Raw genomic sequence first — 60948 nt, 5'->3', positions numbered from 1 at the left:
CCCCTCCCCTGCTGCCCTGCAGCTCTGCGATGAGGGCCAGGCGGCAGGTCGGGCCGGGGGAGGGGGCAGGGGCTCAGCACAGCTGAGGGGGAGGCAGGGCTGTAGTCCAGCTGAGGGCTGCTGTCTTCTGTCCTGGCCAGACGCTCACCAGGCCGCATGGGGTCCAGCCCTGGGCTCTGCAAGATGGGGCCATGCCCGGCAGGACTCAGGGGTGGAAAGACCTGGAACGATTCACATAAGGGGAGGTTTGGGCCATGGCTTCCAGGGGTCCCCAGACAGGTGAAGGGTGTCACCGCAGGGATCGTGCTGAACTGTCCTTTGCCTCAACTAAGGATGCTCTGAGGGGAAATGTAATTTTAAAATCCTGTCAAGTTGGTAGGTTTGGCAAAGGAAGATTTTCCAGCTAGGAGGGTCACTAAGCCCCAGGAGGGCTGCAGAAGGAGGTAGGGCCTCCTTGGGCAGCCCAAGGGGCCCCGTGGGGTGTGAGTGTGGAGGCCTCTTCCTGCCTGGGGTGGGTCTGGGGTCTGAGTCAACAAAGAAATGGATTGAGGAGGAAGAAGAGCTTGTAGAGACCAGCAGGCAGCTGAGAAACAGGTGAATGCAAGGTGTGCGATGTGTGCAAGGTGTGCAAGGTGTGCACAGGGTGCACGGTGGCAGCATGACATTCAACGCTGACACTTTCTGATTCGAAGGAGGAGCGAGAACTCTGAGTTTTGTGATGCTGCTGTAAGTAGCCACTCTCTGAGCCTCGGCCAGCCTTTGAAACTGGTGCCACTGGAGCAGACCTGCTGATGCACCTGATCTTCCTTCCAGAGGCTCGTCGGCGCCTGATTAAACACCAGCTCCGGCCTCAGCTGTGAAGTCCTACTCCGGACGCCTTCCGCTGACGCCAGACCAGGTCTGCTCAAGCAAAGCTGCAGGATCAGGGCTGGGGAGGGTTTATTTATCTAGAAAACTGAATCAGGGTTGGACCTGCAACTAAAAAATTGTGATGTTATCTAGACCAGAGCTGGGAAAACATCCTCACGGTGTGCCGGGCCTTCTAAATCTCCTCATTCAGCGTTTATGTGGGATGGTGGTGTTTAAAGTTCTTGGACTTTGCAAAAACCTACTGTATTTCATGGCTTTCACTCACCAACCTTCCAGAAATCGGCATCAGTGCAAGCCTGCACTCCCGGTGTTGGGAGGGTACCTTCTGCTCTGCCCTCTCCTGCAGCCCAAGCATCTTGCCGGGAGAAACATGGGCTTCTGGGAGTTGGGGGTGGGACCTTGTGATAAGCTTGCAGACCTTCAGTCATTTGGTGAGAGCTTCTCCCTTGCTGATACACTATTAAAAGTTCAGAAGTACTCAAAATATAGAATGGGGTGAGCTATGCTGGACGTCTAGATTTTAAATTGAAGTTGTGGTCTCTATATTTCTCTATAAGCATTGCTTTGGCTGCATTCCACAAATTAGGTTGTATTTTTATTATCATTCAGTTTGAAAACTCCTTTTTATTTTTGTTTTTTGTTTGTTTTCATTTTTATTTTATTTTTTTATTGAAGTTTAGTTGATTTACAGTGTTGTGTTCGTTTCTGGTGTACAGCAAAGTGATTGTTTTATATATATATAAGTTATATATATGTATTCTTTTTCAGATTCTTTCCATTATTACAAGATAATGAATACAGTTCCCTGTGCTATACAGTAGGACCTTGTTACTTATCTATTTTATATATGGTAGTGTGTATCTGTGAATCCCAACTCCCTTTCCCCTTTGGTAACCATAAGTTTGTTTTCTATGTCTGTGAGTCTGTTGAAACCTTTTCTAATTTCCCTTTTAGTTTCTTCTTTAATCTGTGAGTTGTTCAAAAGTGTGTTGTTTAATTTTCAAATATTTGGGGTTTTCCTAGTTATATTATTGTTATTGATTGCTGGTTTAATTTCATTGTCGTCAGAGAGCATACTTTATATGATTTCAATATTTTAAAGCTCATAGAGACTTTTTTATAGCCCAGTGTATAGTTTATGCTGGTAGCAGTACCATATGTACTTGAAAAGAATGGTGTTCTGTCCTTGTCAGGTACCTAAAAAAGTAGGTGATAGTGTTCAGATCTTCTTGTTTTTCTTGATTTTTACCTAGTTATTCTATTAGCAGTCTTGTCAATTGCTAAGAGAGGGGTGTTAGAATCTCACACTAGAATTGTGGAGATGCTGCCTTCTCCCTTTAATTATATCAATATTTGCTTCATGTATTTTGAATCTCTGTAATTAGACACACGTACATTTATGGTTGTTATGACTTTTGGATGAATTGATCATTTTATCACAATGATACAACCACTTTCAACTCTGGAAGTACTTCCTGTCTTTATTTATTTACTGGCTGTGTTGGGTCTTTGTTGCTGCGCGTGGGCTTTCTCTAGTTGCATCAAGAGGGGGCTACTCTTTGTTGTGGTGAGCAGTTCTCTCATTGAGGTGGCTTCTCTTGTTGCAGAGCACAGGCTCTAGAGCACAGGCTCAGTCGTTGTGGCACACAGGCTTAGTTGCTCTGTGGCATGTGGGGTCTGCCTGGACCAGAGCTTGAACCCATGTCCCTTGCATTGGCAGGTGGATTCTTAACCACTGCACCACCAGGGAAGTCCCAGTACTCCCTGTCTTGAAGCCTGTTTTCTCTGTAGTAACAGCAACTCCAGCCATCTCATGCTTGCCCTTTGCATTCTGTGTCCTTCTCCAGCCACTGACTTTCAGCTTACGTGTGTTTCTGTAATTAAACTGCATTTCTTCTGGACAGTGAATATACATAAAATCTCTATTCTGACAGTCTCTGTCTCTCAACTGGAGTGTTTAATCCATCAATATTTAATGTAATTATTGATACATTTGTGTTTGGATCCACCACTGAATTTGTTTTCTCTTTGTCTACTCTGTTTTTGTTCCTTTTTCCTCCTCCCACCCCACAACCTTCTTAATCTCACTGCCAAGTCTCATGGGCCAGATTTACATCTGCAGCCTGGGTCTCTGCCCTGAACTTCAGACTTTGAAATTCAATTGCCTCCTCAACATCTGTCTTTGGGTATCTAATAGGCATCGAACACTTACACCAAACCGGGCTCCTGTCGGTCCTCTCCTGCTCTTTTCTCAGTGGTCTCCCTCCAAGACGATGGCAACTCTTCCCAGTGGTTCTTCCTCATCCTTGTTCTCCTGCTAACTGTTCACCCCATCCTTCCCGGCCTTTCAGCCAAATTGTGGAGTCATACTTGACTCTTCTCCATCCTTCACTTCCCTCATTCCATCCACACATCTCCTGTCAGTCTCATCTTCAATATACACGAATCCACTGCTTCCCACCACCTCTACCTCGACATCCCAGATGGAGCACCATCACCTGGGCCACAGCGATGACCCCCGGGGGTCATCCCACAGTCTACTCTCAATGCAGCAGCCAGAGGGATTCTTTTAAAAGCTAAGTCACATCACTCCTCTGTTGATAACCTGCAATGTCTCTCATTTCCTCAGAGCAGAAGCCAGAGGGTTTACAGTGACCTATCAGACCATTTTCCGTGATTATTCCATCCTCTTCTACTCCTCCTCTTGCTCACTTCACTCTAGCCATATCAGCCTCTTTACTGTTCCTCAAACTGTTTCTTGACTCTTTTTTGTTATTGTCCCCACCAGGGGCAAAAGGGAAGTGCCTATTTAGATATTTTTTTCCTAATGACACTTCCTAATGACCCTTTTTCCTAACGACCCCACGAAATCTTAATGGCATGAGTATACTACGTTTGATTACCTACTGTCTCTACGTTTGTGCTTTACATGTTAAAAGAGTAAGTTTTTTTCATCCTCTAAGAGTGAATTTTCTGCCCCTTAGGACGATGTCTCCCTGTTGAGAATGTGTGCTTTCACTATTTGCACGAGATTCTACCTCAGGGCCTTTGCACCTACTGTACCTTCTGTGCAGCACACTCTTCCACCATCGAGCTGTCTAGCTCACTCCCTCACCTCCCCGGGGTCTTACTAAGACAGTCCCTTTTCAGAGAGGCATCTCTGGTCACTCTGTGGGAAAGAGTGACTCCATGACTCAAGCTCCCTACTTCCTTCCTGGCTCTGTCCATTCATCCTGAGCCCTTGTTCCCATCTGGAATCGCCACATATCACTCAGCTATTTTTTCCTGTCTGTCCACCTTCGCGAGAGTGCAGCTTCCAGGAGACATTTGTGTTCATCAGGGTCTCCTGGCTCCGGCCCAGTTCCTGGCACACGGTACGTGCCCTGTTAACACTTGTTGTGGGCATGCTGGCCGTGCTAACCTGCGTGGACCTGCCTTTGTTGGGTGGCTACGTTTGCCAGCTCACCCTCTTTTCTCCTTTTCATTTACCATGTCAGAACCAACTTATCCCTTGTCCCTTTCGTGGTTTTACATCCTCAAGAACATTATAAACTTTTGGGACTTCCCTGGTGGTCCAGTGGATAAGAATCTGTCTTGCAATGCAGAGGAAGTGGGTTCAATCCTTGGTCGGGGAACTAAGATCCCACATGCCCCAGGGCAACTAGGCCCACGTGCCACAACTACTGGGCCCATGTGCCACAACTACTGAGCCCATGTACCACAACTACTGAGCCTGTGTGCCACAACTAGAGAGCCCTGCACTGCACTGACGAGCCAGAGAGCCACAATGAAAGATCCTGAGTGCGACAACTATAAAACTCAACACAGCCAATAAATAAATAAATAAATAAATAAATATTTTTTAAAAAAGAGGATATTATAAAGTTCTTATACCCCACACTCCTGGCAGGAGTTATAGAATTAGAATTAACTATTGAAGGCTGAACTTTTCTTCTTGGTCTAATCTGCCTCAAAACTATTCAGTGATCCTACCTTTTAGCTCCAAGAGATGCTTGGTTATTCCTGAAACTGTGAACGTTTATACAGCATCGGAAGACTGAGTGGAGACTGGGAGGTGGATGTGGGCTCCTGAGTTGAATGTGTGGACATAAAGAAAGGGGAGAAAACCATTTCGTCTTTAGGCTGATTCACGCTGTTGAAGTGTGCTTTAGGTGGATTCAATTGGCCGGGTACTACTGGAAGTCAGGAATATATTTTCTCACTGGTTTTCATTGCATTAGATCACGTTGTTTTAACCCAAGGGCCTCAGGAAGTGCAGAGTAAATTGGAACACTCAATCAAATAAAAAAGTCTGCTTAAACGGAGTTAAGGTTGGTTGTGCCACGAGTGCTAAAGTTCAAGTTGACATTCCAGCCTGCGCTCGTAATGTTATTACTGAGGACCCAGTAGCAGGGGGAGGGGGAGAGGGTATCAGACTTCAACACACTGGTCATGACTTTTGTTACTTTAGAAGAAAATGAACCTTGTGATAACCTAACTCTTTTGTGTTTATTCATTTTCTCATGTGTTCAAAGGTCAGTCCGGGCAGGACGGCAAATGTCTGTATACTTTGCCATTTGCTTCGTGGGCCTTGGCTGGTGGAACAGAAGTGCTTTAGAGGAGATTGCAGTCCACGCCACCCTGGCCATCCCATCTCTCCAGGGCTGGTGGGCTTGGGGTGGGAAGAACCTTGCTGTAGCAGGAGCCAGGGGTAGGTACCCTGCAGCCCAGCGGCCTTGCATCCTGGAGGCTGTCGCATCTGGCATTATCTGCGTGCTGTTGACCCGGGAATGTGAACAGTGAGTCCGGAACATCCCAATTTAAAGAGTAAGTGACGATACACGGCTGCCTATGGAACAAGCCAGTTCCAGAAACACAACCATATTTGGGGAGCTAGACTTTTCAAGGACAGCTGGGGTGGCTTTTGGGCGTGATTCAGGGCGGGAGAAGTTTGTATCTGCGTCTTCCTGGTTCTTCTTTCTTCATCCTTATTCTCCTGGTCACGGTCCCTCCTCAAATATCAGCTCCTTAGAATACTAGTAATTAATCTTTACAGCTTACAAAACGGTCTCCCATGTGATGTTTTAGTTAATCCTCAGGGCGTTCCCTGGCAGCAGGAATTATCATCATGACCTCCACTTGGTCAACGAGAGAAAGGAGGGAGACATTGAAGCAGGAAACACGTTTTTGCCTCACTTCTCAGATAGTATAACCTGGGCGGCACACAGCTCCTGCCCAGAACCCTCGGGTCCCCAGAGCTGCCCTCACCAGATAATCAAATAACAAGGAAGCCAAGCACAGTGAGCACATCCTCCATAATGGGCGTTGTGCCACGTGTTTTGCATGTAATGCCTCATTTTTCCTCCCAATAAGCGTATGAAATACTTTATTCCCACTTTAAAAATGAAAAAATAAAGGCTTAGGAAGACGTGAAGACTGCCACCAAGTGTATGACAAACAAACAGTTGCATTAAACATTAAACCCATCTTTATTAAGAAGAAAAAAAAAGACTGGAGGAATCACAGACCCAGTCACGGTGTTGCCAGGGTGCAGTTGGTGTTTGGGGTCCAAAGTGTACCTTCCTCTCCCCAATCCACTGTCCCCTAAACCCTGGCAGAGAAACACTTTGGGTAGATGTGGGGCAGGGAAGCTTATAGGCAGGAAAGCATCCTTGTTGAAACATTAATTCAGAAGACAGTGATTTGTATCCCAAACCAAGATAATAGTTGAAGAAGAGACATAACTGCCATCACATTTAGGTGAGAAGGTAGTTGGTTGAGTGTGTAAATTCCAAGCCAGGTGCACTGCATGGTGTCTGCATTCAGCAGTTTTTTCCTCCTGGGTGTTCAAAGGACAGTGCAATATAAATTCAGTATCTGGCATCATTGGTTTTCTTGACTTTGTGCATGTTAGACCTGCTATTTCTACTGATACAGTATTCCTATAGTTTCTCATACTGTTCAGTTTGACAATCTTCAGTAGTAACTAACACTTTTTTTCTAGGATGTCAAATTCAGAACCAGGCAGATGCATCTCCTGACCCTAAACATGGTCCTAAAGTAAATTGCTTGAGGAAATTGGATCCCAGAGATTATAGGTGGGGGATTTTGAAATGTTCATATTCCGTTGGAGATCAAAGAAGGATCAGGACGGTGGAGGTTCGCGGCTCCAACGGGGCTTTCTACAAGGGATTCATCAAAGATGTTCATGAAGACTCCCTCACAGTGGTTTTTGAAAACAATTGGCAACCAGAACGCCAGGTTCCATTTAATGAAGTTAGATTACCACCACCACCTGATATAAAAAAAGAAATTAGTGAAGGAGATGAAGTAGAGGGATACAGTTACTAATGAAGTTTACAGAGATGGCTGTATATTCAAGAGCAAATGACCAAGAACCATGTGGATGGTGGTTGGCTAAAGTTCGAATGATGAAAGGAGAAGTGTGCTAATGAAAATGCACATAAAGATTTTAAGAAAGCAGTAGGAGCGTGCAGAATTTTTTACCATCCAGAAACCACACAGCTAATGATACTGTCTGCCAGTGAAGCAACTGTGAAGAGAGTAAATATTTTGAGTGACATGCATTTGCGAAGTATTCGTACGAAGTTGATGCTTATGTCCAGAAATGAAGAGGCCACTAAGCATTTAGAATGCACAAAACAACTTGCAGCAGCTTTTCATGAGGAATTTGTTGTGAGAGAAGATTTGATGGGCCTGGCAATAGGAACACATGGTAGTAACATACAGCAAGCTAGAAAGGTTCCTGGAGTTACAGCTATTGAGCTAGATGAAGATACTGGAACATTTAGAATCTACGGAGAGAGTGCTGATGCTGTAAAAAAGGCTAGAGGTTTCTTGGAATTTGTGGAGGATTTTATTCAGGTTCCTAGGAATCTTGTTGGAAAAGTAATTGGGAAAAATGGCAAAGTTATTCAAGAAATAGTAGACAAATCTGGTGTGGTTCGGGTCAGAATTGAAGGAGACAATGAAAATAAACTACCTAGAGAAGATGGGATGGTTCCGTTTGTATTTGTTGGCACTAAAGAAAGCATTGGAAATGTGCAAGTTCTTTTAGAGTATCATATTGCTTATCTAAAGGAAGTAGAACAGCTAAGAATGGAACGCCTACAGATTGATGAACAGCTGCGACAGATCGGTTCTAGGTCTTATAGTGGAAGAGGCAGAGGTCGTCGGGGCCCTAATTACACCTCCGGTTATGGTACAAACTCTGAGCTGTCTAACCCATCTGAAACTGAATCTGAGCGTAAAGACGAGTTGAGTGATTGGTCATTGGCAGGAGAAGATGACCGAGAGAGCCGGCATCAGCGTGACAGCAGGAGACGCCCAGGAGGAAGAGGCAGAAGTGTTTCAGGGGGTCGAGGTCGTGGTGGACCACGTGGTGGCAAATCTTCCATCAGTTCTGTGCTCAAAGATCCAGACAGCAATCCATACAGCTTACTTGATAATACAGAATCAGATCAGACTGCAGACACTGATGCCAGCGAATCTCATCACAGTACTAACCGTCGTAGGCGGTCTCGTAGACGAAGGACTGATGAAGATGCTGTTCTGATGGATGGGATGACTGAGTCTGATACAGCTTCAGTTAATGAAAATGGGCTAGTCACAGTTGCAGATTATATTTCTAGAGCTGAGTCTCAGAGCAGACAAAGAAACCTCCCAAGGGAAACTTTGGCTAAAAACAAGAAAGAAATGGCAAAAGATGTGATTGAAGAGCATGGTCCTTCAGAAAAGGCAATAAATGGCCCAACTAGTGCTTCTGGCGATGAAATTTCTAAGCTGCAGCGTACTCCAGGAGAAGAAAAGATTAATACCTTAAAAGAAGAAAATACTCAAGAAGCAGCAGTCCTGAATGGTGTTTCATAAACTGAAGAAGTTCCTAGTTTACAGTTCTTTTACATTACATTTTACAATAGTGCTTGTACAAGCTTGCCAAAGATAGAATATGGATCGCCAGTCTTTACATCGCACTTTCAGTTCCTCCATTTGGAATTCAGAAAGGGGAGGGATCCTGAAGAAATCATATGTTAAACATACTTTGACACCTACTGTGTTATAAAATATATCATCAGATGTGCCTTGAGAATAGTATATGTAACATTAAAAAAAGTTGCTGGCTAAAAAAAAAAAAAAAAAAAAAAAAGAAGGATCACTAAAAGAATTGTGGCAGGGCTGACTCACATGACAGCTGTGGATTGAGCAAAACTTCTTGAAAGGGCTATCTTATCCTGAAGGTTATGACTTTGAAGGAATTAAAGGTAATTGGCAGTGGAAAGAATCAGAACATGTGAGATTCCTTAAAAATTTATTAACTTAAATAATTTTGCCTATGTTACATATTGAAAAAGAAAAAAAAAACTTTAAACAAACAAACCCAAGCCAGAAAGACATCAAGGGAGAGACCAGGTGGCAGCTCTGGGTGGCTCTCAGCCAGTTTGCTAGAAATCATTTTGCTGAAACTTTAATAAGGTTTCATTAAACATTTATTTTAATAATGTCTTTGCTTCTTTCCCTATGGCTAGCACAGTCCACACCCCAGTCCTTCGCCCTTCTCTGCTCAGCCACTGCCGTTCTCCCAGGCCCATCTCTTTCCAACTGGTGCTGGGAGATAGAGTATCCAACTTTCATGTCCGCTAGGAGGCCAACAATGCTTGTCCTTCTCTCTCTCCTTACAAACTTGTCTCAAGGCCTCAGGCTTGCTTGGACAGGGATTTGATTGTAAGACAGAAAGCTCAGCTCTCTCGGTACTGTGTGAGTTGAGAGATCCCACTGGTGAGAACTATGCTCCACCCAGACTTGCAGCATCACTAAAGAGGGATGCAGGACCCTGTGACGGGGTGAGAATCTTAGGATGAAGGAGCAAGGTTGTTCATCTCTCTTGCAAAAGCTCTATCCCAAGAGTTAATGTTTCACAACACAATAAGCACCATTGAGTCTTTGTAAGATAGTCCATTTGTCTTCAAGTAGAAACATCTAAGACGATGGGTGATTTTTTTTTTTGGTGTGGTTCCTTTAGCCTAATAAATAGGCGCACATTTCCTGTGGCTGCCCTGGAGCTTTCAGCATGAAAGACTCATCACAGGCAGCGTTCCCTGAAGGGGTGATGGGCTGACTTGCGAAGTTCATCACCTGATGGTGAAGGGTGTGTTCAGGGGAGGGCGCATTTATTCCCTCCGTTTACACCCATCACTTTATACCACCTGTCTGCCAGCTGTCTTCGGGGACTTGCTGGTAACCACATTAACTGAACACAGAATCAGGAAAGTGATCAGAGATTTTAAAAATCAGAACTGAGAACTAAGTGTAAAAATTTCCCTCTGGCAGTCTTATCTGCGGAGCCCTTCTCTAGCACATGGGGCAGCGCAGAAAAACTATTTGATACAAATGATGATTGAAATATGGTCCAAATTAATTCACTATTTTACCAGACTGGTTGACATTCTAATGCAAGAGTAAGGCTTCCCACTTAGGTTTCTATTGCATTATGACAATTGAGCCAGAGAAAAGGGCTTTCTGAGTAATATAATTTTGCCTGTGTTAAAATGATATGGAGTTAGCACCTCAAAGAAATAATTATTTGGTTAGAAATAGTGCCCCAATTACCCAATAGAGTATCTGGAAGGGCAGCTTGGTAAAGCGACTCTAAAGCCTTGGGTGGGTCCTGAGTCCCCTCTCCATTGCCTTTCAGCTTTGTAATACGATCAAAGATGTGACCACTAGGAACCTCAGTTTCCTCTTCTGAAAATGGGGATAGTAATATCTCCCATCTCTGTATCATAGGATTGTCAGGATGAACAAATGAAGTAAAGCAGACCTCTTCAAAAGCTGTAAAGCACTATATAAATATTAGTTATCACTGTATTCTTCTCCGTGAGACTAACCCCAGGAGACAGGTTGTAGGTTATTTAGGAACCTGTCAGCAGGTGTAGGTCTCAGGGTCTGTCTGGAGGGGCCTCTGTCTTGCTGGTGGAGCCGGTGTACAATCCCTCAGCCATCTTCCAACATGTCTTCTGGGGGTGGGGTGGGGGGTACTTGGTGTCTCCTGTGAAGCTTGAGGCCAAAGATTCCCAAAGTGTGGTCCCCAACAGCAGCATCAGTACCACCTGGGAACTTACTAGAAATGCAAACTCGCAGGCCCCACCTCCCACCTGCCAGATCAGAAACCCTGGGGTTGGGGCCCATCAATCTGTCCTAACAAGACCTCCAGATGATTCTGACACTTGCTCACATTTGAGAACTGTAAACTAGGTTTTGGAGCCTCTGTAGAAACCAAGCACAAGGACCCTACTTTTTTTTTTAATTAATTAATTTATTGGCTGCGTTGGGTCTTTGTTGCTGCACACAGGCCTTCTCTAGTTGCAGCGAATGGGGGCTACTCTTCATTGTGGTGCGTGGGCTCCTCATTGTCGTGGCTTCTTTTGTTGTGGAGCACGGGCTCTAGGCACGTGGGCTTCAGTAGTTGCAGCTTACAGGCTCTAGGGCGCAGGCTCAATTGTTGTGGCACACGGGCTTAGTTGCTCCACAGCATGTGGAATCTTCCTGGGGCAGGGATTGAACTCATGTCCCCTGCATTGGCAGGCGGATTCTTAACCACCGCGCCACCAAGGAAGTCCTGGCTCCACCTTTTTAAAAAAAAAAATATTATTGAAAAAAAAATGTTATTGGAGTATAGTTGATTTACAATGTTGTGTTAGTTTCAGGTGTACAGCAACGTGATTTAGTTATACATACACACATATCCACTCTTTTTCAGATTCTTTTCTCATATACGTTATCACAGATTATTGTGTAGAGTTCCCTGTGCTGTACAGTAGGTCCTTGTTGTTTATCTATCTTATATACAACAGAGCGTGTCTGTTCATTCCAAGCTCCTCATGTATCCGTCCCCACCATGTTTCCCCTTTGGTATCCGTAAGTTTGTTTTCGAAATCTGTGAGTCTGTTTCCGTTTTGTAAATAAGTTCATGTATACAGTTTCTAATTAGATGCCACATGTGAGTGACATCCCGTGGTACTTGTCTCCCTCTGTCTGAAGAGCCCCACCTGGCCAGCCTATTACTCACCCTCCACAACACGAGCAGGCAGGACCAGGGAAGCTCGAGATTCTAGAGCAGCAAGGGACTCGGGAAGCCAGTTTTCAGGTTGGCTCATTTTGTAGCTGAGGATTCTGCAACCCCAAGGGGCTCCGTGAGAGCTGATGCAAACCCAGGCCCAGAGGTGGGGGTCACAGAGAGGCTCAGCCCAAGGCTCTTCTCCCATGACCCACAGTCTCCTCATCCAGATCACAAAGGTTCACGCACTCGCTGCTCAGCGGAGGAGGGACCGCAGGGAGCAGGGAGCAGGACCCCAGGGGAGGTCCTGGCTGGAAGATGACGTCATCTCCAGGCGTGATTGGTGGGGCTCCCACCATCTTTCCCAACAGGGAAATCAAGTGTGGCCCTCAGGCAGGAGCCCTGAGGGGTCCCTTCCCTGGAAACCACTTCCCTGGTGGGCGTGGGCATCCTGCCTGCTGTGAAGGCTGTGATTCTCCTCGCTTCTGTTTATATACCTAATGCCGCCAAGGTCAAGGGCGGGGTCAGGGAACATTTTCTATAGGAGAAGTCCAAGGTTGGAGCAGAGGGAGATTGCAAATAAAATCAAGCACCAGGGAAAACAGTCACCGACAGCCATCTAGGCAGGCTGGTTCCTGTAATGAAAGCTGAAGTCCAAGAATGAGCCCAAATCCATTCCCAGAAATCCACATTTCAGGCTCGTAGGAGATGAGGGAGGTCTGGGTGTGTCCGTGATTCAATCAACTCATAAACAGCCTGATTCTCAGCAGCGAGTTCTCTCTTCTCCTTTTCCCCCTCCCTCAAATTACTATGGAATCTCAGAGACACTAAGAATTTCTTCCCACACCCTGGTTCAAGGAGAAACTGACCACTACTGTATGCAGCAGTGAATGCGACGGCCAGTCACAGCTCCCACCTTTGAGATGGGCCGGACGGTGATGGCCTGAGTCCAGAGTCTCTGCACAGCTGGTGTGACCCCAGGGTAGGGGAGGGGTGTGTATGTGAACTTCCTCTCAGTTTCCTCAGCTCGAAAGTCAGAGACAGACGTGATCATTTCCATGATTTAATTTAAAAGTGGCTGAGGTGGCCTCATATAGCTCTTACTACACAAAGGAACTGTTTGATTAATTTGATCAGTCTAGACTGACAACTCATGTGGAGTTGGAGGCTGAATTATGCTGTTAGCTTCTTGGCTTTGATCTCGACCCAAATGAGACTCAGCTTTTCAGGTCACATGGTGGGGGGGCGGTGTGTAGCCCCAGGCCACATCCATAGCACACTGCCACCCTCAGTAGGGGAAATGTCAGTCACCTTCCTTTGGTGTTACGGGGAACAGGAAAGGAGGGGATCTTTGTTTCATTCATCTGTTTGGAGGTTTTCTGTTTGCTTTTGAAAGTTGAAGTTGGCCAAAACCCTTTGTGGATTTGTATGAACAATGCACACATTTAGAACTCAGAGGTTTGGGGCAATGCCCCTGGGGTTCTGTTCAGTAAACACATTTCCATCAAAAAGAAAAAAACCAAGGAATGAGCAAGTGTCGCCCAGAATATGAACTTCTCCTTGGCGGGGGGGGGGGGGGGGGGGGGGGGGGGGGGCACCCTGGCCTGCTGGTGGGAGATACAGGCACTCAGAGGGAAGGGTGCTCTATTCAGAACAGGGTCAAGGTCACAGTCCACACCACACCTGGACCTACTGCCACCGGCTTCCCCGGCCTCGTGCACGAAGGAGCTTGCTCATTATTGTCTGAAGTCCTAGGAAGCTTCTGGGAGCAGGGCTCACAGCCCTCTTACTGAGGTCACTGCATGACATTGAGACACAGTTGTTGCAATATTGAGTCTCAATTTCCCCTGCAATGACCTCGTTTTCTGTGTCTACAGCAAAGGGCAGCAGTGCGTCCTCCCAGGTGGGTGCTGCTTCCTTCCCTCTGGCCACTAGAGGGCGAGAAAGACCCAGGCCCAGGCCCACTCCCTCCGGCCTAGAGGATGCACCCCCTCCAAGAGGAAAGACACTGCATTTTATCCTCTGGAAAATAAAAGTGACGATGGTTGTATATGTTCCCGTGTTGGCTTAGGAATAAAAGTTTACCCTGGTGAGTTTTTTACTTACTGTTTTTTTTTTTTTTACATTCTCTAGAGAGTGAACACAACTAAATAACTCGAATGATGCATGCTTAAGAACTCAAACGTGTGATAAAAGAGCCGCTGGTAATTTGGGGCAGAGGTCCTATTCCCAGTGCTGCTACTCTGGCCTCAGGGCCCCGTGATGCACAGGGAGGATGCTGGGAGGTCAGAGGTTTCGACAGAAGGAAGGGCACAGGCTGGGCTTGGTGGTTCCATTCCCGGTTCCGAAGGGCCTGGTCCCAGGCTTATCTCAAGAGGGGCTTAACAAGAATTTAAAATAACATGCTACAAATGAACCTATCTAAGAAACAGAAACAGGGGCTTCCTAGGTGGCGCAGTGGTTAAGAATCCACCTGCCAATGCAGAGGTCACGGGTTCGATCCCAGCTCCAGGAAGATCCCACATGCCGCGGAGCAACTAAGCCCGTGTGCCAGAAACAGAAACAGACTCACAGACATAGAGAACAGACTTGTGGCTGCCGAGGGGGGAGGGGGTGGGGGGAGGGGGTTGGGGGAGTGGTGGACTGGGAGTTTGGGGTTAGCAGGTGCCAAGTATTCTATATAGGATGGGTAAACAAAATCCTACGGTACAGCACAGGGAACTATAGTCAGTATCCTATGATAAACCATCATGGAAAAGAATATAAAAAAAGAATGTATATATATATATGTATAACTGAATCACTGTGCTGTACAGCAGAAATTAACACAACATTGTAAATCAACTATACTCCAATTAAAAAAAAGAATGGAAAAAATAAAATAACATGTTAGCCAAAGCTGGGAAAATAAACTACAAACACAACATGAAGAAAGATGTGGGATCCCCGGCTCGCCTCCTCTTCCTCCATCTCTCCCTCCGCCCTCCTCTGCCTTTTTGGGGGCAGGGGGTGGGGGGAAGTCTGGAATTATGATACGGAGATGACATGATTTCTGAGGAAGCTTGTTAGGGTCTGCTGAGTCTTTATCCCTGTAGAAAGTTAAATCTGTCCATTCGTCGAGTGAAAGATGATGGACTCCATCAGGGCAGAGAGAAAGGAAATGCCTTTCTGTAACACACAATGCAGTTTTGGGAGAATGTCTACCAGTTTGAAATGGTTTTGAGATTTTCTCCTTGGTCTTGTGTGGATCCCAAACTTGAGCGAAGAGCCCAGTTATCAGCTGTCTTCCTGTGGGCCACCTGCCCTTTGCAACCCACACTATATTTCCCTGCCAATGAACTAGACCTGCCAGGTTAGTAAGGGCTGGGTTTGTACTATACTTTTTTTGTGAATTAGAAAAAGGCATCACCTCTCAAGCAGTCAGGGCCAGCCCCATGGTGCATGGTGGTTCTGGGGATGGGAGCTGAACTTCGGCCCTCACTCATCCTCTCAGCGGGGCATCCTTGGTCTAGAACAGCTCGGGACAGTCTGACTCTTAGGTCCTTAGTCCTCAGATGAGTTCCACGGCCCACCATTTTCCCTACTTATGGAAAATGACAAAACATTTCATCTATAACCAGAACCTGTGGCTGTAACTATAGCATCTTAGTGTTGAAAGAGATTTCAGGACTTTCCCGGTGGTGCAGTCGTTAAGAATCCACCTGCCAGTGCGGGGCACATGGGTTCGAGCCCTGGTCTGGGAAGATCCCACATGCCGTGGAGCAACTAAGCCCGTGCGCCACAACTACTGAGACTGTGCTCTAGAGCCCACGAGCCACAACCAGTGAGCTTGAGGGCCACCACTACTGAAGCCTGTGTGCCTAGAGCCCGTGCTCTGCAAAAAGAGAAGCCACCGCACTGAGAAGCCTGCACACTGCAACAAAGAGTAGCTCCCAGTTGCTGCAACTAGAGAAAGCCTGTGCACAGCAACGAAGACCCAATGCAGCCTAAATAAATAAATAAATAAATAAATAAATAAATAAATAAATAAATTTATTTTAAAAAAAAAAGAAGAAAGAGATTTTAAAGGGTCGCCTGCCCCAATGTTTAACTCACACGTCCTTCACTGGACTTCCTCTAGTGCCCGGGAACCACAACCCCTCTAGGCTCCTGACAGCAATCATGCTAGCAAGGTCTTCCTTCCTTATTTTTAAGCCCTCCTGACAGCTTGCCACTGGCACCCACTGGTCCTTGGTGCACCCTCTGCAAGTATACAAGCAAGTCTCCTTTTGTATTATTGAGAGATTTCCCCTCACATTTATTGTTGAGTGTGGCACTGAGTGCCTTTACCAACTTGATCACTTCATCAAAGACCTTTTCAGGTGCTCTATCTGCATTAAGTTCACATTCCAGAATGGTCTGATCAGCGCAGTTTCCAGCAGGACAGTCATAATTTGGTGCTGGACTTGTTTTTAAACTTGGCACCAAGTTGCCTTGTCAAATACCTGCTTTATCTGCATCTGTTTTTAAGGGACAGAGGTCCTACATGGTAGATAGGGTCAGATGGCTGCCTTTTGGAGGCCTTCTTAAAGCATTTCTTGAAAAGCAGTGATTCCGCTTTATTTGATTTGGTAGAGAAGGTGGTCCTCGCTGCTTTGGACCCTGATTTCACTTTTGAGCTTCTTTCACAGAATCTGGAAACAATCTTAGAGATCAATCTACTGGTCATGCCTGACACATGACAAAACAGGTCTGGGGAGGTTTATCCATGTTTGGTCAAAATTACACAGTGCTGGGCGGAGCCCCACGTGGAGCCCCAGGAGCAGGGACCACCTGGCTGCCTCTTCTCTGTGTCTGGAACTCCTGAGGGAACTGGGCTAGGAACAGTGCCCCTGCCACCTGCCCCAGCCACAGAAGTTTCACACTTCTTTGCTGTGTTTTCCAAGTTTCCTACAATGATGTGTAACTTTTGCAATCAGGAAAAAAAATATATTTTATGATATATGTTATATATTATATATGATATATATACACATATATATGTGTGGATATATATGTATATATATACACATACACACACACATAACAGTGGTTTTTCCAAACACACCTCACTCTCAGCCCCTAAACTCCCCTGGCCTTGTCTCTACACCTGCAGGGTGCCAGTCAGGAATGCTTTTCCATCGCCATTAACTGCTTATAATTAAATGATTCCCGGATCCCATTTTGATCAGAAGTTAAACAATAATAAAGCCCATCTACCACCTTCTCTCACTCCCCTGCTCCACGTGGCTTATTCTGAAGACCCCACGTAAGTTCCCTGAGTTAAAGGGGCAAAGACAAAAAGGTTTTGATGGGGGCAAGACTGACAACTCCAGCCCCATCAGGATGTGATGGTGCAAAGGTCGTGCCTCCAACCTCTGCAGACTCTAGCCTGGGGCGGATCTGTCCAGACCAGAAGGGTCTGCCCCCTTGTTTACTTTGGGAAAAGTCGGGGAGGAGGTGGGAGCGGCAGAGCAGCTGGGAGGAGCAGGCAGGTGAGCAGGTGAGAGGCGGCAGGTGTGAGGGCAGCGGGGCCGGGCGGAGGGGTCCTCACCTTGAGGCAGCGCACACCCGCCGCGGGAGGACCCACGCGGAAGCGGTGCGTCTGGGTCTCGACAGAGCGATGCGAGGCGCGGGAGCTGCTTGGCACCTTGGTACCAGTAATTTCAATTAGGATAACCTGGGCCTCTCTCTGCGTTCGCTTCCCCCGGGGATCTCGCTCGCCCTCCTCTTTCCCGCCTCCCTTTCCCTGACTCCCGCCTCTGGGCCGACCAGTCCTCTCCAACCTTGCCCTCCCCTCTTCCATCTTTTCTTGTCTGACCCTCTGTGCCCAAGGCCGCCCTAGAACGGATACTAGCATCCCACTGACGGGCGCAAATAGCGATGCTGCTACTACACATTTCTATTTGCGACGGAAACTCAAGAGATACATGCACTAGCATTTATTGTCTACTTAAACTAATATCTCCAGGTACTTCTCTGCTTCAAATAAATCGGGAACCAGTACAAATGTGTGGAGCCTGGGTTAACTTTTCCGTAGCTTTCTAGAGTTGTCAAGATGTTAGATTCCTCCCCAACCCCCAAGCTACCACCCATTCCCCTCCCCACCCCCATCTCCTTTCACTTGCTGGACTCTGGGCTGCGTGATGGAAACAAAAAGATTTTAGACCTGAAAAGGATTTGATTACACCTGGAGACAAAAATATAAAAAACATAGGCTCTTTTCTCTGCACTATCTGCATCTATCCTGGGCCTGAACGCACCTATTTCCGGAGAACTTGCAGGGCTTCCCGGGATGAGTTGAAGAATTAGGGAAAAAGTAATGTCAGCACCCCCCACCCCCAGTTTCTACAAACTTGTTGAACTTAGACAGTCACTGAAAAGAAGGATGGCAGGGTCGTAGGCATTCTGAGGGCAGGAGGCTCTTCAGTAATCTTATTGGTCCTCCATAAAAAAGACTGTGGCTCTTGAGCAGTTCATGGCAAGTACATCCGTAATCGATCAGGGTTTTGTTGGGAAACGTTTTCTTCTGACAGTGAGTAAGCAGCATCAGACCTTTTTGGAAAAACGCTGCTGAATTGGAGATGGCTCATCCAAAGGAGTCCTATTACAGGGTGGAAGATTCTTCTTGGGTCTCCCCAGAGACCAGAGGCATGAATTGTGGCTCCTGGAAGCAGCTAAATTTCTTGCATAATGATAAGCTAGCCCACCAATTTGTCCCAGCTGATTCTTGGACTGTCACCAGTCATGGGAGGTAACCTTTGTTGGCAAGATTCTTGCTGTGTTTAGAGAGACCGCATCACCCTGCCAGCCTGGCTTGGCTGTGGCATCGTTTGTGGCCCAGATCCTCAGCTCCAAGGAGAAGAAAATCCTAAAACCAGTCGGAAAGCCCTGAAGCGATCATCAATGTATCCAGATGATTAAAAAATGGATTTGAATAAAGCTTTTGATTTTAAGGAAAATCATGTAATATTTCTCTAGGGTTTCACGCTTAAAACTTCATGAGATAGTCTTATGCTCCTGGTGTAGGAATATCAGAGGCAGCGAGGCCACCTACCACTGTTGTCCCTCTCAGGGAGGGGGAGATGAGGCACAAAGGGGACAGTTTACTTCCAGTGATACACACTGAATGATGGAGCGTGGGTACAAGTTCAGGTCTTCAGTCTCCTGGTTAATGCGGTTTCCTCATCTACAAAGTTACATCCTTTCCACTGGAAATGCACGCATTGGCATTCACGTATTAAAAATAAGACTTATTCAGGACCACACTGTGAAAGGCATCAAAGGGAATAAACGAGTGGTAGGTAGGTTTTCTGGTCTTTCATGGTTTGTAACGTCCTTGAGGACCCACATAGAAAAGGAAAATTTAGTATCGATGTAAACAGTGCTGCTTCTTTAGAGATCTCTCTTCATACTCCTAGGATTTTATGAGGAACAGCTAAGTGGTATGAGGCGGGGCAGAGAGGGTGACACTCTAAGGAAGCAATGGACTGCTTTGGCTTTTTGGTTGTAAAGTTGATGGAATTGGCTTGCATATTACATACAGACTGGCAGGCACCTCTGCCTCCAGTATCCAAACTACAGGTGTGGAAAAAGCCAGATAATGATTTACCCCGAATTCCCATCTGTCTCAGGAAACTGATAAAAAAAGCTCTTTTAGTTGCCACAGTCAACTGAAAAGACAGGATATTCAAGATTGTTGTCTGTTAAAAATAATCTAAGGTCAAAGTGGTGTTTCAGTCCTGGATTCTGGAAGGCTTATGAGTCTTTAGTCCACATAAGATGGGCCACCTTCATTTGTTTAGAGTAAGTTTTTTACTTTTTTAGTTTTATTTTTAAAATGTGGATATTTTTCAACTTTCATTTCTTTATTTTTTCTGAGCCCTTCTCCTGGAGTTTCAGTTACACGTATCTTAGACCACTTGACAGTAACCACAGGGACACTGAGGCTCTGCTCTCTCTCTTTTTTTTTTTTGGCCATGCTGTACAGTACATGGGATCTTAGTTCCTTGACCAGGGATTGAACCCATGCTGCCTGCAGTGGAAACATGGAGTCTTAACCACTGGACCACCAGGGAAGTCCCTTAAGTTTATTTAAAAAATTTTTTTTTAATATTTGAATGTTTTTATTGTGGTAAGATAGCTATAATACAACATAATCATTTTAGATGTACATTTCAGTGGTTAATTATATTCATCATGTTGTGCAACCATCACCATTGTCTTTTTTTTTCTTGAAGTTTATTTTGGATGAGGGAATTCCCTGGCGGTCCAGTGGTTAGGACTCAGTGCTTTCATTGCTGGGACCCGTGTTCAATCCCTGGTCAGGGAACTAAGATCCTAATGATAGCAGTTTATCAAGTGATAAACTCACACTAAATTCATAACGTAAAAGAATGATCTTAATTCCACTCACTAATACTTTTCTTATTAAAAAAGTGAGTTAATGGTGAGGGGAAAGTTTCTCTTCATCATCAAGTTTTACTTCATAGAAGTACTCTAGCCAATAAATGAAGATAAAACAATAGAACATCATTGTTTTGCATCCCGCAATGAAATAATGGATCTAGGCAATGATATCAATAACTTCACATCATGCAAATCAAGGCAAAGAGACAGAATGAACTTCTGAGAGAGGTAAAATCATCCCCTGGGAGGTTGCCTCGCCAATTGAGTCTGAATCTGATCAAGCCCTTTGATCTATCAACCAATTCACAGGAAATAATAATGGGAAAGGGGAACATGTTAAGTGACACCATGGAGATGCAATCAACAAAGTCTAGACCACAGAAAACTCTATGGGACAAACCATCTCTTTGTTTCAACAAGTAACCAGCAATATATATGTATATATTCAGTACAAGTAAAATATTCTATTGCAATAATTATTCCAAAACAGTGGAAGGAACATTTAAATGTATCTTACATTTTAAGGATGTTTGTGACATTTAATGATTTCCTAGAAAATCCTGTCTTTTTTGTCTGAGCTGGGGATCCTCAAATGAGGTACCAGAGGACAGCTATGCTTGGGTTCGTCCTCAGCCTGCCCCAAACCAGGCTTGCCCCCAGGGCTGAACTAAACAAGAATAACCTGGACTTTCAACTTTTAGTGGTAGTTGTTTATTTTCCCCAAATTTAACACTGTCTATGTTAAATTTAACGTCTGCCTATTCATTGGTAAAGTAGCTGGTATCGTTTTTTAAAAGGTATAAAAAGGGATTAAATTTTTATTTTCATGGTAATTATCGAAACAATTAGTATAATGCTATACCAGCTATGTTACTATGTTATTTTTAGATTTTTCTCCTTTTTTGTAAGTGAAATTAGCTATTTTGGATACACATGAATAAATTTACTTATTATGAAAAAAAAATAAGTAACCAGCATAGAAAAAAAGAAAAGACAGAGGGGAGGTGGAACCGATAAATGTAAAGAGTTTTAAGGACATATCAATTAATTACAATGTGTGAATCTCTTTTTCAAGTCTAATTCTAACAACAACAAAAAATAAATAAAAATATAAAATAAAAAGGCAAGTTAAATGATAACCTTGTTTGTATGTGTGTACCATATATATGCTATATATATATATATATATATATATATATATATACACACATGCCTTATGGTGCTGGCTGGTCCACACCTTCTGGTCTTCCTGGTCCACAACCTTGATGAGGGGCAGCAGTTGTGTTTTATATCAGCCAGGACCCTGCCCTAGCTCATCGGACCATAAACTGAGCATTTTGAGATGATCTCTCCCTAAGCTGAACAGCAACCTGTGTAACGGGAGCTTATGATTATATAAAAGCAAGCAGAAGTTACGAAGAGCAAAAACTAGAAATAACAAAAGGATGCCAGCTGTTTGGTAGAGAGGTGAGAAGCAAAGAGAGCCCTGGGAAAATGAGACCCCAGTGTTCTAGTTTCCGGTTTCAGGGACACTGGCTTTGCAGGAAGATAAGCAATGCTTGTAAATTACCAACTAGCTGTATCCCTACAATAAGCCTATTGTATCCTCTCAAGAAACCCTTCCTAAATGAACTCATCTCAAGTGGGTCTCTCATTCTTTTAATTAAACAAGTTTGACTGAGCTATAAAGGTGCATATTTTAAATGATATCTTTGAAATGATAGGCTAAAAATATAGGCAAGTGACACTAAACTACGAAAGCGCCAGCGATAGGTTACTTGTTTTTAAACAAATTCACAGCAGAATAGGAGCTCACGTGTTAGGTGACCAAATGGAACAAAGGAAGATTATTGAATATGGGGGGAAATGCATTGAAAGTTCTTCCCTTAATATCAAGGATGAGCACAAGAATTGTTCAGTGATGATCTCAGTGCAACCCTGCTGCTCTCTTCACAACGTCTGCGCATAGGATACATTTCACTGAAGTGCCTTAAATATTAGAAGATAAGCTCATTTGGATGGCATGTCATTTCATGGGTTGAACACATATATCAAATTTAATATGTATCTTGATATTTTGTAAAATGGCAAAACAAATACTGTATAGCTAAGTATTTCCTCAGAAATTGTTACAAAATAAAAACACTGGCAGGCACAGAAACATGATGGCGAATATCAGTCATCTCAAAGTCCCGCTGCAGAAGACCTCATTCTGTTCTATCAATGAGCTTTCAGTTGGGAAGATCCAGTGTTAGAAGAGAATGGCTTGAGGAGAAGAGAACTCATCAGCGCAGTCCCCGCTTTTCTGCAGTTCTGATACCTGAGGTTTCAGTTACCTGCTGAATTGTCCAAAAATATTAAATGGAAAATCCCAGAAATAAACAATTCATAAGTTTTACATTGCATGCCATTCTGAGCAGTGTGATGAGATCTCGTGCTACCCAGCGTCGTCCTGCCCGGGATGTGAATCATCCCCTTGTTCACTGGGCCCTGTCCCTTAGTTACTTTGTAGCCTTCTCACTTATCAGATGGACTGTCGCAGCCAGTGCTTGTGTTCAAGTGACCCTTATTTACTTAACAATGGCCCCAAAATGCAAAAGGAGTGATACTGGCAATTTGGATATTCTCTTACTGTGCCTAAATTATACATTAAAACTTTTTGTAGGTATGCATGAATAGGAAAAAAAAAACCCATAGTATATATTGGGTTTGGTACTACCCGAGGTTTCCCGCATTCACTGAAGGTCTTGGAACATATACCCCATGGATAAGCCTGGCTATAGGTAGAACAGGGGAAACGCAGGTGGGTTTTGGGGAGTAGGCAAGGATGCAAGGTTTCAGCCAGTGTCAAGCAAGAGTCTAAATGTTTGATTGTCTGATGAAAATATCAAAGCTTTGAACTGCAATGGTTTGTACATGAACATTAAAAAAAAAAATCCAAGAAAAGACAAGTGAAATACTGATAGCTAAGGAGATAGAACCCCAAATACTATTCATTGCATGAATCTGAACAGCACTCTGCGTCAAGGATGTTCCTTCGAGCAGGAATTTAAGGTAATTTCTCTGCTTTAACAGATTAATTTACCATTTTAGTTAAAAGAATGAAAGGAATCAACCTTGTTATTTGATATCAGGTAGGCAAAACTAGCAGAAATTATTGAATAATTTAGAAAAGTTCTACTGGTGTAACTGGAGATTACATTAATATAATAGAACAAAGGCTATAACAAGGACCACACAGAATATAGTTGATACTATTCATTTACAAATAATGTCCATTGTTAAGTTCATGTTCTTTTAATTCGTTTTTACCGTATTCTTTTTTTAAAAGTAAATTTATTGGCTGCGTTGGGTCTTTGTTGCTGCATGTGGGCTTTCTCTAGCTGTGGTGAGCGGTGGGGGGGCTACTCTTCATTGTGGTGTGTGGGCTTCTCATTGTGATGGCTTCTCTTGTTGCAGAGCACGGGCTCTAGGTGCATGCGCGTGGGCTTCAGTAGTTGCGGCACGTGGGCTCAATGGTTGTGGCTCCCGGGCTCTAGAGCACAGGCTCAGTAGTTGTGGCACACGGGCTTAGTTGCTCCGAGGCATGTGTGATCTTCCTGGACCAGGGATTCAACTCATGTCCCCTGCACTGGCAGGAGGATTCTTAACCACTGCACCACCTAGGAAGTCCCTCTTACAGTATTCTAAAGTTAGTTGCTTTAAAAATTCTTAAGGAAGAAAGCCTCAACCCCACAGATACTCTATGGTATTTGTAAAACTTTACAGCATTTTGGCTAGTCTGTGGGAGAATGGGCATTAGGGAATGTGGGCTTCAGTCTTCTCTCTCTTTTTTTCCCAGGTCCTATCACTCTACATCCTAGACTCTGCGTTCTGTCCTTTATCTCCTTTTCCATTTTGGAGGAAAAAAGAAAGAAAAAACTTCACTAGACAGTCATTCCTTTGGCCTGGGCTAATCTCTCACCTTTGACCATATTCCAAAGAAAGTAAATTTTAGCTCTGCACTCCTAACTTCTGAGAACAAATGACTTAAAAAAAGGAACTGCTACTGGGAATTCAAAGTGTTATCTAACCTCTGTGGATTGTTGGTTGGTAGAAGATTTGTACAACAGGCAGAAATGTTAGATTCTATCTCTAGACTGCAATAGTTTGTATGCTAGCCAGGAACTTGAACACAACTGCTTCTGAACAAAATGTACTGAGTTATTTTTCATTTGCATCATGGAGAGAGGCTTTGCTGAAATGCAGAATCACAAATAATTTAGGGAGACAATGGCATTATTTGGGTAAGCAGACATTGCTAGAGTATTCACAGCTTTGTTAACAAAATGAGTTGGGACATAAAAACCCCTGAGGTTTTTTTTTCCCCCCTCTATTTATTAGAAAAGTAAAATTTAGAGTTTTTCTGTGGTCTAGAACAACCTTGAAAATACATCATAGCGGTATGCTGTGATTATATAGTATATATGTTCATATACATCATACCTAGAACACCGTTCAAAGCTAATAAAATAAAACTATTATAATGTTTACTTATTTCAGGTTTTAGGTCTAAAATCAGCTTCCTGTTCTTGGGTATAGATAGCTGCTTCCCAGCTTATATTTTCAAAATTCCCTTCATAAGAGGAAAAAAGAATTTGGTCATTGATTTCATTTGTTGATTTAAATAAAAAAAACCCTCCACTAGATTTTACTATTTTCCCCTCTACTTATCAACCTACATGAGGGAAAGTAATAACCAAATTACATACAAAACACAAGTAAAATTCTGTAGAGAAGCAATTTTCCTTGAGCCTTAAATTAAATTAAAATTGTTGCTTATTCTCTCAACTATTGATATGGCCTCATAACTGACATATTATCCCTAAACCAATTTTGATTTTCCATATTGATTCAAATACTCCCGTTCACTTAGTTGAAAAGTCCATGTCTTCTCCAAAACCATTAGATAAAATGCAGCCTTGTTTCCCTTAAGGCTAATTTTTAGCCATTTAAAAAGCCTGCCCATTAAACTAATAATGAAAACAAAAGAGGTGGAATCATGGTCTAATCACGATGTTCTTATTCTGAACTGTACTGGGAACAAAAAAAGCATAACTCCTGGAATAACAACAATCAATATTAATTCAGTAAAACATAAATATCAGAGTATGAACGCTTTGGGTTGAAAGTAAAAGAATCTTGAGAAACCACAGGACCTTCTCCAGGAGGCTGAGTTAATCCTGAGATGGAATTTAGGACCGGAAGTCAAGCCAAGGACTGGGAATCCTTTTGGACTTACATTGTTACCACGCTGCACATCTTGGTCTTTTTTTCCTTGCATTGCAGACAGGTGGACTCTGAATTTGTTTATCTCCCATGAAGTGACCTCTAGAGACTGACCAGCCTGTCAGTCTAAAGACCCGGAAGAGAGAACCTAATTGGTCCAAATGGGGTCATGTGACTAGCTATGTCCAGAGGGGCAGAGTGCCCTAGGCTGGCTGCCAATGCCCGCTCCAGGGAGAGGGGACATTCGCTGAAGGGGGCTTGGAAGGCACTCAAAAAGTGCTTACTACGACTTTCATCACTACGTCCCCCTAAGACCCTCTTGCGTTAAACAGGTATTTTTATCTGCATCACAGGTAAATATGGTTAATATCTGGCATATCTCTGTCCACTCCTTGCTTCACATTTTATGCTCCAGCTACAAAGAGCTGCTTGTAGTCGCATCTACCCATCTCCTACTTACCACCCATATGCCCCAGTGCGATCTATGAATTTCATGCCTAAGTTCCTGTGGTCCCCCGTGCTCGCAGTGGTCCCCTCCCAGTTCTTTCACTCTTTAGGAGTCATGGCGGATGTCACTGCAGCAGACCTTCTGGACTTGTTTACCTTCCTGGGCTAGTTACCTCTGCTTTCGTTATGCATCACAACTGTGCACATAATCGCTATCACCCCTTGCTTGCGATTTACTATTTAGCTTCTGGCATCTTTTTAACCCCGCAAGCTGTGAGCCTGGCCTACAGTAGGTGCCCCAAAATAGTTGAATGCACATACTCTGAAAGTTTCCTGCTAGCTAATAATTGACTCTCTAGAGTTAAAAGAGAGTGTGTCATTACAAGAAAAGTATTGTCTGCATAAACCCCTTAGAACTGTTAACTTGTCAAAGAATTAGATGTCGGGAAGTACTAATCAAACCCCGCCTCAGGACTGCCGGGCAGCACCCTAACCAGCTTAATTTCCTCTTAAAACTTCTGCTGGGCTAGCCCTCCCTCCGTTGAGATGCAATTTTGATCCAGTGAAGTAATGGGCAGAACATGTTTATGAAATTGTTTTATTTTTTCAGCATATAGACATTATTTTTCAAAGGCAATTTCATTAACTGCATCCTGCAGCTCTGTGGACTTTCAGCAGCTTAAATTTATAAGGTTCGCCTTGACTTTCAGTCCTCGAGACGTGTGTGTGTATATATATATATATATATACATACATATATTTTTTCTTCTTAGTCTTAAAGCTCATTTCTGCACTCTAGTCCTCAAGGGTTTGACTACTTCTCTTGCCTTAGCATTAAATGCGCATTTCTCCCCCGCCTCAAGCCTTGACATTTTATAAGATCGCAAAATCTTGGCGGATCCTGAAAGGAAATTTTGCAAATGGTTGACAGGAGTTAATCCCAGGTTTTGGAGGGAAGGGAGAAAAGAGCTTCCCTCAGATAAGAGTTTTAAACTGAATTTCCCTTCCACGAAAATAAAAAGCAGCAGCCCTCCCAGCACCGCCTTTGGGTACGTTGGGGAGGACAGCCCCCGCCCCCCCCCCCCCAGTCCTAATAAATGAATTAGCATCTCAGAAAGGAGATCACCGCGGGGCTGATATTGATCAGGGTCAGCCGGTGTGTTTGCCCGAGACTGTTTGGGGGGGTTGGGGGGTGGTTAATTGAGTGTCAGTCTCGGCCTGTGTCGTCTCGCTGGCGCCGGGTGCTTTTGGATTTGCTAATTTTCGTTGAGTGTCTGTAGCCGGCTGCTTGTCCCGTCTACCCTGGAGAACTCGGCGGCTCCTGCTGATCAACAGTCTGTCTGTCTGTCTGGGCTTTATTGATCACAGGGCGGGCGAGGCGGATGCGCGGAGGGGAGGTGGGGGGAGAAGGCTGAAAGGCCCCAGGCCCAGCCGCCCCCTTCCTGCCTCCCGCCCGACGCCCTCTCCGGGCGCACGCGGCCCAGCGGGGCCCACGCCGGGGTCCGCCACCGCTCCCCCGGGCTCCCGAGGCGCGCCGCGCGGCTCCCTCGCGAGTTCCGGGGAACGAAAAGGAAGCCACGCGCTGGGGCACGCCGAGCCCGAGGCCGGGGGCTGAGGGTACGGAGGCGGGGCCCCGAGGCAGGGCCGGAGGCCGGGCTCGACCCGCCGCTCCCGAAGGTCACGGACACGCGGCCTCCGCGAGGGGGAGCGCGGGAGACGGCTGGCGCCGCCCGCCGCCCAGACGCCGGCGCCGCTCGGAGCCGCGGGGCAGAGCCCTCCGCCCGCGCCCGGACCCGCCCCCCAGCCGGGGGGATGCGCCGCTGGAACCCAACGGCCAATCGGACGGCGCCGGCGCGGCCGGGGCGGGGCCGGGGCGGGGCGGGGCGGGGCGACTCCGGCCGGCTCCGGGCGCTGGGCTCTATTTACGGCGCGGAGCCTGGTCAGCCCGGGCAGGCGTTCTCTGCGCGCTCCGGAGCTCGTACCTTCGCGGAGTGGCCGGCCGAGGGGAGCGGAGCCGGGATCCCACCCTGATCGCTGCGCCGAGCCGGCGGAGCGGACCAGCCGGGCCTGCGGAGGAGGCGGACCGTGCCCCGAGCGCCCTCCAGCTGCGCTCCATGCTCCGCCCGCGGCCCGGCCCCGCGCCCCGGGCAGCACCCATGCACTGCGCGCGCCGGGAGCCGTAGGCTGCAGCTGCGCCGCGGCTCCGGGAGCCGGCGGGGGCGCCGCGGCCGTGGGGGGCGTCCATGGATCGCCACTCCAGCTACATCTTCATCTGGCTGCAGCTCGAACTCTGCGCCATGGCCGTGCTGCTCACCAAAGGTGGGTGCCGGCGGCCCGGGCCGGGCCGGCGGGACGCGCGCTCCCCAGGGAGGGCCGCGGGGTCCCGGGACGCCCGCCCGCCCGCCCGCCGCCAGGGCTTTGTTAGCGGCGGGAGAGGTGGCCTCCTGCGCGGAGCCCGCCGCAGATCGCGACAGGTTACCTGTTCTTAGAAGTGGCGGCGGTGGCTTCGCGGCTCCCCCCACCGACCCCGGGTGTCCCGGGCCCGGCGCGTGGAGGTGGAGTCAGACCTCAGGGCGAGTGGTTGTCAGAATGTTTGTGCAGGTCTGTCCGTCGTGAACTTCTGAGCGCTTGCAGCCGGGGAGCGGGGCCGCAGCGTGGGGCGCGGGCGGCCGGGAGGGACCGCAGCCCCCCGCCCCCGTTGCCCTGCGCCCGCGTGGGTGTGTCCCCGCTTGGCCCTGAGTGTCTCCGTGCGTGAGTGTGTCTCGGTTGTGTGTGCGACTCTGTATTTGAATGTGTCTCTGCTGTGAACGTGTGTGTGTATTTGGGCGTGTGTTTGTGCGGGAGTGCATGTGTCTGGTGTGAGTGTCTCTGTATTTACATGTCTCTGCCCGTGAGCGTCTTTGTGTGTGTCTCTGAGTGAGTGTGTTTGTAAGGCCGCGAGTGTGTGTGCCTCCCGGGAGTGTAGGTGTCCGAGATGTGTGTCCGTGTGCAGGAGTGTGGGCTGTGTTGCTTCTCAGGAGCTGGGAGGTGTGGGCTGTCAGCGGGCCCATTTCCCACTCACCTCATATTTTATATGCACTACTCCAAAAGAAAAAAAACAAAAGCAGTGGTCAGTTTCTTTTCTTTTTTTCCGCTGCAGGCTTTCACCTTTTAGGTCGAAATAACGCAAACAACTCCCTTGGGGTTTCAGGGTCTCTCTCTCTCTCTCTCTCTCTCTCTCTCTCTCTCTCTGTCTCTCCCCCCGCCCCCCCCACCTCCCCGCCATGAATTCTGCCTACAGTTGGTTCTGTGAACAGATAATTTTTTTAAAAATAGGAAGCATTTTTAGCTTTTGCTCCCCCCCCCCACCCCTTCTGTAATTGCCGTGTAGCAGGCATGAGGTTGAAGGATAAGCTAGGCCAGCGAGGATGATGTGCTACAGTATTTATTTATTTTGGAAGGAAGGCTGTAATTAACCCTAAATAACAGCCCTCTCCAGCCTGCGGAGGAGCCTCCCGGCCCTATCAAAGGCCGGCGAGCCGGGCCGGACTGCGGCTGACAGAAGTCACAGATACCGAAACTATGTGTCTGATAATGATATAATTAGGGGATCAGAGGTTTCTGACTGCTTGCGGACTTCAAAAGCTTTCAAAGAAGCCAGCAGTCTCTCCTGTAGCCGCCTTGACTGAAGCAGACATTTTTGTTTAATCACCACATACAGTAACTAGAAAGGGGGGCAGACAGAAGAGCATTGTTCGGTTTCAAAATACCAGTCCCCCTCTGGCCTTTCGCATGCCACAGGAAGAAACTTATGAGACGGCAGAAATAGAGTTTTAATACAGTAACACAAAAGTCTATTCACCTTGCTCCAATGTGGCTCCAATTTAAAAAAAAAAAAGTTGTTAGAACTTTCCTAGTTACCTGTCAAAATTTTATTAGACTGTTTTAGGTCATCGAAAATATAGTCTTTTAAATAGGCTCTCATAAACATGGAAGCAGCATTTTACGTGTCCTCGGCTTTCTTTTTTTCTGCGCGAGGTCTGACGTGACTGGGATCAAAATGGACTTTTAATGTTTTATTTCTACTTTCACTCTATATGTGGAATTTGTCAGACTTAGGGATATGCAGTCATCACCGCTTAAGACTGATGAGCCTTATGCGAAAGGGCGAGTAAGCTTGGAAAGAGGAGTCAAGAACTTCTGCAAAGCAGGATTCTGACGGGAAGGTCTTACTGGAGAAAGGGACCTGGGCCCAGACCCAGGACAGCAGCACGGTCAGGACAGGAGCAAGACCTCCGGCTCTGCACCGTGAAACTCAGGTTGCCAAAGATCTGTGTTGAGTTGGCTGGGTTCTTTTAGAACTGAAGCATTAGCAGACTCTGGTGAAAGCTGAGCGTTCCGTACAGTGGCCTGGAATTTGGGCAGATAATTAAATGAGACATCTTAGGCATTCACGAGAGGAGGAGGAAGAAAGGTGAGGCTGGGGGAAGAGGTTTGTAGAGCAGCGGTGCCCGGGGATGGTGTTTAATTTCAGAGCAGCGGTCTCTGTAACTAGATGAAACTTCAGATGGGGAAGCTGGGGAGAAAGGTGTGTACATGAGTTCAGCTCACAGTAGCTTCAGCAGTGGCATGTGACAGTGGCCACGGTCCACGGTCCACGTTCCACCGGCTCAGAGAGTGTCTGAGTGATTACTCCCAGACCCAGATTGTTACAACTAGAAATTGATGTGGAAGCCTCAGATCTTGTGCTGTGACAGAATGTTAACTGTGACTTGCAACTCACAAACTAAGTTTTATAAAGGAAACTTTTAATCACTTCCTGTAGAAAAATTTGAGGTTTCCTTAAGGATTTTTCATTCAACCAGCAGAGGATTTTCAGTTTCAGTGTTTCCCCTTTTAGATCCCATGTTGAATTACACATAAAACTGGGGAGTTGGGGTGGGGGGGGAGGAGTGAGCCTTGCAGTTTTACCCCCTCCTCCCTGCCCCCAGTTTTATGACTTTCCATTTGGGCTGAAAGAAATTGACTTTGGCAAGCAAACCACTAATTGTAAACTGCCTAGTTTCCTGTTTTACAATATACTGACTAAAAGCACCCCTGCATGAACGGCTCTTTATAGGCAAAGTTTGCCTTTTCTAGAGAGGTTGCAAATCGTTGCCCAGTTTCATAGTTTTAAAACCTCCTGACTGGAGCAATTTCTAGATTGTTGTGTTTCTAGTTAATAACTTTATAAGGTGTTAGCTAAAGCTCTTAAATCTTGGCACAGCCTTTTGAGGTAGTAAACAATTCAGCGGTTCCGATCAAATATTTATACTGACAAAATCAAAACGCCTAGCATTTTATGTTGAACCGTCATGTAGGATTAAAATGAAGAAATAATATAATGTGTCGCATGGTAGGAGAAATTATGGTGATGATTATTGTGCTTCAAAAACAAGTGTTATTTTTAAGTATTTGCTAACTTATCCTAAATTGAATTTTCATTCTCTGCTCCGCGGATTAATACAGTGCTAAAATGATACTTAGCTGGCTCGGGATTCAAGCACTGGCTTGCGCAAAGGGCTTTCCCAGTCCACGTGGACTGCTCTTCTAAGCCCTCAGCTGAAGATTCTCTGAAGTGAGTGAATCTGAAATTTGGGGTTTCGCACTTGCTTACGTCGATGTTTCATCTGGTCTCTGAAGCAGTTTGATGCAATTTCCCATTGTTTTCAGGTGAAATCAGGTGCTACTGTGATGCCGCCCACTGCGTGGCTACTGGTTACATGTGTAAATCTGAGCTGAGCGCCTGCTTCTCCAGACTTCTGGATCCTCAGAACACAAACTCCCCGCTCACCCACGGCTGCCTGGACTCTCTCGCAAGCACAGCAGACGTCTGCCAAGCCAAACAGGCACACAACCACTCCGGCAGCACCGCGCCCACGTTGGAGTGCTGTCACGAAGACATGTGCAATTACAGGGGGCTGCAGGATGTCCTTGCCCCTCCCAAGGGGGAGGCCTCAGGTAGGGAGAAGCCCTGTCTGACCAGACCCTTTCCTGATCTCTGGGCTTGTGACAGCCACGACTTTGTCTGTCTGCTATTGATTTTGTTGTTAACGTAATTAGAGACAGCAGGGGGAGAAGCAGGGCTGGGTGCAAAGATACATCTCTGCCGAGTAGCTTTCATGTCTGCCTGAGCATTAGATAACTGTCTGTGTCATAGGTTTTGCCTGTTTTTTTTTCTCCCAACATTTTGAAGCCATTAAAAGACCATTACTAATCAGTAATGACAGTCTGTAAACAAACGTTTTGGGACTTTCGGCAACGTTTCTGTTCTAAATATTGATTGAATTGTAAGCTTCTCTTTAACGGGGTGCCACGTCTAACACGGAGAGATACTGGTGCATATCTCCAGGAGGGGTGTCCGCGGTTTCATCGTGTTGCTTGTGCTCCTTTAGGACAGGGGAGCAGGTATCAGCATGACGGGAGCAGAAACCTCATCACCAAAGTGCAGGAGCTGACTTCCTCCAGAGAGCTGTGGTTCCGGGCAGCCGTCATCGCCGTTCCCATTGCCGGGGGGCTGATCCTGGTGTTGCTCATCATGTTGGCTTTGAGGATGCTACGGAGTGAGAACAAGAGGCTGCAGGACCAGCGGCAGCAGATGCTGTCCCGTTTGCACTACAGCTTCCACGGACACCACTCCAAAAAGGGGCAGGTGGCAAAGCTAGACTTGGAGTGCATGGTGCCTGTGAGCGGCCACGAGAACTGCTGTCTGACATGCGACAAGATGAGGCAAGCCGACCTCAGCCACGACCGGATCCTGTCCCTCGTGCACTGGGGCATGTACAGCGGGCACGGGAAGCTGGAGTTCGTATGACCGGGTCTCACAGAACCGGACTTCCGGGACCCTTTGAATTCTGCTGGGCAGGAGCACTTTATCTGAAGAAAAATGAACTCGCGTCATCCCCTTCGAGAGACAGAAAGACCTCTGCAAACAGAATCTTGGATATTTCTTCTGAAGGATTATTTGCACAGACTTAAATACAGTCAAAATGTATTATTTGCTTTAAAATGATAAAAAGCAAAGAGGAGACTCTGTACACTGTTACCAGGGTTATTTGCATCCAGAGGGAGCTGGAATCGAGTATCTAAATAAACGAAAATGTGCTCTATGTAAGCTCCTACATCTTGATTTATTGTAAAGATTTAAAATATATATATATATTTTGTCTGAAATTCAGCGGTGTCGTGTCATAAATTAAAAAACTAACGGGAAGGGTAAGGAACTACATGTTAATTATACAGATGAAGACCTATCGTTGCTCAGAGTAGGATCTCAACTATAAATTTTGGCTTGACTTTTTTTTTTTTTTTTAGACAAGACCAAGATATTGTTTGTTCTTACATGACGCATGTGTCATATTCTTACAATGTGGAGCATTTCTAAATGTGTACTGTGGGTCATTTATAGTGTCTTACCCACAATCTTTTGTTAGGATAATGCTGGTTTTTAACTTTCATCTAAGAGAAATCGGAAACATTGATACTGGGTCAGATATCACTGATCAATTTCTGAAGTTGCCTTAGCAAAGGGTGATATTTATCAACTTGATCCAGGTGCTCTAGAGTACATTTTTAAATGTGTCTACCTCCAATCAAAAAAGGGAAAAAAAATGCTTACTAAATGAAACTTTGTTTTTCTTGGGTAAAGTTAGTGATTGTCTACTTTTACTTGCTAATTCATCGGTTTATTCTGTATCAAACCTAATTAAATATATTGGACCCCAGGTTAGCCAAACATTATTGTACCATGATCCTAATTTTTAAAACTTGCTTCCACACAGTGTTATGATTTTTTTTTTTTTTACTTTCCAGTCTTTAGAAGGATTTTCAGTAGCGAACGTTACATATCAATTGAGATTTAAATAATAATTTTCTCCCCAAATGATTCTTTTCTTAACATAATCAAATAGACTGTTGATTTTAGCCACTAATGCAGTAAATAACAGTGTTTCCACTCCTAGAGGACTTTGGCAATACAGCCAGGTCAGAATTTAAACCCATGCTACATTTGTGTACTTTCCTGCCAAATGGGTCTTTTTATCTTAAATGTGAGAATAATTGGTAGGTTCTTCTCTCAATTCTTTTGTATATTTGAAACTTTTGCCTAAAAATTAACCTATAGCCTGCATATTTGAGTACATCTGGGGTTTTCTTTTCTGAATGTTAAAGGATTTTTGCATTTTTTTTCTGGGATATTTTATGATCTGCATAATTTGGGTTCCTTAAGAAGACAGGTGCACTCGCCCGGTTGATGGAAGCATCTGAGTTGAAATGACTAGTCTAAAAATGACTGTCTAGGTTATTTAATACTAGTAGCCCACAGCCCCAAACAAATTAGGCTATGGAATAAATACGCGTTTTAATAAATGATGGCATTCGTATTGTGCTTTTTGAGACTGACAATTCTTGCAGCACTTGTGACTTACAACTTATAAAAGGTATTAAGTTTTGTGTGTGTCAATTTCTGAGGGAGCCAAAGAATTTTGGGGCCTAACTCTCCAAACCTAAGTAAAGAGAATGGATGAAAATGGGCAGTTGGTGAAATTTCCACCCTCACTGCCTCTTTCAAGCTTTAGATCAAATTACAGTAGTTTTGTAGCTTGAAGGTTGGAAGACTTCTTGCCCCTCCTACCTTCTCCTGTCAGGGAGCACATCGTGCACCTCCCGTGATTCTGAAGTGGCCTCTTTCCCTGCCGGCCCTGCTATTATTCTTTATTCACCCTATTTCTTCCAAACACCGTTAACTGGGAACTCTGCAATTCATTAGGTAACAGAATAATGAAGGATTGAAATTTATACTGTTTGAAACACTTTGAAATCAGTGAACTCCATCCTCCAGGAAAGGTCTGGGTCTGTGCTGGTACTAACATCACATAAGTTTAATGGCAGGTGAATACAGAGTGTCTCCACGTGGTTCTGTTTGGGCCCAGCTGCCCAAATCCACGAGGCTGTTTGCACCCCCCTGGTGGGTGGCATGGTGGCTCCGTGCCAAGGGTGTTCGGGGCTCAAGTTGTAGCCACGTAATAGATGGGCCCTGTCTCTTCCTAATACCAAATCCTCTCCCTTTGCTATCCTCTTATTTAGTATTGTACATGTTCTTGCCACCAGTTTTAAAGTCAGATCGACACATAACTTGGACTTCTGACGAAAATGTTGCAGGTTTCTCCACTCTGGTTTTTCTAAGAACTAAATAGAGTCTACTTTTGGTTCCCTGCGAGAGTGTAGAGGTTGCCAAGGGCAGAGATAGAGGACCCTTCATGAGATAATGACCTAGCTGATTCGGTGATGTAAGGATGGTGACGGGTTTGTTTGTTTTTCCCTCATGGAGATGTTTGCTGTTGCCTTGATGTGTCAGTACACAGCTGGGCTGACCAGGAATGGTCCCTGTTTAATATTGACATAGAACTCCCCCCAAAAGTAATTTTCCCTTTCTAAGTGGAAATTTGCCCAAACCAGAGACAAATGGGACCAAATTTGCCATGATGTTTCTCCTGCCCCTTTTGAAAAAATTGATCTCTCCGTGGTTACATCTTTTATGTGCTTCCCTCCCCCCCCCCATTTTGAATGGCTCAGAGCCTTCCTAAAAATCGACTGGTGTGTCTCTAATTTCTGCGGAACTGATTTTATTAAAAACACTGCACCATAGGGGGTTTGACCTCCCTCCTAAAATACCAAACATGTCTGCTTTAGAAAATCACAAAGCTCTCCTCTGAAGAGCTTGTAAATCTGGTTTCAATATGGCTTGATTATAGACTAAAAGCTTGAAAGCAGTGGCATCTAGTATCATGAGTCTGGAACTAGCCTTTTTGGGGCCAGGACAGCTTTTTTTCCTTAGTGCGTCTAATTGGTCCTCTTCTGTGTCTCTCAGCCCAAATAACTTTCAACCTACAAAAGCTACGCAAAAACTACGTGTTGTGATGAGGTTAAGTCATCCAAGGTAGCAGTCAGTTGCCCTGGAGGGGGTCTCGCAGCCTGGGTTCCTGTGCTCTCTGTTCCCACTAGCTGTGTGAACTTGGGCACATTACTTAGGCTCTTTGGATTCTCAGCTTGGTTACTCACAGTGGGGGCAGTAATTACACTTTATATGATTATTGTGAGGAGGTATAGGAGGTACAGAAGGTAGCTATTCCTGCTTAATATACACAAGAGTTGTGGATGAACTTGAGTCTCCTCCCAAATCCTTAAAATTGGAGAACTTGTGCCTATTATTTATACAGTGGATTTTTTTTCTTTAAGAACTTTTATTGAGATACAATTGACATACAATAAACTGCATATATTTAAAGTATACAACTTGATATTTTTTTCTTATTAGTAATGTATACATGGCAATCCCAATCTCCCAGCTCATTCTCCCACCACCCTGCTCTCCCCACTTGGTGTCCATGTATTTGTTCTCTACATCTGTGTCTCTATTTCTGCCTTGCAAACTGGTTGATTTGTACCATTTTTCTGTATTCTGCATATATGTGCTAATATACGGTATTTATTTTTCTCTTTCTGACTCACTTCACTATATACAGTGGATATTTTTATTTGGTTTGTTAGTATTTCAGATCTTTGTACATTTGAGGTTTGCAAGCCCTTCATTAGCCTGCAGAGTGGATTTAACTTTTTAAACGTTCACTTTCAATTGACTGCTTTTCGCCTCTCCTAGCTATGAATTATGTTGGTTGGTAACTGTTTCCTTTTGGAATAATCTGGATGGCTACTGATAAGAATCTTTTCGTTGCGTGTACCTATCCCGTTTTTCAATATTTGACAGAAGGAACTTCTCTTAGAGTTTCAGCTGCTCCCGGTGGTTAATCCATTGAGAAAATCACAAGAGCCGAGTTAGGTGACAGAACGTGTCAGAATCGCTTGAACAGTTTGTGTCTGATTGACGCATTCCGAGCAAGTGCTACTACCAGTTAATTACAATTTGCCCCATAGGTGTTCCTGACAAAATACAATGGTTCCACTGGTTTGGGGGACTTTGTGAATTTTTTGGGGGGGCACCCTACTTAGTAAACAATCTGTTTAATTTCCCTGGATGAAGTTAATTTAGTTACTCTGTGGGTCACAGTCATCATGAAAAAAATAACTGCTCCTACACCAACTTTCTCCCTTCCCTCCACGAATTCACTCCGTGGATGTGGCCCTTACCCTGCTGACTTTAAAAAAATCAGATCGTTGATCTGAGAATTTGAGATCCAGTGAAATAATGAAATTAAATGCTCTTTCAATTTTCAACAACTCTTTATTTGCGGTACGGTTTTAGACTATGAACACAACCCTGTTTGTTTGCTAACACTGCACGGTTCTGCAGTGCGGTAGTATCATTTGCCTGTCTGCTATTCCAGAAATTTGGAGATAGAATTGGGAAGTGGGGTAGAGCTGAGTTTAACCAGGTAAGGGTTTACTTGCAGCAAGACAGCGATTTTCCAATGGTTCTGCTTTGTAGAGTTTAGAAGTATTTGTTACCAGGGGGGAATGGTACCAACCACACAGCTGCAAACATTCGCCTTTATGTGAATATGAACCGGGGTAACCAGGCAGCAATCTTGGGAGATACTTTGGATAAGCAGTTAGGTAATATCTCAAGGCATTTCAGGAAATTCCTCAAGACTTCAGGGTGATTCATTCTACCTAGTAGTCAGTGGCCAGATTGGGGCTATTTCAAATTGTATTTAGCTGCCTATATCTTGCAGATTAGATTGATATTAGACTAAGCCTGAGCAGAACCCTGGGGAGATGCGTTGATAACTATTTATCACATACCATATGTATACACACAGGCCACGCCAGCCAAGTGGTTTTCATAATCCTGGAATGATTTTACGTTTAACAAATTTCAAGGCAGTGTGTAAGGAGTTGTTGGAATTTGTCAGCGATTTGTTTTAAGACACGTGAAGACTTACTCAAGTTGGAGGCTGTTGTGTGGATTTACTCTAAAAGATCTTGCGTTACAAACCTAATGGAGTAATATTGTTCTAGCGTCACAACCAAGAGAACTATAGGAAACTCCTTATTCCTGGTCTCTACCCCCTTGGAATTTCCCTGGGGACTAATGAGGACGATGTAGAAACACCACACTTGGAGCAGTTTCTCCCTTTTCAAGGGTAGTCTTTCAGGTGGAAACATCTTTTACTAAAGGCAGTGGATGTGATTTTGATACCATAGACTTTAACTCACGGTTACCTTGGCAAATGGGGTATTTCTCACCTGGATTTAGGGATTAAACTGTGAACTCCTAGGGGGTAGGAGCTAGGATCAGTCACCTTCGTAGGTTTCCATAATCCAAGGAGAGAATGAGATGCAGGGCAGATCAAGGCTTCTTGTCAACAGGCATCCGAATTTAGACTGTCAGTAAATAAACAAACGTTGTCTTTCTGTTTGTTTCTCCACCCCAAACTATTGTTTCACAGATGTATACTTTTTTCCTCGGGAAGCCTAAAGGAAAACAAAGCGCTAGTGAAGGGAGCTGTGCAGAAACCACTGAGGTGTGGCCAAGGTCAAAAGGCTCAGCCACCTTTTAATGCCAGCACAGCCTCCAGTCTAACTGAAGGAAACCGATTCTCACCAACAAGTGTATCCTCACTCCCATGAAACCAAGAGCTGTACTTTCATCTTCGTAAGTTTAAATATCCAACGTTTTCATCCACCGTGGTTTCTCTAAGGAGTAAAGAACCCTGAGAGTCATGTTCACAAAGCTCAAGGGTCTGGAATCTGCAGGCGGACACACTAGTTCATCTTCCGTGGCTTGTCTCCCTTCCACTGGGGCAACTTTAGCAAATTCATTCTTCTCCTCCTGGAAATGAGCCTCTGACCAGAGGCTAGCATAAAAGCAACCAACAGTTGGCCATGTCTTTTATTCAAGGACACACCAAAAGTTATAAATAAATTACCCACCCCTCAACATTTAGCATTTTCCTCTGAAAATGCTTTTACTTCAAAACTCAAGTTGTTCTGCTGCATCCATTCAGTTTTATAATTTATCAAATTATAATATAATATTAGTATAATATTATAATATGATACGTGATATAATCAATAGGTCAATAACCTTAATTTTTATTACCATTTTATTATTACAATATATTAATATATTAATAAATTATAGCAATAGAATATTAATAATATTATATCAATAGAATATTATGATATAGCATAATTATAGTATGATAAATACTATATATGATATAGTGTAATGACATTATTGTATCATTTTATTATTATATAGTTCATTATGTTATTATATATACTATTTCTCTTAAGAAATTTAGTTATGCATAGGTAAGTAACCAAAGGTACATTTAAAAAAATGTGTGTGTGTAGAGGGTGATTGATCATTTGTGCCTTTCCAATCCTTATATTATTTCTAGTTTCTCATATTCCTTTTATTTATTTAAAAACATTTTATATGTACATGTATTTATATTTTCCACGAGTCCTGCCTGACTCAAACCAACGTCAACCTGCTTCCAGCAACGTTTGTTAAACATACAGATGAAGTGTGGAAAAGAGAAACCCCGTTTCTTCAAAAAGCCAGCCCTGCTGTCGGCCCACATTTTCAAAGGTGAACTTCTCTGCAAAACCGCTCCCGCGGGGCTCCCCTGGGATTCGTGGCACCTGGCTACGATGTCACAGGAGGACAAAGCGCGGAGGTGGCGCTGCTGTCGGGGGCTGTCTGAAGGGGGGTTTTCCTCCCTCCGGGATGCTAAATGTCAAGGGTCATTTCCCCGGCCTGACACTTGATTGTGAAGCAGGTTAGGAGGTCAGTCTTTCCAGGCACTGGTTTGTGACAAGCAGTACAGCTGGACCATAAAGCCCCCGCCCCACCCCCATCCCCGCCCCCATCCTCACCCATCTTGTTTAACCACAGGAGGCTGCTGGTTGGCATTTGTATGCAAATTGGGGTGAGTACCTAACAGGTGGCTTTGAAATGTTCAATTTGTTTATCCCAACATGGGAAGCCTGGCCTTTTCCTGGTGGGGGAAGATTTATGGGGCTCTGGTTCGTGGCTCTCAGCAGTGAATTCAGTCCAGCAGGGCCCTCGGCGTCTTCATTCACTCAAGCTGGCCATCAGGAGCGGAGCCTCTGCTGGTCCTTGGACTGACCTGGATGGAGGGCCCCTGGAAAGCCGCTGGTCCTCTGTGCTCCTGCCTGGGCCTGAGCCACCCAAACAGCAGGCAACCGAGAGGGAAAAAACCTCCTGTCTTCAGAATATCCATCACATAAATACCTCGTCTGGAAAAACATACACGGGCCATTTCCTTTGGCTTCCTCTCCACACCTATTCTGGGAAAAGGCCCCTCCCTCCTGGGCTTGGAGAAGATCTGCGCTGAAGTTTCTCCCTAGGACGGTCTCTGTGGGAACTTGTTTTAGTCAAAAGCAGTTGTTCGAAGTGCTTGTCCTGATGTTTTAATGGTTTTATAGGGGCCTGGTTTTGGCTCCTGAGGGACCCTGGCTTGTTACCTGTGGTGGGACCTCAGCCTCAGGGACTGCTCTGTTCCCTCACTGACACAATAAAAATGATAAATATTATCACCACTTTGGGTTGTTGGGAGGAGTAACTAAGGGAAAGAAAATAAAGATTTAGCTCGATCCCTCGCAAAGTGGTAAGCGTTAGCCATTGCTGCGAGGTATTGTTCCTTCATAAGTCCTCACAGTGCTTAGGACAGACATACAGGTGCCCTGGGGCTCCCCACGCCTGCTTCACAGACCAAGAGCCAGGCTGGAGAGATTCAGAGATTCCGGTGATGTTTAATCATTTTTATTTGTGAGTGTCTTTAATTTGTCCAAGGTAAACTTCCATGTTTATAGTTTGCTCAAGACAGTAGGAGAGGACTTCATTTTGATTGGGGAAAAAAAAATATTGAAACTACAATACCCCTTGTAGGAAAAGGTTACTTATTAGAGACCATTACGGTGTCTACATCAGCACAGAGCAGACTGTGTGAACGCTCTCCACTGTCAGGAAGGGCATGTTATCTGCTCCCTGTTACAACAAATGCCTGTTTTTGCACATTCTGTTAATGAATACACCTGTTGCGTGTGTTAGTTTGCCCGGCTGACCTGCTGACAGAGGGCCCGAGCCCGGGTAGCACTAGCACGTGGCCTGGCCCCCTGTCTTGCCACCTGGGGGGTCTGTGTGCCAAGCTGGTGAGTCACCCCCAGAGGAAAGCAAGAGGCATATTAAAATTTTGTTCCAGACCACTCCTGGATTCCATAAGCTGAGCGAGGAACACATGCTCTGGTCTCATGAGAATCTGTGCTTCTATGAAATCTGTTGGCCTAAAACCACACTGCAGCTTTGATAATAGGAGCACCAGTCACGAAGCCACCAATTGTCATGTACTGTTCCTTACGAGGAATGTGGTGACACTTTTGGTTCTGTGTCTCTGAGTGTTCCTGCAGGCCAGCCTCATGGGCCTGCCACTTAAGAAGCCGACAAGTCAGCGGGGCTTCCCCAGCCCAGGGCTCTGTCTGTGTGTCCCACGTCGACACAGCATCTTCAAGAGGTACCAGCCTCTTCCTGGAGCACCTGCGGGTGAGACACACATGGCAGTTGCAGCACTTTTCTCCTTAGTTCTGTGACCGTTCCTCCCATCCTGGGTCTTGCCGCTCGTTTCTTCAGACCCCCTTGGACGTGGCTTGAGTTGCTGATGACAACATCAGGCCCGCATCTCGCCCCCTAGACTTGGGGCATCTTGGCTATGACACTCTGCAGCTCAGGCCACCTCTCTGGGTTCTGCCTCAGGCCGGTTCCAAGCCCTTTTGCTCTGACTTAAGGTCCTATTTCTCCTCTGAGCATGTCTTTGGGTTTGGCTTTTCTGCCCAGCCTGTTTGTCCTCCAGTAATATGATAGACACCAACCTTTGACTTCGGCCTTAACTGGGAAGCTCCCTTGTGTCAACCCTGCTGCCTGGTGCTGGACCAGGCCTGACTCGCCCTGCCTGCCTGGGCCTGGAAACACTGGACTCTTGCTTAGATACAAACTTGGCTTCACACTCAAGAATCACATGTTAACTAACCTCACCAAGCTCCCAAGATACATCTAACCTTACTTTTCCTGGTGGGTGTTCCTTACCTAATGATCAGGTAGGTTTGGAACCTGTGAACTTAGGGGGTCAGAGGCAAGCTGGGGTCCTCATGGCCAAGACACTGGTTGAGGGAGGAGACCCCCACCCTTAGGACTGAGGACACACTGGCAGTTTCTCTGGTGGCCCCTGGGCTCTGAGTTTATCGTAGAAGGTGATGTCCGTTCTCTCAAGGCCCTGGTCTGACAGTTTTCACTGCAACCTGTTATAATTGCTCTAATTCTTGCTACAGGCAAAACAGTTCAGGCTCATCCACTCTTTGGTTCTCTGACGAAACTGAGTCGGTGACACTTCCAGTCTCCTCCAGTCTATTAACTTGATGGAGGAGTAAGTCTTCTTCCGCACCCACTGGGTGGCCTCTCTAAGGAGTCAAGGTGCGGGGTGGGGGTGGTTCCTGGTAGAGCTGGGAGAAAGGAAGAAACCAGAGCCTTACCAAGAGCTCTGAGTGGCTCGAGGCTACTGTGAATTCAGAGGCCCAGGAATGACCAGCTGGGTCTGGATGGATGAGATGTTACAGGTTTTCTGGCCAACCTGTTGGCCCAGGGAGGCAGCTGGTCAGGCTGACAGCCCCTTGCTCACCTGGCAGGGGCTTCAGCCTTGGCTGTCAGAGGGGGTGGGCGCCCCTCCTGGCCAGGCCCAGTGGGGACGTGCACCCCTGGAAAGCCCAGTGGCTTCCGCTGCAGGCGCCTTGATGCCCTGTGCCAGGGTGGAGTCCGGGCAGCGCTGGCCTCAGGCTGGTTGAGGACGCACTGCAGCCTTGGCAGCTCGTGGAGCGGAGCTGCAGAGCCTCCCCACGTGTTCCAGTGTGTTCTTCCTCGTGCGCCATGACACCCTGCACAGCGTAGGGGTCAGTAAAAGCCACCATGGCTACTGATGCTTCCCTGCTAACATCTTTCCCTCGGCTCCTGATTCCTATAGCACAACTGTGATGAAGTTGCTTTTCAGTTTTTGGAAAAGAAGTCATTTGTGGGACTTCCTAGGTGGTGCAGTGGTTAAGAATCCACCTACCCATGCAGGGGATGTGGGTTCCATCCCTGGTCCGGGAAGATCCCACATGCGGCAGAGCAACTAAGCCCATGTACCACAACTATTGAGTCCATGTGCTGCAACTACTGAAGTCCACGTGCCTAGAGCCCGTGCTCTGCAACAAGAGAAGCCACTGCAATGAGGAGCCTGCATACCTCAATGAAGAGTAGCCCCTGCTCGCAGCAACTAGATAAAGACTGTGCGCAGCAACGAAGACCCAACACAGCCAATAAATTAAAAAAAAAAAAAGGGGCAAAAGCCATTTGTTCAAAGATTCCATACTGACTAGGGAGACCGAGTCAATCATGCCGTCTTTCGGCTTCATTTTTTTTCATTTGTAAAATAAGAGTGGCAATGACACTGTCCCTCCCACCTCAGAAGTGTGCTATGGGAATTCTGCACTGCTAGCAAGGCCTTTGAGCTCCTTGGGAAAGGCACTATAAAATAAAAATTATTATTAAGGTACTATTTTGCAATAAAGGTAAGCTATTTCTGTCTTTCTGTATTTTTATTTCTTTTATACTTTTTGTTCTATGACTCTTTCAGTATTGGTTTTGAATCTTTTCTCCTCTCTCTAATGTTTATAATGAGAACATAAAGTCTTCTTGAAGAAGACAGAGCATGGTTTACACCATAGTTAAAAAGTTAAGGCCAGCTTTCCTTTTTTCCACCAATGCAAGCATAACCCCTTTGGAATATTGTTTACGATAGAATTTACATTTATAGAACACCTCAGGCTTAGAATCTGGGCCAGGGTGGGTAGAGAGAGAAGAGAGAAAAGTCCAAATAGTATAATTATCAAAAGTGACAGCAGCACTGTTGAGTATAGTTTGAACCAAACATGCTGACTTTTCTTAATGTCCTGCATAACAATGAAACAAAACAAAATGTCAAGTTCAACAACAACAACAAAAGGAAAAAAAAAAAAGGAAAGAAATAGAAAATGACACAACAAAACAAAAAACCCTAGAATAGAATTCTGCTTAAAAATAGACTTACCCTTTGTATTTTTCCGCTACTTAAGACAAATACAGTGATGAAATTGTCTTTTATTTTTGAAAATTTTCTACAGTTAGATGAAATATTAAGATTAGTAGACTGTGTCATGGTTAGAACAAGAAGAAGAAAAATTTATGTTTCTTGTTCACCTACACCTAAGTGTTTAATATTTAAATATTGCAAATTGGGGTCTTTTTCTGCCTACCCCACAGTTGGATGAAACTGACCAAATGGCTTGCCCAAGGCAATGCTGTGAACCAGGATTTCTGCCTAGGAGTGCTGGACCACATTCTCCTAATAGATCCTGAGAGCCTGTGAGAAGAACAAAATCAAGTGCACAAAGTTTTATTTCTGAATGGGAACCGGACAATGGCACTTTGTCTGAAATAGGGTCTCTACCTCTCAGGAAGGCAAAACCATGTTAAACCCAAACCGCATTATTTCTGCCAAGTCTCACCTCATCCCTCCCAGTGGAGCCAGGAAGGAATTGTCTGCCTAGCGTATTTCTGGGCTGAGGAAAAATTTCTTCTCTTCTTTCCAGGTTTAATTTCTTGAGGGAAGAGCTCATGTTTTATATGTTGTCCTGGCAGTAATGGGGGAAGTATTTTCATTCTTCTCTCTAATGACCCCCTTACTCTGGAGATAAGGAGAGGCCACTGTTAACTTGCCTTTTCCTGGCCTTTGGGAGGGGCAGAGGGAGGGAGTAAAAGTATAGCCTCATCCTCTCTCTTACTTCTGGTTACCTCTTACCTTCTTACAAGCCAGGCTTCTAGGCAAAAGAAGCAGAAATCAATTGATTTGAGTGACCTTTTGTGGTTTATATTAGTGAATCTCTCTGAAAGGTCTTTTTTTTTTTTTGAGAGAGAGAGTGATTTTTCCCTTGGAAACATAGACGTCCTTGTAGAAAAAAAAATAATGTGCTGAATTTACTCTTTTACGAGTCTTGATTTTTAATTCTTAGCTAAGAACAGGGAGTTCCTGGTACAATTTCAGTGAATAGTATCAGCATATATTTTCCAAAGTTGTAAAATGTCAAACTTCTTGTAAATTGTATTTCTAAAGCCTCAATAGCACTCAGACACTGTAATTATATCTGGACAGTGTCTTTTTCAACAAAAGAGACTCAGACAGCTTTCTTCACTGTCAAGCTTTGACATCTTCATTAGCTTTACTTTTAACACTATCTGAAAAGAACTTCCCTTCAGATTACAGTCAATGATCACAGCATAAGTAACTTTTTACACAGTTGAACTCATGCAAAGAGTAGCATTCCATTCCAGAATAATCAAAAAGTCCAGCGACATTTAGCCTCCCATAGGGAGATGAATATTTGGTATTTCAGAACTAGAGTTAAGCAGTAGATGGGAATTGTCAGGTGCTGATAAAATGTTAGAAGCAGAAAGTTAAGACGTTGGGTTACATGGAGTCCAGCGGTCAAAGGGTCACCTGCGTGACTAGCATATAAAAGGTCAATGTTTAACTTTTCCAAGTTTTGCTTAAATTAAATGTATAAGAGAGGGAGAGAGACAAAATTCTTGGTTGGTTATATCAACACAGTCAAAGGTGCTCTGGATGAAGAATGAGAAGAATGTTTTAGCCATTTTCAAGAAGACTTCATGTGCTACGTACACAGACCTGCCTCGTCTTGGTCCTCTGTATTCCACGGTTGCATATACATCCGGAGGTTGGGGGGAAGCAGAGGGAGAGGGAGGGAGAGAAAGAGAGAGATGAAATGAAAACAAACAAAGAATGAGGGGGAAGAAGGAAAACACACAGGAATATTAGAAGACTAGGAGGAAATTAAATTTTTCTCTTGTGCGTAGAAAAAGGAAACAAAAGGAAGAGATGAACATTTAATAAAACAAGCCCCAGGGTCACATGTGATCTCCAAAGCAGCAGTTAAATCTGGTACCTAGAGCTTTCAGAGATCAGAGCTCGGTGTAAAGAGATGCAGGGGTGCCAACAAGGGCTCTCTCCCCAGAGTCTGTACTGATGTGCAGCAAAGTTAGATGCTGGCCCTTCTAGACTCTTGGGTTCCCCATCATGTTTTATAGCTCCTTTCATTTTCCTTGGCCCCACTGGCAAAACTCTAGGACCAGGTGACTTGAAGTGTGGTCCATGGGTGGGGCTGGTCCATGAAGTCTTTCGCACTGGTTCACCATGAGATGAGCACAACATGAGAGTAAATATCAAGAAACTTCTGGAACAATTTGATGGAGTCATTTTGTGTTTATTGGATCTAATGAAAAATGAGACTTCATTTTTCTTTGGCTTTAATGTAATTTCAGCCAGTAATTTGATTGTATTTTACAAAATACCAGGTAAACTTTTAAACGTTCTTCTCATTCTCCATCTGGAGCACCTTTGGCTGTGTTGACATAACCAACCAAGAATTTTCTCTGTCTCTCTCCCTCTCTTATACATTTAATTTAAGCAAAATTTGGAAAAGTTCAACATTGAGCTTTTATATGCTAGTCACGCGGGTGACCCCTTGACCACTAGACTCCATGTAACCTAATGTCTTAACATTCTGATTCTAACATTTTTATCAGCACCTGAGAAAATATGGCCTTATATACAGATGGTTTGAGAGTCACTGCTCTGGAGAACCAGGAGATAATGTTTTTGGGAAAAGGTGCCTCCCTCTTCCACATGTGGATGGAGTTTATGACATGGAGGAGGGTCAAACATTTCTCACCCTGAAGAGTGCAGTTGACAACGATGACCTGTAGTGAGTGGCATTCTTTAGAGCAATGATTCTCAAACAGATTTGTTTCAGGACTCCCTGTACACTTAAAAATTTCAATTTCCAATTGCTCATTATGAATATATGGAAACACACTTGGTTTTTAAAAATATCTTTGTGTTCTGTGACCTTCTTAACCTCACATATTTGGTCTAGTTGTATTTTTTAATAGATTCCTTGTGACTTTCTACATAGATAGTCATGTCACCCGAGAGTAGAGGCAGTTTTATTTCTTCTCTTATAATCCGTATTACTTTTTTTCTTTTTCTTGCCTAATTTCCCTGATGAGGGCCTCCATTATAATGTTGAATAGGAGTGATGGGAGCAGACAGCCTTGCCCTGTTCCCAGTCTTAGGGGGGAAGCATTAAGTTTTTCACTATCAAGTGTAATATTAGCTGTAGTTTTGAAGAATGTACTTTATGAAGCTGAGGAAAGTCCCTCCAATCCCTAATTTGCAACAAGTTTTTATCCTGAATGGATGTTGAATTCTGTCAAGGATTTCTCTGCATCTATAGAGATAATCACGTGATTTTTCTTCTTTAGTCTGTTGATATAATGAACTACATTGCCTTTTGAATTTTGAATCAGCTTTGCATGCCCAGGATAAACCCCACTTATTCGAATGTCTTGTCATTTTTGTATATTACTGGATGAAACTTGGTAGTATTAGGTTGAGGATTTTGCATTTATGTTCATAATATAGATTGGTGTGTAGTTATTTTTCCTTGTAATATTTTTGTCTGGGTGGGGTATCTGGGTAATGCTGAGAGATGGGAATGAGTTGGGAAGTGTTGCTTTGAAAGAGTTTGTGTAGAATTGGTATTTATCTTCCTTAAAAATGTTCTGTAAAATATTCCAGTGAAGCAATTTGGAGTTGGGTGTTTCTTTTTTTTTTTAATTGAAAGGCTAAAAATTCAATTGCTTAAGTAGATATGAGACTGTTCAAATCACCCACATCTTCTTGAGTAAGCTTTGGAGTTAATGTCTTTCAAGGAATTTGTCCATTTCATCTAGGTTGAATTTATGGGCATAGGGTTATTTGTAATATTACAAATAATACTACATTAACTATTAACTAAATATTACATTAACTTTTTTAGGATTTGTAGTAAAGTTCCCTCTTTCATTCTTCATATTAGTAGTTTGTGTCTTCCTTCTTTTTTCTTTCATTAAATTTGATTAGAGTTTTATCAGTTTTATTGATATAAAAATGGCTTTGGCTTCTCTGATTTTGTCTGTTATTTAAAATTTTTTATTCCATTAATTCTCTTATTTTTATTATTTCCTCCCTTCTGCTTGTGTTGGATTTAATTTGCTCTCTTTTTCTATCTTCTTAAGGTGGAAGCTTATATAATTGATTTAAGACTTCTTTTTCTAATGTAAGCATTTAATGCTATAAATTTCCCTCTAAACACTGCTTTAGCTGTATCTCATAAATTTGTATATATTCTGTTTTCATTTCCATTTAATTAAAACTATCTACTAGTTTTTCTTGTGATTTCTTCACTGACGTGTTATACAGAGATGGGTTATTTAATTTCCAAGTATTTGGGGATTTTACCAATATATTTAAATTGATTTCTTATTTAATTCCATTATGGTCTAAGAATGTTTTTTTTATAATTTCAATTTTTAAAAAATTTGTTAAAATTTGTTTTATGGTCCAGAATATGTCCTATTTTGGTGAATGTTGGCTGCGTGGGCTTAAAAAAAGGCAAGACGATGACATAGAAATCTCCTGAACTCACCTCTTCCCATGGACACACTGAATCTACACCTACCCATGGAATAACTACCTCTGAGAGAAGTCCAGAAACTAGCTGCATGATTCCTACACATCAGGTGAATGATAAAATGCCCACAATGAAATGGGTCTTGTCACATCCTCAAATTCCAGGAACCACTAAGAACACAGGAGGCAGGCAGGAGAGACAACAAAGAGCTCAGGCTGGGCTGAACAATAATGTTCATCTCCCACATCCAATTACCCTGTCAAGACAGGGAGAGATGGCTGTTTTATCTAATGTGCAGAAGCCAACACAGAGAGGCAAGGAAAATGAAGAAACAGAGGGATATATTCCCCCAAAAGGACAAGATAAAACTCCAGAAACAGACCTTAATGAAATGGTGATAAGTGATTTGTGTGTTAAAGAGTTCAAAATAATGGTCATAAGGATGCTCACTGAGGACAGGAGCACAAGAAGAACAAAGTGAGTTTCAACAAAGAGATAGACAATGAAAGAAAGTACCAAATAGAAATCACAGAGCTGAAGAATATAATAACTAAACTGAAAAATTCAATAGAGTTCAACAGCAGGCTAGATCAAGCAGAAGAAAGGATCAGGATTTGAAGACAGGACAGTGGGGTTCATCTAATCAGAGGAGCAAAAAGAAAAAAAGAATGAAAAAGAGTGAAGATAGGTTAAGGGACATATGGAACACCATCAAGTGGGCCAATATTCACAGGAGAAGAGACACAGGAAGGGGCAGAGAACTTATTCAAAAAAACGATGGCTGAAAACTTCCCTAAACTGGGAAAAGAAACAGACATCCAGATTTCGGAAGCAGAGGTTTCCAAATAAGATGAATCCAAAGGACCCAGAAGGTTGAATATCCTCCAGTTGTTTATAAATTATACATATGACTACCATCAATCTGTATGTTGTGTATGTTAGTGAAACTAAAAATAAAATGAAATAGAAATCATAATATTTCCTTGCTGATTTCCTTCCTGTGCCCCAGCCCCTAATTTGGAGACCACAGCCTTAGAGGAGAAGCAGGAGATGCTGAAGCTCTTTCCCCAGGACCTTTGTCCCAGGGTTTTGTGAGCCCTGCCCCTAATGCTGTAGGCAGTAAAGAACGAGATCAAAATGAACTCATGGTCTGGGAGGAGGCAGAGGCCAGGAGGCAGGTGTGGCACCAATGACAAATGTGGGAGCAGCTTGCCCTGGAGTGAGGAAGGCTGTGGGGACCTGTACCTGGCAGTTGGAGAGAAGTTGCTGGGCATGAATCTTGATCTCGCAGGCCTTGAAACATCACCCTGAGGAGTTTTATTCTGTGATGAAATTCTGTATGAGAGCTTCATGTGTAAGAGCACCCAATGCATTATGCCTCAGCCAGTTTCCTTCAGGATGAGGGTATCAGCAGGTGGGTTGTTCCGTTCCTTCCCAGTCCTGGAGTAGGGCACCAGGTACTAGATTCGTGGGGAGACTAGACTATTCTTTGGCTCCTTCTGTGTGGTTCCAATCCTTTTCTAGATGGATATGAGTATAGCTTATTTTTACCCAGTTTTCAAGGGTGATATCAGATACTCTATAGCTTATAAGCATGAGAAGTGGATTAGTTATCTTTTGTTGAGTAAAAAATTACCCCTAAACTTAGCTGCCTAAAACAATAAACATGTATTATCTCACAGTATCTCCTAGGTCAGGAAGAATAATGAGGATAGCTTAGCTGGGTGCCTGTGGTTCAGAATCTCTCCCACGTCTGCTGTCCAGGTGTTGGCCAGGGCTGCGGTCAGTGCATGGTTCAAGCTGGGGATCTGTTTCCAAGTTCACCAGTGTGGCTGTTAACTGAAGACATCAGTTCCTTGCCATGTGGGTCTCCCCATCAGGCAGCTGGCTTCCCTCGAGTGAGCCAGTTGAGAGAACAAAAGAGGATGCTCTTAACAGAAGCCACAGTCCTTTTATACCCTAAGCTCAGAAATGATATTCCATCACTGTTGTATTGTATTTGTTAGAAGCAAGTCCCTAGGTCCAGTCCACACTGAAGGGGAGGGGATTCCACAAGGACATGGGTTTCAGGAGGCAGGGTGGCTGCACACCACAAAGGGGGAGCCAGCATTCGGAGTAGCTTCTCCCTCTTGGTCAGTGACATGATTTTCTCTGTCTTCATTGCTTGTCTACTACAACAAAAGCTCCATGAGGACAGAACTTCATTCAGTTCGGTTACCCTTGTGATCATTCTATGACCTACAGTATTACCTGGGGCATAGTTCTCAATAGATCAGTGTTTGTTGAATGAATACATAGATCTTATTGATTGATGGCAAAAGAAGACTCATTACAGAGTTTCTCAGTCCTTCTATGTATCTTATTTCGTTTCTTAATGATTGTTATTTATGACTTAAAAACGCAGGCCCAGGGAGAATGGTATATTAAATTCGTTCTAACTCTGAACTTTAAAATAAAATTTCTTCTTGGGACAAAATCCCGTACTTTAACACTTCAGGTAAGTGAGAAATCAGAAATGTTTGTTTAAAGGTCACTGAGCCCATGAAAAGATACTTGATGTCACTAACCATAGGGAAAAGCAAATCAAAACCACAATGAGACATCTCTTCACACCCATTAGGATGGCTATTATTAAAACAAAAAATAGCAAAAAAGTGGAAAATACCTTTTGGGGAGGATGTGGAGAAACGGGAACCTTAGGGTGGGGTTGATGGGAATGTAAAATAGTGCAGCCATTGCAGAAAGCAGTTTTGGTGGTTTTTTAAAAAGTGAAACGTAAAATTATGATTTTGGTTTGGGGGGGTGGGTTCCGATTTCCAGTCCTTCAGAGGGATGGACAGATAACTTGATTGTGAGGGATACAGCCACTTGGGCACTGTTGGCTGGCTTAGGGTGCACTTGGCTGTGTTACAGCCTGTGGCTCCTGTGCGCTAAAGTAAGGTTCTCCAGAGAGACAGAACCGATAAAAAATATATATATACTTACTATAGGATTGGGCTCATTTAATTCTGGAGGCTGAGAAGTCCTACCATCTGCTGTCCTTAAGCTGGAGAACCAAGAGCACTTATGGTGTGAGTCTCAGTCCAAAGACAGAAGGAAGACCCATGTCCCAGCTCAGCAGTCAGGCAGAGAGAGAGAGCAGATTCACCTTCCTCATTGAGGAGGATAATCTACTTTACTCTGTCTACCAATGCAAATGCTAATCTCATCTGGAAACACCCTTACAGACATACCCAGAAATAATGTTCAACCAAATATCTGGGCACCCTGTGACCCAGTCAACTTGACGCATACCATCAAGCATCACAGGCGCGGAATAAATTCCAGATTCTAACTGCTGCTGGATGGGGTTCCTAAGGGGGACCTCATTCTGGTCAGACCTGGTGCAGAAATGGCAGGAGGCCAGCAGAGAGAGCCCCAGCGGGACACATGCAGGACTGACACCGGACACAGTGTGCTTCCCATTCAGTTTAGTTTTACCCCAAATCATCCGGATTACATAAAAGTCAGAAAAGAGACGTTTGGGCATGGGGTCTTCACAGGTGGCCAGAAGGCACCACTCTTCAAGCAGAGATGCTGCTTGGAAAAGAGAAGAAAAACTTAGAAAAGAGGAAATGAGTCAGATGATTGTGTGTGAGCTGAAAGGGCACGGCGCTGTCTTCCCTGTTATGAGCCTAGGATGGAAAGAGCAGCCGTATGGGAATAAGTCACTGGCCACTAGAGCTGGCAGGTGGAGGGCACTAGGGGAGGGGAGAGAGCGCAAAGCCAGAGGCTCAACGCAAATAATAACATCTTTGCCCTTGGTATCCTCCAAGTGGTGAATGAGAAACGGTCCAGGAAAACGACCAGGTCCTGCAGGGAGCAGGGGGGTTAGTGCTGGCGTTTCCGTTAAAGCAGTAGTGATAGGACGTTTACAGAATGCATTTCATGCCTGGGATTCCACTGGGCTTTAAAACAGGAGGATCTGGTTCACACCTCCTCCCAAGAGAATGAATTACCTTTTGACTCTCAGGGGTGGTGTGAAGGACTTCTCAAAGGATCTTAGATTCATCAAATTGTAAAGTATGGCGAGAAGTATACCAGTCCATTGCCCTTTTCTCATGGGCCCAGAGAGGTCAAGTGACTGGTCCAAGGTCACATGGCTACTTAGTGGAATTGCTAGGACTGGAACTCAGTTACATTTCCTTTGAATCTGAGCTGTCACTTTCTATGTGTCTTTGGGAAAGTCACCTAACCTCTGTTTCATCATTTATAAAATGGGGGCAGTAATAACACCTGCACCAAAAGGCTGTTGAGAGTATGAATTAACATGCTTAGAGCCATGCCTGGCACATAGTAAATGTTACATACATGCTAGATATTACGTACTGTTATTCTTTTTAAGGGTACCATTCATTTTAAAAAAGGCTGATGTAAACTTTTCTCATTTGCCACTGTTGTAAAACAACGAATTGGGATGGAAATGACAGGTAGCACCAGTGGTCTGAGTCCCTTTTTGCCCCAGATCCTGGTCAACAGGGATGCTGGGTCACTGGCAGCCTGAAGCAGCCCTGGCTCTCTGGGTCCCTTCAGTTCCAGGGTAGGTAGAGACGTGGACAGAGCCTGTGGACTGGCTCCTGGCTGGGTCTTCCCTGGAGGTTCCGCGAGATGCCAGGTTGAATCTGGGAAGGAGGTGTGCTTCCCCTGATCCGATGCAGAGCGCCGGCTGGTGCTAGGACGTGCTGGTGCAGCTGTGCATTTGGTAACTGCAGAAGCTCTGCCGCTCTCTCCCCTCTGTTCCCCTGCCCTACTGGCTATTGATCCTTTGCAACTACTCCTTCAGATAAGACATTGAATTCCTATTGATAAAAATTCTGGGGCAAAAGCTAACATTTTGGTCTATTGTCAGTTCTTATACTTTAGTGCAAATAGTTCTCTTCTTTCTTGAAAGTGAGTTTTAAGGGGACTGGAGGGTAGAGGAAGGAGTCGGGGTGGGGTGGATATTGGAGATACTTACCTGGGGAGAGAAAAGGTCAGAGTTCAAGGGCAGGTGTATTGGAAGGTGGTACCTCCTTCCCATTTTAGCCTAATGTAGGCGCTTCTGGAAACCAAAATACTATACAACCAAGTGACAGTAACCTGTGATCATACTGAATTCCGAAGCAACCCGGCTGAGCCACTCCTACACCCTGTGGGCCTGGGTACTCTCTGTAAGGGCCACTCACCCGAACCAACGCCCACCTGAATAATTCACCTCCCTGCTTCCACCCTCCGCTCAAGGTCATTCATCAAATGAAATAGTTTATGGGGAAGAGTTCTTTGACATGTAAAGTGCTATAAAAACGTTTTGGTGATACTACGGTGATAACTGATAGTTTTCATAATAGCCATGAGTGTGGCCTGCTGGTTACAGACATGCCTCCGTGTGGGGGGTGTGGAATAAAAAGCCCCCTGTGTTTCAGGTTTTGGGGGTGGGGGGCGAGGGTGGGGAGGAAAGTCGCTTTTGCCCATGTTGCTTCTGGAAGGAGCTCTGAAGAATTCTACTTCTTTGCTGATGAATCCATGAAGGAGTGAAAGGATGTCTTCTTGGAACCTCTGCTCAAGGGTAGGTAAGCCAACCCAGGTAGGTGGAGACAACGCAGCCCGGGGGCCAGCAGGAGGGGACTCGCGTGGCCTTGTGCATCGGGCAGACCTGGCTCTGCTCCTCGAACAAGCTGCACACCCTCCTCAGGGCTCGTACCCGCTATCTAAGAAGGTTAAAGGAGAACAAACACATGAAGCGCTTGGCACAGTTCCTTGGACAGATTAGCTACTGGTCAAGCACTTATTATTATTACTACAGGGGCAGAATTTATACGTCCTTTCACCATAATTCAGATTTCAAGCTCCCACAAATAGACACTATTAGCCAACATACTTCTTTAGCCTCTTGGGAAGATGTCTCAACGTCTGATTTGTTTTACTTTTTATTTTCCCTTAAGGATTGAAGCTCTGACTGGTAGGACTTTTGGTGAGTGAATCATTCAGGGTCCATTTGGCCCAAGGAGAGTTCTCACAATGGCCTTGAATCTTGTTTGTTTCACCTCCAGAGTGGCAGCGACGTAGCGTCACCAGAAAAGCCAAGAAGCAGGGTGCGTTCCATGAAAGGAAACAGGCATTAACTTTCCTCCCTGGCCTGGTTACTTGGGACATTAATCAGCCCATAAAAATGGGATTAAGTCGACTCTCAATTTAGTTTTGTAGTTCACCTTTAAAACGTAACCGTTCTTTGTGTTTTCATATCAGGTGATCACATTTTAGATGTAATGAAAGGGCAGGGATATTTTCCCACAAACGTTTGTTCGTTCGTGACTCCAGATGGAAGCCTCCCTGAAGACATTTAATGAACAATTATTTAATCTGGGGGATGGCTTTGGAGGAGCCGTTCCAGCTCCTAAAAGTCAGTTTCCTAAAAGCTGTATAAATGAGAGGCTGGAATAGCCCTCAAACATATAGTCATCTAGCTTATCCTTTATTGCCTAATGAATATGTTGTAACATCATGGGCCCATCAGCTTGAAACTGCGCTCTGGCTCTGAGCCCCCGAAGGCAAACAGATGGATGTTTAAAGCCTTCCTCTTAAAGTCTTCCTGGATGACAGAGCCCTTGCTGAAACGGAGAGCCTGACATTTTCCCGAGTTCGAAAGCATCCTCCTGGGCTTTGAAGGAACTGCTCTGACTCTGCCCTAGAGGTTCGCTTTTTTCTTTCTCATTTTCCTTTCTCTAGGATACAAAGCTGGAAGGGCCCTCCGGTGTCATTCCAGACGAGAGAGTCTACCACTCCCAGCTAAAGAGAAAAATTCAGGCTCTAGTGGGTTTTCCCAAGCAACTACATTTATTCAATTCAAAGAACCAATCTGGACTCTGATATCTTGTTCTTTTTCCCTTTTTTGGTATAAAATACCTTCTTTTATTAGAAGTTTTTTTAAAGTATCTTTTTTGAGATAAAATAAAATATTTTCCAAAAAAGCTTTCTTCAAATTGTGCTATAAAAGCCAAGAGTCTGGGGACCAGGGATTTAGTTCATGCCTCCATTTTGCGGTCAAGGGTCTAAGGGCAAGAGCATCGCATGGGTCTGCAGCAGGCTTCTGCCTCCAGCCCGGTGGCTTTTTCTCCATCGTTCTGTCCCCCTGGAGCAGACGGAGAAGGCCTTGCTAAATGTGCTGTAGCTCCTGGAAGTGAGAAAGGTCCTCAGCATCCTCTCAGGCAGCTGGCTTTGCAGCAAGAGGCCGTGTCCAGGGCAGGGCACCTAGAGGTGAGGCTGCTGCCTTGGTTTACATTCAAGGGTCCTGGACCACGCTGGTGTGTAGATGTTTCCTCCACCTGCCGGAGGTGCCCACAAGCAAAACCTCGGCCACTTCTTTCTTAGGGTTAGGCCTGGCTCTCTCTAGTTTCCCATTTTTTTCTCCCTCCAAGAGCAAGTTTCCCTAGAACACGTACCCATAAACCCACATTGGTCATTAGCGATTTCAGAATGAACAAGTTTATTATTTTCTTCTTTGGAAGTCAACTGAGAGCTGGAATTCTGACGAGGGGAAAGAGACTCAGCGGAGTTCAGAAAGGGCAATGAGAAGCAGCTCCAGATCCAGGATGTGCAGTGTGGGGAGGGGAGGGCGGAGATGGTGTCAAGGCTCTGGCGCTAGTGATAGAAGTCGTCTGGAAGCGAGGAAGTTCGCTAGATGGGTGCGTGGAAGAGCACAGAGGATAAACTTGGTCCTCTTTCTGGAGTCCTTTACCCAGCAGGAAGGACTGCCCTGAAGATGGGAATTTCCAAGTGTTGAGCTTGAGCTAGAGACTTTCAGAGAGCTTGGTTCTTTTCCCAAAGAGATCCCAAGCCCATCAGCTTAGAGCAGGGGGCTCAGGACACGTCTTTGCTAATATCGACACACCTTCTTCTTATTGAAAGACATCCTGAAGGCAATCTCAGAGCCCCTGGTGAGTGAATCCTTACGGAAGAAGCCAGGCTCCATACCCGGATCCCTGATTTGAGTGGCTGTTTTCGTCATATGGGACGTGGAGACAGACGTGGAAGGGAAGGACCACTGCATCTTGTGGGAAGGCCTGCCTTCATGCTTGATAGAGTAGCAAAGCTCTATGAGAAATGAGGGGGCCCTCCTCCGTTAAAAAATCCATTTCCAGAAGTAGATCTTTTGGGGAGTCTCAAATGAGGATGTTTAAGGCTACCTAGTGGGTGCCGTGTTCCACCTCCTTTAAGTGTCACGGGATATGGCTTTAGCTGGCATCGACAGGGAAGTTTTTGCAAACTTCCAAAATTTCAAGGTGCCTGCAAACAACTCCAACCTGAGGCGTTCCCCTGGGCAGAAATTCCATGCTAGAGACATTTCTCAATAGACAAAGTATTTTTTTTGTTATTACAAAAGTATTACATGAGCATTTGAGCAAAATTAGAAATTACAGATACATAAAAAGAAGAAAATTAGAAAAAAACACTGTAGTTTCAACACCTAGAAATCTCACTGTCCAGATAAAACTGCTGCTGTTAACGCTTTGATATTTGTACTTCCAAATCTTTTTTATGTATGCACAAGTACACACACACACACACACACACACACACACACGCACACACACGCACACTTAGAAAAGCAACATGGTTACATGTTGTATAAGCTGTCTGGGAAGCTTTTTTTAATGATCAGTGTATTATATACATATCTTCCTATGTAAAATATAATAGATCTAGATAAATTTCAATTGACAGAATTGGTTATTACGTAGAAGGGAGATTGGCGTTCCGGCAATTTCATATATTGACATCCTAACCCACAAGGGGATTAGGAGGGGGCCCTTTGGGAAGTGATTAGGTCGTGAGGGCAGGGCCCTTACAGATGTTAATTCATACCCTCGTACAAGAGGCCCGAGAAAGTTCCCCTGCCTCTTTCTGCCACGTGAGGTTACACCAAAAAGACAGGTGAAGTCTAGGAGGTGGGCGTTCGGTAGACACCAAACCTGCCGACACCATAATGTTGGACTTCCCAGCTTCTAGGTCCGTGAGAGATAAATGTTTGTTGTTTCCATGCCTCCTAGTTTATGGTCTTTTGTTATAGCAGCCAGAAGAGACTGAGACAGGAAGGTGGTGGGCAAATGTGTCTTCGAGAGGGGAAATCTTCCCTGTTGAGGACTTTTGTTAGCTGCAGGCACTGACCCCAGGTGCTCCTCCCCTCTCCAGCCTCTGCCAGCGGCGCCCACGTTTGAAAGGTAAGGCTTTGATGCCTGAAGACCTAGTCCAGGGTCCCAGCTCCACCAGACCCCAACCTGTGACCTTCGGTTGGTCCCTACCCTCATAGCTACCGTTTGTCCATGACCATTTATGAGCCATGCCGTGCTGGGCCCCGGCTCCGTTCTTTTTTATACGATTCCTACTTTGTACGATAGCCCCGCATTAGAAGTCAAGAAACAGAGGACACTGGCCACAGTCACCCAGTTAGTAGCTGGTAAGTCTACCCGAGGCCCATCTGGGGCTGAGTCCATGGGCCAACGCTATGTCCTGCTGCCTTGGTAGCGCCGCAGTTTTCTTATCTGAAAGTGACAATAATAACAAAAACAACTGACTTGTAGGGTTGTTGTCAGGTTCAAATGAAATCACGCACGTGAAAGCATCACATCCATCATCCCGTAGGTTATAAACAACCATAGTTATTATTAAGAAAGAGAGAGAGATTGAAAGCTGTGATTCTCCCAGAAAATGTCTCCAGGTTTGAAAGCAAAAGTGAAAAATGGACAGGCCAGGGCCCACCTGAGGCAGCTTACTGATACCTTTTGTTTACCTTGCACAGCGCTTGGTATTTTTCAGCCAACATTTAAAATCAGGAGATTTCACGTACAAATTCGAATTTCCAGCATTTCTTTGGAATATGTAAGATCTGCTGTCTCTGAGTCCATTTTTGCAGGGCCCTCTTCCCTGGAGTAGAGGAGTAGCTTTCCCTTCTATGAGAGGCTTGTGATGTAGGGTCTCCCTATGTCTAGCATAGCTGGCTTCACCCGTTTACACCCTGTGGCAGGACTGCAGATAGCTGGGTGTGGGATCTGGTTCTAAAGAATGATGCATGTGTGTATGTGTGTGTGTTTGTGTGTGTGTGTTTGTGTGTGCGCATACACCTTCACTGAGAGAGGAGGGTGGGGAGGGTGCTGTTGAGGTCCTTATGAGGGTTCCAGCCACCTCTCAAAGTATTGTGAGGCTCATACTCGAACTGACATGGAATACTGCTGAGTGGTCCACAGCCCAAGACAAAATGATCCCATCTCAGATCAAATAGGAAAGGCTCACAGGTCTAAGCAGAATTTCTAAGAGGGCTGCAGGCTCCTGAAGAATCTTCTGGTTCCCCCTTAAAACCCTAAGGTGTAAGGGAAGGATCACAGACGAAAGGAACTGATATTGCTTTGCAAGTGTGAATTAAGAGCCTTCCTAGGGCTCAGACTGCTGAGTGCAATGAAGAAGGACCTGCTCCCTCCGTCCCGTCCCTCCAGCCCTTTGCAATGTCCTGCCCAGGTCATCTTTATTTGGGGCGACTGGAAGCTAGCTCTATGTGGGTAGGCAGGTGAACTGGACCCAGAGAAGCACGCTTCCCCACATACGAGGAGTTGCAACGTCCCCAGGGATGGGGGGTGGGCAGGACCAGCATCCATCCCAGGGGTGAAGATGCTGCCCAGATTCTGTGTTGGTGGAATGGGCCATGAAGCGAAAGGAAAAGGCCTCTGACTGTAAACTTCAGACAGACCCAAAGTGGCTTTTTGGCCAGTGCTGTCTTAGAATATGAGTGGACAAACTCTGATCTCATTTGATGTCTGTGATTTTTATTGTAAAATTCTTATGCCCCTAGGACCTAGTGCCCATCCAGGTGAGGCGGTGACAGAAGATGTAATACTTACTCATCTTCAGCCTGCAAAGTGCATTTCCCTCAAGATTCTACTGCTTTTATCATCCAGACTTCTAGACCAGCAATCGCCCACTAGTTTATTCTAGACAGAAGGCTATTTTTTGTTTTAAAGGAATGCTATTCAGAAAGATCATCAAAAGGTCATCAGACCTCTTGTTTATTTACTGGTTTTGAAGATCAATTTTCCTGTTACTAGATGTGGGGCTCTAAAAGAGAGCAGGATGCCCAGTCCTCACCAAAAGGATTGAAATTCACAAAGTAGGTTGAAGGCAAAGGGTAGTTTCTCCTTTAAGTGGGAGGAAGCAGAATTTAATCCCTTACAGTTCCCAAAGTTTTCTTTCTTTCCTTCCTTCCTTCCTCTCTCCCTTCCTCTCTTCCTCTTCCTTCTTTCCTTTCTTTCTTTCTTCTTTCTTCCTTTCTTCCTTCCTTCCTTCCTTCCTTCCTTCCTTCCTTCCTTCCTTCCTTCCTTTCTCTCTCTCTCTCTCTCTCTCTCTCTTTCTTTCTTTCTTTCTTTCTTTCATTAGAGCTGAAACCCTTCAGAAACAGTCCAAGATCCAAATAATGTTCTTATCTGTAGTTTTCTTTGGAAACCATTCAGCAGGAGATATAGATGTCCAAACATGTATCCGGCCCCATCTTAGGGAGCTATATATGGGGAAGCTGTTGCCAGCTGGTAACACCCACCACTCCTCTGGCTCCCCTTTCATTCTCCAAGTTGAAAACTTATTTGGGTCACAAACTTGACCTTAAAAATGCCAAGTTCAAGGATGCCAATTCAAATGGGGTCTATTTTGAACACAGCACACCCGGATTCACTTTGATCATTTTTTATCTTGCCCCTGAAGATGGGGGCTTGAGCATGGAACCCGGCAAATGGAAGGTCGTCAGGCTCTTCCAGCCCAAGACTCTGGACACAGCAGCCAAGACTGTTACTCGAAGCCCACTTATCTGAGCAGGGTGCATCTAATTGAAGCATTTAGCCTTTGGTATGGACTTGTACTTAACAGCATCCAAATGGTTGTTCTTTCTAGTTTTATTAAAGGAGCCGGATCCGTCTCATAAGTTTTCCATTAATGGGATTATAAATTGATACAATTTTAAGTCCAGGAATGCAGAACTGGTATGTGGTAAACATAAACATGTGTTTGGTGTTAGATGTAAACTAGCACAGCCAAAGTGGGCAAGTGTTGTAGACTTCAAACGTAAAACAGATGGAAGGTAATTAGAGGCATGAAAGTGATGACAACAGCAGTGAACTGTAGCAATGAAATGAATTGTTAGTTTAGGCAGGAATCGCTGTGGCCCTGGTGGATTTATCACGTTTCTAGCTGCTGTATGAACT

The 60948-nt window shown here is 44.7% G+C and overlaps 2 protein-coding genes and 1 non-coding gene across 6 annotated transcripts; all 3 read left to right on the top strand.

The window, feature by feature from the left end:
- The first annotated feature begins 5435 nt into the window (after positions 1-5435).
- On the top strand, positions 5436-34482 carry BAMBI (BMP and activin membrane bound inhibitor). Of its 4 annotated transcripts, none has more exons than XM_057732829.1 (3): positions 5436-5697; positions 31778-32065; positions 32500-34482. In XM_057732829.1, exons 2-3 carry the CDS (start codon positions 31828-31830, stop codon positions 32916-32918), a joined length of 657 nt encoding a protein of 218 aa, XP_057588812.1. In that variant the 5' UTR covers positions 5436-5697; positions 31778-31827; the 3' UTR covers positions 32919-34482. The 4 variants fall into 4 exon arrangements, with proteins under 4 accessions (XP_057588812.1, XP_057588810.1, XP_057588813.1 ...); XM_057732827.1 differs by lacking the exon at positions 5436-5697 and adding an exon at positions 25926-25992; XM_057732830.1 differs by lacking the exon at positions 5436-5697 and adding an exon at positions 25940-25971.
- On the top strand, positions 6672-6809 carry LOC130852861 (small nucleolar RNA SNORA8). The gene has a single exon (XR_009053565.1). It is a non-coding gene; the product is annotated as a small nucleolar RNA SNORA8 (small nucleolar RNA).
- Positions 7060-9265, top strand: LOC130852129 (RNA-binding protein FXR1-like). Its single transcript, XM_057732825.1, is given in 2 exon segments — positions 7060-7312; positions 7314-9265. Coding segments are annotated over 2 exon segments (1539 nt in total). The 5' UTR covers positions 7060-7220; the 3' UTR covers positions 8761-9265.
- Positions 34483-60948: the final 26466 nt, after the last annotated feature.

Source organism: Hippopotamus amphibius, chromosome 4 (assembly GCF_030028045.1).
Source record: "Hippopotamus amphibius kiboko isolate mHipAmp2 chromosome 4, mHipAmp2.hap2, whole genome shotgun sequence".
NCBI classification, from domain to species: Eukaryota; Metazoa; Chordata; class Mammalia; order Artiodactyla; family Hippopotamidae; genus Hippopotamus; species Hippopotamus amphibius.
The sequence above is the reverse complement of the archived record's forward strand: the minus strand, read 5'-3'. Positions and strand labels throughout refer to the sequence as shown.

Coding starts and splice junctions, on each gene's coding strand:
- BAMBI (XM_057732826.1), top strand. CDS start 28,330: ATGGATCGCCACTCCAGCTACATCTTCATCTGGCTGCAGCTCGAACTC. Junction 28,406..31,777: donor GGCCGTGCTGCTCACCAAAG/GTGGGTGCCGGC, acceptor CATTGTTTTCAG/GTGAAATCAGGTGCTACTGT. Junction 32,066..32,499: donor TCCCAAGGGGGAGGCCTCAG/GTAGGGAGAAGC, acceptor GTGCTCCTTTAG/GACAGGGGAGCAGGTATCAG.